Source organism: Magnolia sinica, chromosome 14, assembly GCF_029962835.1.
Source record: "Magnolia sinica isolate HGM2019 chromosome 14, MsV1, whole genome shotgun sequence".
NCBI lineage: Eukaryota > Viridiplantae > Streptophyta > Magnoliopsida > Magnoliales > Magnoliaceae > Magnolia > Magnolia sinica.
This window is the reverse complement of record NC_080586.1, coordinates 4,997,820-5,069,908: the sequence shown is the minus strand read 5'-3', so window position 1 is coordinate 5,069,908 and position 72,089 is coordinate 4,997,820. Positions and strand designations below refer to the sequence as shown.

At 40.4% G+C, this 72,089-nt stretch overlaps 2 protein-coding genes across 3 annotated transcripts; one reads left to right on the top strand and one right to left on the bottom strand.

The window, feature by feature from the left end:
* Positions 1–19,895: 19,895 nt before the first annotated feature.
* On the bottom strand, positions 19,896–39,076 carry LOC131224846 (alkaline/neutral invertase A, mitochondrial-like). Of its 2 annotated transcripts, XM_058220268.1 has the most exons (6): positions 38,103–39,074; positions 29,679–29,844; positions 28,689–28,900; positions 22,175–22,668; positions 20,921–20,969; positions 19,896–20,825 (listed from the first exon to the last, which is right to left on the bottom strand). In XM_058220268.1, the coding sequence occupies exons 1-6, from the start codon at positions 38,865–38,867 to the stop codon at positions 20,499–20,501; spliced, it is 2,013 nt and encodes a 670-aa protein (XP_058076251.1). In that variant the 5' UTR covers positions 38,868–39,074; the 3' UTR covers positions 19,896–20,498. The 2 variants fall into 2 exon arrangements, with proteins under 2 accessions (XP_058076251.1, XP_058076252.1); XM_058220269.1 differs by lacking the exon at positions 20,921–20,969 and having other exon boundaries at positions 20,682–20,825; positions 38,103–39,076.
* A 21,347-nt stretch (positions 39,077–60,423) lies between these two features.
* LOC131225643 (pentatricopeptide repeat-containing protein At2g01510, mitochondrial-like) lies at positions 60,424–62,850 on the top strand. The gene has a single exon (XM_058221208.1). It carries the CDS (start codon positions 60,575–60,577, stop codon positions 62,477–62,479), a length of 1,905 nt encoding a protein of 634 aa, XP_058077191.1. The 5' UTR covers positions 60,424–60,574; the 3' UTR covers positions 62,480–62,850.
* Positions 62,851–72,089: the final 9,239 nt, after the last annotated feature.

Below are 72,089 nucleotides of genomic sequence, written 5' to 3'. Positions count from 1 at the left end.
GAAATAGTGGGAATTCAGTGAGCACCGTTAAAGCATTCTTATGGCAGAAAAGTTTTGTATCAGGCTATAGTTTTGGTATTTTCACTTCATCCCATTAGGGAATGACCTTGTAAACAGCTTGGATAGCAAATAAACATCAAGGTGGAGGCCAGGAAGGTTTCAACGGTGGGAATTTCTTTCTCCAAATTTCCTCTAATGTGACCCAGTTGAGTTTTGCATCCATGTCACTTTTTTCTAGAACCTCCTAAAATGAGCTGGCAAAATTGATGGACGGATTGGATTTGTCACATACATTGCAGTGGGCCCCACCCAGCATCCTTGCGCAGGAACATGAAATCCGCATCCACATGGACTGAGGTGGGCCCAATGATAAAACCTTTGGGGTTGTTAAGATATGGTTAGGTATAATAAAACCTAGATGCTCCAGAGGTACATGTGGCTCGGATTTTTCATGGTGCTGGTGGGTCCAGCTGGGTTGACTTTGGGAGGTCTGGCCATGAGAGCTGATTACTTGAGACCCGGGCTTCACCCAAGATGTGCGGCCCTTACCGTAGGGTTATTGTGGGGCCCACCTTGATGTCTGTAGTATGTATTCAATCCGTTCATTAGCTTTTTAAAAAAAATAAAAATAAAATCATTTTAGGGCATTATAGCAAAAATGAAAGTAATCCAATTATCAGTTGGGCCATACCATAAGAAACAGTGGTGATTGACCATCCTACCATTAAAAACTACTTTGGGCCCACCTTAATTTTTCCGTGGTGTTTATTTACCATCCAATCTGTTGATAAGGTCACGTAAGCTTGGATGAAGGAAGAAACAAATATTAGCTTGATCCAAAACTTTTGTGGCTCATCAATGGTCAATCAACACCGTTTCCTATGGTATGGTCCACCTGATCAATGAATCTATTTCATTTTTTGGATAATGGAATAAAATGATTTGTGAAAATGGATGGACGTGGATACATAATACATACATTAAGGTAGGCCCCACAGTAATCCCATGATGAGGGCTGCACTGTCTTGGTTGAGGCCAATATCTCACTTAATCCGCTCTCTTAAGTCATGGTTTTAACTTTAAGACTCGGACAAGTCCCTTCGGCTTGTCCGAGTCAACTCAGTCAGACCCAATCCAGTTCTCCAACACAGGTTAACCTGTCACCCTTGACTAATAGGTGTGCGACTTGGGCAAGTTGGGTCATGTTAATGTTCAACTTGAACCCAACCTGACCTCATGAGAACCCAACCCATACCCAACTTTGGTCTATAATTATTTCTAGCTTGACCTGAATTCGATCAACCCAAACCCAATCCAATTTCAAATCAGGTTGACGTTTCTAACTGAACCTAACCTAAGGACCTTGACAACCTGGCCTGAACTTTGGTTGAGTCAAGTGGTTCGGATTGACCTGAACCCAAGTTGTGGCTTGAGACAAGATGAGTTAGCCCATGTTATCGAGTCCTTTAATCATGTATCAGCTTCAACCTATTAGTAATTCGGTAACTTTTGGACTTAGACCTGTTCTGTGGCTCCAAAATTCAAACCCCGACTCATCTAATTTCTTGTCGGTCCATGACCCATTTGTACTCCGGATCATGCTTACATATCACATACAACACTCGATCAGATCGAATATGTATTGCACAGTCTTCTCTCGTTTCATTTTTGTACGGGCCTTTGGTACATTGATCCAAACCCTTGGTATGATGGGCCCACTGTTACTAATCCATGTACTGAAAATCTCCAACATGGGAATCCCAATCCTTCAGTCGATATCTGGCAAAAAGATTAATAAGAAAAGTAAACCAACTGTCAATTCTCAAGTAACTAAAATTTAATGGCTAGGATCTTCCAATCTTGAAGAATTTTAAGCACATGGGTCTCAAAGGTGAGGCCCATCGTACCAACGTTTTGGATCAGTGCGGAGGTGGCCTCTCATACAATCTGAAAACGGGTCAAATCCTAAATATTCTAAAGGTAGAACATGCTTATGAGAAATTCTCCAGATCATATTCTACTATGTCTAGCATAGATTTCATAGGCTACCATGCAAATATTAACTATCTAATATTTAGCCTTTAATATGGACGGTCTAGATCATATATACAAAAATAGCTTATGATTCAAAAGAGTCACTTTTGTTGGACAATCCTATCCATCTATCCATGGCTCAGAAAAAGAAGGGCTAGAAAAACAAGGACAAATCAAGGTTGGAGTTGATAACCTGACTAGTGCGATTTTTGAATAGTGCTATGCAAGAGCCCAATAGACAATATCTCTATTGGACTGTCCAAGTGACATATGCAACTAGTTGCACTTCAACTTACAGAGCACTAAAGCATATCTCTAACTAAAAGAGAGATAATCCATTGCTCTAAAGAGCACTAGAAGTTATGGTGCTCCTATTTACATAGTGACATATGAAATTAGGAGTGTTATGACTTAAAGAGCATTGGAGCGTATCTCTAACTAAGAGAGAGATGCTCTATTGCTCTCAGAAGTTGTAGTGTTCCTATTGCGATAAGGACACCAGACAAATCAATTGATTGATTTAAAATGCTTTTGTGCAGCACTTTTATAAACTAAGTATTATTCATGTGTTAGAACACATAGATGTGCATGCATGAAAGCTATCAAGCATAGCATGCGTAACTCATGTGGAAGGCAGAAGGGGGTGAGATATGGGAGGTTATGGGGAAAATCGGACTGACATGATGTATACGACACATGGCAAGGAATCATCAGAGCAGATTTTTTGAACTACTGAATTGGTTACTAATAGAGAAGTTGAGCTAAGCTAGGAAACTCAATGACCAAACTAAATCGGTAAACTAAGCTTAGTGATAAGGTTCATCGGCAAACTTTGACCACCACTACCACCCCAACCACATACATGGACCTTGATCTCGTATACTAACCTCAACCTCGAGATGAAATATCCGTAGAGAATCTTGTGTCGTATACGTGCATGACTACCTAGCGAGATCCTATCCAAAGATCACGCTAATCAAGGCATAATTAAAGATATACTCAAGAGTAGATTCTAACTCCAATACAGGCCCCTCTAGTATATCCCGTATATCTACTCGGATATGCAAACTATCTAACAAACTTATAAATACATCACCCCCTAAGAGGAAAGATACGCACAAAAATCCTGACTTTAACTACACCGACACCCCCAATGTCATTCTTCTTTTCATTAAAGTGCAGGTACATATCAGCTCACAAGAGATGTTAAGGGATCAACTATATTTAAGCGATAACAAGTGATATCAACACAGAGAATCAAAGAGAAATTTCAGGCTACTCATAGGGCAAAAAAGGTGGGCTACTCAGTAGAAAAGGAAAGGTACAAACTATATATAAAGGAAAAAAAAAAAAAGGATTACCTCCTCCTTTCATAATCATATAGAGAGCAAAATTAAGTGTGTGAAATCTATGTCATTTAAGAGTTTTGTATGGATAAAATTTCAACCAACCACATATCAATAATAACATAATGAAAATAATTCATAAATCCCTTCTCATGTCTTCTTAATATCCAAACTTCATTACTATAGGGAGGTTAATTCTATGGTCGAAATTATCCATGGTTACTCATACTAAGATTTTACAAATCAAATTTTGAACCAGAAAAATCTCAATAGAATCGTTGTGAAATGGAAAACTGTAAATCTAAGTGTTTAGTTTGGAGTGCAGTTTTCCATAAAAATGTTAAAAAATCAACAACTAAACAATGAGAGATATGTCTCATTAGAATTATATATTTCAAAATATCCATGTCGCTGAGTAAAACTTAAAAAAAAAAAAAATCAATTTGCATGCTTATATTTTTTTCTCAAATAAGGATGTGTGCACGTAGAGATGGAATTCTTTTCCGAAGTTTCTACTGTTAGAGGGAATTCCAAATGCCCCCAAAACCCAGAGCCATTGTAGACCAGTCATATCCTTGAAGTCAGATTGATTAGATAATCCAGACCTATGATCAATGGAGATTTGTTCATTGGCTTTGGACAGTTACTACTTTCCATCTTAGCCATCCATTAAATATCCACACATCATATGATTATGCCATACTTCCAGTGTAATGCTTGAGTTAGAATCCATCTATCATGGGGCCATGTTTCAGGCTGTAGTGAAACCCTATAATAAGTTGCAGTTAGAAATTTTAGGCCATGCATTTGAATGCTAGCTACTCATTTTTTAGTTTTGCTAAAGGTAACTTTGATGACTGTTGTGACCATCCTAGCCATCAAATCGGCTAGAAATGAGATTAAAGGCCTGGAAAAAATAATGAACTTTTCATTTAATCAGTCATAAAAATCACATTCCCATGGTGAGTTAATAACTTATGCATAGGTAATTTGCTCACACTATGGAATTATAATGACAAATCTACAATTTCTTGGAATGGGAATGTTGGTAGATTTTTAGTTTTTGGACGTTTTCCTTAGGTAATTATCAGAAAAATCTCACTGAAAATAAAACATTTAAAATATTTATTTTAAATTAATAAATAATTTAAAATTTCTTATTTTTTTTAATATAAACTAAACACAAAGAAGTGCGAGAAAATGAAAATCTAGCAAGATTTTGAAATTTTCATGATAATATTGTTCATACACACAAATGCTCTCATGGAACCAGGTCTTACAGTAATTATGTGAGAACTTTTGACATGCGATGTGGACATAAAATCCAAATGGTTTGCTAGATAAGTCACCTAATGAGACCCGAGGTGAATTTTTTGGCGTAATTAAAAAAATCTGGTGAGCCATATCAAAGTGAAAACCTTTAGGCCCTTGATTTGCCTTTCACTTTGTTATGCCCACTAAAATTTTGGATTATGTTTAAAAATTTGCCTTAGAAATTTCATGATGTAACTCATCTAGTGAACTGTCCAGATTTTGTGCTCATATCATGTGTAAAAAGTTCTCATGAAGTTTCTACAAGAACAGCTCGACTGAGCATCTCTCTCTCTCTCTCTCTCTCTCTCTCTCTCTCTATATATATATATATATATATTTTTTTTTTTTTTTGCTCAGCTGCACACCAGTTTGTTGCACGGAGCTCGTATGATATTTTTTTTAGAATTCATCATATGTGATGTGACTCCGAAATATGAACGGTCCACATGAAGTAGCAACTTATGAAAACCCTCTAGTCCAATTTTTACTTTGACTCAAAACTTTGGTGGACCATGAAAAATGAAAACAGTTTCCTCTCTTGATTTGCATTTCTCTTTGCTATGGCCCACCACAATTTTAGATCAGAGTGAAAATTTGTCCCCTAGGTTTCGTAGGATTCCACATCACATGGACTTTTCGGATTAGAAGCCCACGACACATGTGCAAAGGTGCACACATGCGTAGGTGTGCAAGCCTCTCTCTCTCTCTCTCTCTCTCTCTCTCTCTCTCTCTCTATATATATATATATACACACACACACACACACACACACACACACATCCGAGATATCTGTGGCAATGGTTGTAGTTGTCAATGGATGTGTAATTTTGTACTTTCCATGCTACCAAGTGTCCACTAATAATCATGGGGTCAATGACTTAATTAGTTAGTCTTGCTCTAATAATATCAGCCTTTAGAGCCATGGGAGCCATTATAAAAATTCGGTGGGCTGTGGGCCCCACTCAGGTTTCTCATACCTTGAAAAATGAGATTATAATGATAATAAGAAGGTTGAAACTTGAAAAACAGACACTTTTCACCATGAATTTGCATGCTATATTCTGGTTTCTGACAAGTGGGGCCCATGGTTCAACGATCCTGACCATTCATCTGTTTCCCCCCACCTTATATCGATCCTGCTCGAAAAATCTTCTCATCAGGACACTGCTAACCTTTTCCTGCAAACAGATGGTTAAGATGAGAAATACAGCAATAGTCCATATTCGACGGAGAGATTTTCGAGGCATGATACATCAGTTGTAGGAAATAACAGATCAATGGTCTGGATTACCAAACCATGGGCCCCACTTGTCAGAGAAAAAAACCAGGTACAGTATACAAAACCTGGGCCGAGGATCGTATTACTCCAATATCTATGCCTACCTGAATGGTGTCCACTCAGGTCGTTGCGAGTCTGAAAGCTCAACATATGGCGACATTCATGTGGTCCACACAAATCATTGCATATCTAAAAGCTTAGGATAAACGATTGGTATTCATGTCCAATGATGTCCTAAGATACCACCCAAATCCTTCTGGTACACAGTCGGGTGGGTCCCATCATCTGTTTTTTCATGTATTAACTATTTTATTAAAATGATATATGTTTGTTAGCAACAAAAGTTTAGTCCCAAACAACATGTGTATATGTTAGGCTGAGCTGACTTTCATCAACATTTAACTTATTTGGAGAGAAAAAATCCCTTCCCAACCACACACCCAATAATATCAATCAATTAAGAGAGAGAATCCAAACTACAACATTGGTTACTTTTCAGTATGTCCATATATTCACACCAATTCACTAGTACTCATAATGTAAAAAATTAAGAAACAACTTTTGATATAATAATATATTTATCTTTCTCACGATAGAATATATATTACCCTAAATGAGTCGGGATTTACATATTTAAATAAAACACACTATGTGAAATTACAAAACTACCCTCCAAAAGTGCTAGCGGGATGAGTAGCACATCTCCGGTGATCAAGGTTAACAACTTAATTTTGTTGTGTAGCTTGTCCTGGATTATAGTTATTATCATATTATTTGTTAAGCACTTAAAACAAATAAGAATTACTTGTAGCGATTGTGCACACACTAAAAACTTAACACATGTTGTGCATGTGGGGGTGCTTAAAAATGAATAGCAACATGTGTGCATGTGGAGCATTTTAAAATGTAAAGGGATATATAGAGGATTAGGTGATACCCCGGTCTCATCCAAGATAGTTCGGCCCATGCCATGGGGTTACCATGTGATGTAGAGCGGGTCGCGGATAGTTTCATGGCCAAGATGGATCAGAAAAGGCCCGGTTGATGACAGAAGTGATCCGGACTGTCGGACCTTAGATCAGGCGTATCTCGCATTTCGGAATGAGTTATCTGACGTAAAATATATGATTTTGGGGTAGAACGAGCTACTTTAGCCAACCAACCCGACTATGTCGGGTTACGCATCCCGGAATTGCGAAAACCCCCTGGATCGACGGTCGTTTCCCTATTTTAATTTCGTTTTTACTATAAATAGTATGTTTTAGTTTGATTATAACTCTTCATCCGTGGGGCTTTAGGAGTTGCGCCCAACGTGAAAAGAGCTTAGAATAATTAGGAGAACAGTTTGGTGAGGCTAAATAGGACACTTACTATTTTTGGCCGAAAACCTTGCGCACTAGTAGACATCGCGACCGTCTATAAATAGTAAGTTTACTATTTATAGTAAGTCGCAGATTCTAGGAGTTTGAGTTGTAGTTTGATTCTGATTTCTTTTCCATTGCTTGGTACCCCTATTTGAAGGGTTGTGAACTCGTTTTTATTGATCAATGAATCACTTTCGAATTTATTAGAATTTATTTCTATTTTCTGCTTTCTTTCCTCGTGGATTCGAGAAGTCTCTGTGAGGAGTCCAGAGAAGCTTCATGGATTCGGAGTAGTTATCCTCATCACGTTCATCCCTTCGTCAATTGGTATCCCTGCGTCAATTGGAAGCTTTCCACCGGGAGAGTCAGTTGATCATGCAGGGGCTGCAGGCAACTTTCGACCGTCTTGCGGATGCGCTACTTTCGCCCCGAGCCCTAAGCGGTACTCCACCACCTTTGGTTGCTCCCCCACCCATGGTGGCTCCACCACCCATGGTTGTTGTACGACACAACCCCGATTTTCGTATAGCACTACCAGTGGCAAACTGTAGGGTTACACCAGATGATTCAAGTTCTATCGACGAGGACCTTAATGAGAGTTTTGCCCGACGACCAATCCATGGAGGTGATCATCTAGATCGTGTTGAAAGAGACTATCTAGGTAAGGCTGAACTTCCTAGTTTTAACGATTTATTACATATAGAAGATTTTTTCGATTGGCTAGCCGAAGTAGAGAGATATTTTGATTACATGGATGTGCCAGATGATAAAAGGGTAAAATTGGTAGCGTTTAAATTAAAATTCGGTGCTTTTGCATGGTGGGAACAATTACAACTCTCACGAGCCCGCCAGAACAAGGTGCTCATCTCATCATGGCCACGGATGAGACGTCTTCTTCGATCACGATTTCTCCCCAGTGATTATGAGCAGATATTATTCCAGCAATATCAAAATTGCAAACAAGGAAATCAAACCGTCACAGATTACACTGAAGAATTCTAACGGTTGGCTACACGAAACGATCTGTCAGAATCTGAGTCACAGAAGGTGGCACGATTTATAGGTAGGTTGCGACAGACAATTCAGAATCGAGTTCAGATGTACCCAGTCGGGACCGTAGATGAAGCAATTCGATTGGCGGGTAGGGTAGAAACACAACTTGTAAGAGCTCCTGCTCGTCCATATCCTTCAACTCGACCCCCCATGACGGGTCCCACGCAGAATCCAGTGCTATCACGAGAAAAAGATCCAGTACCTCAACTTCTTACAACCGCAAACCATGATATGGGGAGTGCTCATCGAGACCTCAACGTACAGCACCCATAACAGCGGGTTCGAGTAGGATTCCAAATCCTTATGCTCGGCCAAGGTCAAACAATTGTTACCGCTATGGCCAACCAGGTCACTTATCAAACACTTGTCCTCAACGTCCCACAGCATACTTGACTATAAACGAAGGGGGTACTGAAGATGAGGCCGCAGAAGAAGACCATCGCTTTGATGAATATGAACAAACTACTGAAGAAATAACAGGTGACGATGAAGTGAAGGGTGAGGATCGTGGCGAATTTCTAGTTGTGAGACGATTACTTTAGGCCCCACAAAAGGAATTACATCCACAGCGATACAATATATTTCGTACTCGGTGCACTGTTAAGGGAAAGGTCTGTGATATGATCATAGACAGTGGTATTAGCGAGAATATCGTCTCGAGAGTGATGGTGAACAAGTTACGGCTACCAACGATGAAACATCCTTCCCCGTACTCAATTGGCTGGATAAAAAAGGTGAATGAGACCAAGGTAACTAAACAATGCACTATCTCGTTTTTAATTGGTAAAAATTATAAGGATTAAATACTTTGTGACGTAGTCGATATGGAAGCTTGTCATATGTTACTCGGTCGACCTTGACAGTCGGACCATGATGCGACCCATCGGGGACGAGATAATGTTTGCGTATTCATCAAGGATAGTCGAAAAATAATCCGTGCCCCTATGGCACCAGAGAACCACCATAAAGCCTCTAAAGTGGAGGGGAGTTTCCTCTTAACCATTCGGGATTTCATGGAGGAATCCAAGGAAATCGGCGAGGTATATGCCATAGTGGTGAAAGGCGAGAAAGAGGAACCCTCAAACATCCCTCCAAGTTTAAGACTGTTGCTAAACGAATTTAAAGAAGTCTAGCCTGAGAATTTACCTGATGGATTACCTCCCATGAGGGATATCCAACATTATATAGACCTCATTCCTGGGGCCAGCTTGCCCAACCACCCTCATTATCGGATGAGTCCGAAGGAGTGTGAGATACTTCAGGGGCAAGTGGAGGAATTGATCCGTAAGGGTCTCTTGAGAGAGAGCATGAGCCCATGTGTCGTACCAACATTATTAACGCAAAAAAAAAGATGGAAGTTAGCGCATGTGTGTCGACAGCCGGGCAATTAACAAAATTACCATCAAATATCAGTTTCCAATACCACGGTTGGACGACATGCTCGATATGTTAGAAGGGGCCAAGGTGTTCTCTAAACTAGATCTAAGGAGCGGGTACCATCAGATTCGTATTCGACCCGGTGATGAGTGAAAAACGGCATTCAAGACCAAGGAAGGATTGTATGAGTGGCTGGTCATGCCCTTCGGCCTATCGAACGCACCAAGTACTTTTATGCGTTTGATTAATCAAGTTCTAAAACCGTTCACTGGCCGATTTGTGGTAGTATATTTTGATGACATATTGATATATATCCAGGATGAGGCGGAGCATAGGAAACATCTCGGGCAGGTGCTGCAGGTCCTACAAATTAACAAGTTGTACTTTTAACTAACAGCCTGTTGTTTCTAGGATTTGTTATAACGTCCACAGGCATTCGTGTGGACGATGAAAAGATGCGAGCTATTAGGGAATGGCCGATCCCGACAAACATTCATGAGGTGAGGAGTTTTCACGGGTTGACAACTTTCTATCATCGATTTGTGTGAGATTTTAGCACCATAGTCGCACCTATAACAGATGCATGAAAAAAGGACCGTTCCAATGGATCGATAAAGCTGACAAGAGCTTTCATGAGATCAAGCGTTATTTATCTACAACACCGATCTTGGTGCTTCCTAATTTTGATAAATTGTTTGAGGTTGAGTATGACACTTCATATGTCAGAATTGGAGTATTATCACAGGAAAGCAGGCCGGTAACCTTCTACAGCGAGAAGCTCAGCGAAGTCCGAAAGAAGTGGTCGACTTATGAGCTTGAGTTGTACGCAGTTGTTCAGGCGCTGCGACATTGACGGTATTATCTGATTCAAAGAGAGTTTGTTTTGTACACTGACCATCAAGCATTAAAGTTTATTAATAGTCAGACTAACGTGAATCGTGTGCATGCTAGATGGGTTGTGTTTTTACAGGAATTCACGTTCGTTTTAAAGCACAAGTCAGGGCAGCAGAACAAGGTAGCTGATGCACTTAGCCGTCGTACATCACTACTTGTTACGATGAGCAACGAGGTAGTCGGCTTCGACTGTCTCAAGGAGCTATATGCCAAGGATGAGGACTTCAAAGATTCTTGGATGAAGTGCCAAGAAGGTCACCCCAGTAACCTCCATATACAGGACAATTTTCTCTTCAAAGAGAATCGATTGTGCATCCCCCAAAGTTCTCTGAGGGAGCAGATTATTCATGAGCTAAATGGAGGTGACCTCGGTTGATACCTAGGGTGAGACAAGACGCGAGCTCTTATGGAAGAGCGGTATTACTAGCCACAATTAGTACGCGACGTGGGAAAAGTCGTATAATGTTATCGTGTTTGTCAGACCTCCAAGGGACAATCTCAGAATACGAGCCTCTACACCCCGTTACCTGTGCCTAACGGTCCTTGGGAGGATTTATCAATGGACTTCGTGCTTGGTCTCCCACCAACACAACGCGGCATGGATTCGGTGTTCGTGGTGGTAGATCGTTTCTCCAAGATGGCGTACTTTATCCTATATAAGAAGACCATCGATGCAACACACGTGGCGAATCTATTTTTCAGGGAGGTCGTACGGCTACACGGGGTCCCCAAGACCATTACTTCTGATCGTGACACGAAGTTCATTAGCCACTTTTGGCAGACTTTATGGAATCGATTCGATACACGACTTCAATTTAACAGTGCTTACCACCCACAGACTGATGGGCAGACCGAAGTTGTGAATTGCACATTGGGAAACCTCCTTCGCTGTATTTCAGGAGAAAAACTGAAGCAGTGAGATTTGACCTTGTCTCAAGCAGAGTTTGCATTCAACAACATGGTGAATCGCCCGACAGGGAGATCACCGTTCCAAATTATCTACGGACGAGTGCCTCGCCACACACTTGACTTGGTCCCTCTACCCAAGCACCCAGGCACGAGCATTGCAGCAAAACATATGGTAGACAAGATCATAGGCATCCATGCAGAAGTGCAGACTAAGCTACATCCCTCAAACGAGAAGTACAAGGAACAAGCGGACAAGCATCGGCGACAAAAAGTGTTCGAGGCGGGCGACCGCATTATGGTCCATCTGCACAAAGAGAGATTTCCAACCGGGATGTACAACAAGTTAAAAAATAAGAAGATTGGACCCGTCCCAATCATTCGAAAGATCAATGACAACGCTTATGTTGTTGATCTTCCAGATGACATGGCGATCTCACGGACTTTCAACGTCGTGGACCTGACCAAGTATCATGAACCAAAGCAGGATGAGAACTCGAGGATGAGTTCTTTTGAAGTGGAGGGGACTGATGTAGAGCGGGTCGCGGACAGTTTCATGGCCAAGATGGATCAGAAAAGGCCCGGTTGACGACAGAAGTGATCCGGACTGTCGGACCTTAGATTGGGCGTATCTCGCAATCCGGAATGAGTTATCTGACGTAAATTTTATGATTTTGGGGTAGAACGAGCTACTTTAGCCAACCAACCCGGCTATGCCGGGTTGCGCAGCCCGAAATTTTGAAAAACCCCTGAATCGACGGTCGTTTCTCTGTTTTAATTTTGTTTTTACTATAAATAGTAAGTTTTAGTTTGATTATAACTCTTCATCCGTCGGGCTTTAGGAGTTGCGCCCAACGTGAAAAGAGCTTAGAATAATTAGGAGAACGGTTTGGTGAAGCCAAATAGGACACTTACTATTTTTGGCCGAAAACCTTGCGCACTAGTAGACATCGCGACCGTCTATAAATAGTAAGTTTAATATTTATGGTAAGTCACAGATTCTAGGAGTTTGAGTTGTAGTTTGATTCTGATTTCTTTCCCATTGCTTGGTACCCCTATTTAAAGGGTTGTGAACTCATTTTTATTGATCAATGAATCAATTTTGAATTTATTAGAATTTATTTCTATTTTCTGCTTTCTTTCCTCGTGGATTCGAGAAGTCACTGTGAGGAGTCCAGAGAAGCTCCGTGGATTCAGAGTAGTTATCCTCATCACGTTCATCCCTGCATCACCATGGGGCCCACCTTGATGTATTTATTATATATCCACGTTTTCCATCCAATTTTTTCAGATTGTTTTACAATATTATCCTAAAAATGAAGTAGATCTAATTATTAGGTGGACCATATCATAAGAAACAGTGGTGATTGACTGCCCTACCATTAAAAGCTTCTTAGGGCGCACCTTAATGTTTATGTAGCTTTATTTACCATCCAATCTATTGATAAGATCACATAAGCTTGGTTGAAGGGAAAAAAACAAATATCAGTTTGATCCAAAACTTTTGTGGCCCATTAACCCTCAATCAACATTGTTTCCTATGGTATGGTCCACCTAATAATTAGATCTGCTTCATTTTTTTGGATAATGTTATAAAATGATTTCGAAGAACAGACGGACAACGTGGATACATAATACATACATCAATGTGGGCCCCATGGTAAGGGCTACGCCGTCTTGAGTGAGGTCAGGGTCTCACCTACTCCAGTATGGGGAATACATGGGGTACCTAGTAATAGCTTGTGCAACACATGTTGTTTGTACATCCTAAGACATGACAATTGAAATACATAAATGACATAAAAGGTCATTTATTTTGTTTGAAGATAAGCAACGACACATTCACATGTATAGCATATGTGTATCACAAGAGAATGGCTTGTTAGAAACCATAATAAGGAGAAGCTAGTCTCTCAGTGTTTTTTTTTTTTAAGAAGTAAAGGAAAAAAAAAAAAGAAGAAGAAGATAATATTTTGTCCTGATTTGTTTTAATGTGTAGAAAAGAACAATGGACAAACTACCGATAAGAAGCTTGTACCTTACTAATTAGAGAGGAAATGAACTTTTGTTAAAATCTCGTATTCAATAATTGTGTAAAGACCCACCAAATGAATGTGCTGTAAAGATCAGTATTTGATTAGCTAAGTGGAGATAAGTACTACCGAATAAATAATTGACAAATAACTTACACGTAACTAGTTAGTGAGGAACTGAACTTTTGTTGTCATCTCATAGTAAATAATTATACATAAACCTACCAGATGAACCTGCAATATATATTTAAATTTAGTTAGTTATACTTGCATGTAGCTACCGCATTTTTCGGGATGACCACATGGGTCATTGAGAATCTGATAACTTAGGTTGTGACTGACATAATGCCTCCTCGTTAGCTTCCTTTGTCATTGAAGGCACTAGGTCTTGTCTTTCAAGCGTTGGGTTGAAAAGAATGCAAGTGGACATCAGCATTGGAATTTTGCTACCCTTCCATCATTTCATCCCATCACACAAATTGAGGTTTGATAGAATACAACCCCAAGTATCGGGGTAGCATAGTTGGGATCTCTAGCCTTTAAAATTGTGTGGTTATATTTGAATGATCCTAGCCGTTCATATAATGGGCCTTATCTTGGACAGTGGACATCCATAAAATAAAAGCTATAGGGTAGGAATATTCTAACTTTATGATGATTTGACTCTTTTCCTTTGGACATAAATAGTCTCCTTAATTTTTGAACGATCCAAGGATTGAGATTCTCGCTGTATCATATTGCTGTCTGCTAGAAATCATCCTGATGCATTGTATTTTAACCGTTGGATCTGGGTCTTTTTTTTTTCTAATGGCCCAAAACGCTTGTATCATAGGCCTCACCATGAATTGGGGATCCTTGAAAAAAAACTCTCAGATTGAAATGTTCCCAACCTTCGATTTCTTTAAAGGTTAACGAGACCATTCATATTCAAAGGAAAAGAGTACTCAACGATCTTAGGCTAAAATATTCTAATCTAGGGCTTGTAGTTTTTTACAACCCCCATCCAAGGTAAGGCCCATCTTATAAACGGTTCGGATCATTGGTAGATGACCCCACATACAAAGGGTAAAGGCCCCTATCCCTGGTGGCGTATTCTTGCAAACCTCTTCATGTAGCCCTCCTTGGCTATTGTGAGGGGAGCGGATTAGGTGCGACCCATACCGTGGGGCCCACCTTGATGTATGTATTCTATATCCACACCATCCACATGTTTTGCCATATCATTTTCGGGCCTGAAACAGATCCAATTCTCCGGTGGACATACCATAGGAAACAGTGGTAATAGGATGTGGAATGCAATTCTCCCTGCAGGTGAAATACAACACATGACCGTATGACATCCAGGCCATTCATCAGGTGGGCCTTTCCGCCTACATGCCATGGTCAAAAGATCAGGCCTAATCTTCTGGTCAGGACGTCCAACGTTGGCCTTTAGTAATTAAGTTCTTTCTAACCGTCCATCTTTAGTACACCTATGGATGACAGTACATATCAGTTGGAGCCACCTGATGAATGGCTAGGATCTCGTATGCATGAGACACAAAAGCAAGGATGGGGTGAGTAGGTGAGTAGCCATGACATCCTTCTGCCTTCATGTGAGGTGTCCTGCACATTGCATTGTCGTTTCAAGTCCCATCTTGTTTGCAAGAATGATATGAGGTGTTTTCAGTAACATTTCCATTTTATTATTTTCACTTCCAGTTGCATTTTGTTTAACTCCTTTTACTCCTACTCCCTTACTACGTCTTTTTCTGAATATCAAGATCTGAAATTATTTTTACTTTTATCCAGAGAGACAGAGAGACTTTGATTTGACAGGTCGTTCGGGTCAACTTGAACTCGAATTACTGGAGTTGGGCTGAGTTCGGTCAGGTTGTTAGGGTCCTTTATATATATATATATATATATATATATATATATATATATATATATATATATATTACACACGCACACACCCACACACACACTGTAGTGGGATTTCACTTCTTATATATATTTTACACACACACTCACGCCGTAGTGGGATTCACACCCACACACGGCGTAGTGGGATTTCACCTCCAATAGATACTGGAACCCTTGACCGGGTGTTGAAACTCCTGAAAATCTACCACCGGAGCAAGAGTAAGGATCCAAGTTAGGGTCCTTAGATTGATTTAGGGTTGGAAAACTTCAACTTGATTCAAATCGGGGTTGTTTTGGGTTGAGAAATTTTGGGTGTAGTTGGGTCAGGCTGGTAATAATTAATCACATGTATTTAGGTCGGATTGAGTTGGGTTAAGGTTCGAGTATAAAAGGAATTTGGTTTGGATTTTAGCTGGGCATATGGATTTAGGTCAGATTGAATTGAGTTAAGGTTTGAGTATAAATTTGGGTTTTAAATGAGCACCTCAGGTTGAAATCTAGGTTGGGTTGGGTTGCAGGTAGGGTCGCTTGGGTAGACCCTTGACCTAATCCAACACACCTAAGTTCACTATTAGAGGTGTTTGGACCGTCAAGGTTTCAGCATGTGAATATAAAAATTTAGAAAATAATAATAATAATAATTAAACATTCATTATTTTTTAGATAGATAAAACAATATACTTTGGAAAGTAATTATTAGTCTTATTTATTGTTAAAATTTTCTAACACAAAATACAAACTATCATTATCTAATAAATATGAGATTTTTACTTATTATTTTAAAAATATTTTTTTTTGTTCACCAAATTTTGAGAATATAATTACATTATAATTATCCATATTCCTAATATGAAGTGATCTTTCATTTTAAAATAATAGTGTATCATTCGGATGAATAAACAACTCGAGGTTATCATCATCCAAACTGGCCTAATAGTCTTTGGATGAATTGTCCACTTAAGATAAGGCTATACAAAAGACTATATATTATATTGTTGAAGGTGAAAGATGGAATATAAATAATAATTAGTAATATTTATTATTATTATAAATGATAATAATGATAATAATTTACAATACTAATTGCAACTATATTCCACTATATGGAGCACAACACCACATAAATCAGATTTCAAGGAAAAGAATCTTGCAAATGACATAGATTTCACCCACTTAGAATCTGTTTTATCACCAAGGGTCTCTTGCTCACACATTCCATAGCTCACCTCTTCAGTATATGCTTTTGCGGTGCTTACAAGAAAAGCCCATCAAGAGGTGGAACCCAAACGCAAAACAACAATATCCATGGATAATCTAGCCCATGTTTCCAAAATTAATAAATGAATATAAAGAATTCATATAAAAAAATTATAAATAGTTAAATAGTCATTATTTTTTAAATAGATAAAAACAATATACTCCATAAAGTAATTATTAGTTTTATTCATAGTTAAAATTATCTAATACAAAATACAAACTATTATCATCTAATAAATATGAGATTTTTACTTGTTAATCAAAAAACTTTTTTTTTTTTTCACCAAATGCTGAAAATATAATTGCATTATAATTATCCGTATTCATACTACGAAGTGATCTTTCATTTTTAAATAATAGTGTATCATTCGGATGAATAAACAACTCAAGGTTATCATCATCCAAAGTGGCCAAATAGTCTTTGGATGAAGCGTCCACTTAAGATAAGGCTATACAAAAAATTATATATTATATACTTGAAGGTGAAAGATGGAATATAAATAATAATTAATAGCATTTATTATTATAAATAATAATAATTTACAATGCTAATTGCAACTATATTCCACTATATGTAACACAACACTACATAAATCAGAGTTCAAGTAAAAGCATCTTGGCAATATAGAATCTGGTTATTATCATCAACGCTCGCACAATCCATAGCACACCTCTTCAGTATATGCTTTTGTGGTACCTAGGAAGAAAAGTCAATTAAAAGGTGCCACCCAAATGCAAAACAACAACATCCATGGATAATCTAGCCCACGTTTCCAAAATTAATAAATGAAAAATCTAAGATTTGAATCTTAGACATGGATATTCTTAGATATTAAGCTGTCCACATATCATAATAACCCTTTAAAGAGGGATATGTTTTTGTTTTTTTTCTATGGAGAAAGATTACAAGAGAAATAGCTCTCTACTACACATACCCACTGCAACCTTATTCCATCAAATGCTGCCTCATGGTTTACATGGTACTGATTTCGATGGAGAGTCTGTTCATGTTTCAGGATCAACATAGATGGCTAGGATCTTGCACACGTGTTTCATGGTCGCACGTACCACAGCTCATTTTTTCAATCCATGAACATGAGCTTCCCTTCTGCTTTGAGAACACTGGGAGTTATAGTGCTCCTAGTTGCATTGAGATAGTTGGACAATCTATCAATCTGGACCGTCCATTAGATCTAGAACACATTTATGGGATTTCATATGAAAATCACACCAATCAATGGTAAGTTGTCCTTCTTCTTTTATAAGATGATGGGATTTCTTACTCTTTAGAGTGATAAGTAATCCATTTTTGGAGATATACTTCCTGTAAATGATCTTCGCCATCTGTTTTTAGGCTTTATATCAGATGGTTAAGAGCCGTCCAGGATTTTTGGACCGTCGCCCATAAACTGTCCGAGTCAATACATCTACATGTGACCCACTAGATGAATGGTCTAGACCTGCTGTCTGAGGGAGCCATGCCCCTTTTTTTTTAGTAGTAAATGGAACTTAGTCATCAAGAACTCTCTCTCTCTCCCCCTCTGCATACGTGGCACAGTTGCAAGATCCAGACCGTTTACCAATTGACACCTGCCCTGGATGGGTTACAACACAGTTATTTATATACCAGCGGTAGGATTTTAAGAGGCGCGTGTGGTCGTGAAAGAACAGTTAGGACCAGCCCTGTGATGAGGCCCACCACGTGAATGGTTTCAATAGCTAAAAGGAGGAAGCCCAACTCCAGCTCGTACATGTACATTTTTGTTGACAAAAAATTGCATGTTTCAAGGCTTTTCAGGTCACTCACAGACCCCATTTCTTTCCTTTAGTCAAAATAGAGAATGATCAAACCTAATAATATGATCCTCGACCCAAGGACACACACATACTCTATACTCTGGCTTTTCCTTTTTCAGAAGCGGGGCCCACAAGCTTCAATGGTCCAGGTCAGGCCTTGAATTGATTTTTTCTTTTTCATTCCTTAAAAAAAAAAAAAAAACCGCTAGGAAAGGTCTGGAATTGGTCCAGCCTCTTTATAAGTCAGGCCTTCACAAATTAGACCGAGGCCCGTCAGCTTGGGATGAAAACCACAGAAGGGCTATTCCTCATTAGCCCGGCTCCAGCCTGGCCCGAACAGCAGGCCTAGATTTAAACCCTAGCTCAGTCCTCGGGGGCACTAGCCGTTTAGGGCCAGGTTACTAGGACTGGGTTGGGCAGCTCGGCCAATTGCCACCCCTAGCTCAATGTACATCCAATGGTCTGAGTCAACGGATGTGCATGGCCCACCTGATGAGTGGACCTATTTTCCCTTTCGCTGCTGGAATGCTCCATCCAAGTTGATCAATTGTCCCATGGTTTTACGGCATTGACGGGTCTGAGACGATTAGTCTGCCCATCCATTTCAATACCATGAATCACCTTCTGAGCCAGCCTGACTCGGCCAAGTTGGGCCAATGCAATGACTGAATGAGTTGATGCAAGCCGCCAGGTCTAGAAACCATGATTACCCCAGTGGTAGAGCTGGGCATCGAGTCAAAACAGACCAAGTTAGAGTTGACCTGACTCAAACTCGACCCGTCTCAGTACCAAGTCCAGCATGCTTGACCCAATCCTAGTCCAGGTCTACCCTCGACTAACCCAGACAGAGTCTGGTGATGGTGGGTGGCTGTTGGGCTCCAAAGAGAGGTCAGGTCGGGTGTGGATGGTCTCTCTCTATCTCTCCAAACCCAAGTCAAGTCGAGTCAGTACCGAGTCAGATTTCAGGTCAAGTCAAGTTACTGGGTGACCCTGTCTCGACTTGGTTTGAGTTCGGATTGGGCGAAGTCTACTCGGTTCAGATCGACTCACCCACTCAGTTCAGGTCTGAACGAGTCAAGTCTGCCTAGTCCACTTGTCCTGTGCCCAACTCTACCCAGTGGGCCACAATGTATAAAACCAACAGACAGCTAAAACCAACAGACGGCTAAAGCAAAAAAGTAACATTTGTTTTCTACATTGGCCCACCTGAGGAGAGAAACAGCCTGATTTTGAGGCCAGAAGAACTGAAGAGCACGCCCCCCTGATGGAAAGCTCGTATGCAACCTAAGTGGGCCACCAAATGCCCGCTGGCTAAGCAAAGGAACTTCCAAGTACAACAACAACAAGAAACCTTCTTGATCCATTTCACTGTAGTCATTGTTACAAATAATTTTAAAATGACAAATTTAAAAAAAATACCATGAAAGAAAAAAGGCATGCTATGTTGTGTACTGTAGCTAAGCCTGTGAGACCCTCACCCACATGCTGCCATTTCCCGTCTGTGGTGACTGTTAGCTAAAATAAAAATACATAAATATACAGTGGGGCCAGGAAAATGGACGTTCTTAAGGGTTTCATTTCATTCCTTCAAGAGGTATGATATTGGCAAGTGCAACTGTAAAAACCAAACACGAGTGCTCCATACATGCCAACATGGCACACCTGGATAGTATCCGTTCTGTCCTTCACGAAGTCCCAATCAGAGAACATACTGTGGTCTGAAAAACTAGGCCAGGCAACCCATCGGGTGGGACTCGTGTGATGATGAATGGCACAGATTCTGCACAAGGGGTTCAATTAGCATTCCTCACCAATATGAATCCCCTTTCATTTTCAAGTAGAAAATGATCTTCTCCTTGTTCTAATTTCACTTCCTTTTATTCATTTCTGTACAGTGTTGATGATATACCCTGCTTTGGTCAGCAGGCGGTCGGCGCTTCTATACGAGAACCTGTGATCTGGCGGCGAGACGAGAACATCTCTTCCGCGCGGTTTTCATTGTTGCACAGATGCATTCCGCAAGAAGCTCAGTATCCTCTTCAAATGACAGCACCGCTGCCTTCTCTGGATTCTCCAGGAGCAATTTGGACGTTAGATATCCAGCGATCGTCCATGTCTGATAAAGACGCGCTTGCTTCCCGACAAATCTGCCCATTCGGGAGTCATAGTACTCGGGCCACTTGTCTTGCACAAGCCTCTTCTCAGCCGTGTCGATTGCCTTTCTGGCTAAACCGGGCCTGCCCATCTTCATGCACGCTAAGGTGAACTGAAATGCATCAAGCAAAAGCAAATGATCAGATAAACTCGTGCTTGATAAAACAGGCCACTTACAAATACAATCAAAGATGAATCCAACCGTACCTGCCATAGCAGCGTGGGCCATGATCCTCCATTGTGATATGACCAAGGGCTGCAAGAGGCATACTTCTTGGTTATTTTTTAATGCACAATCAGAGTGCGAACATTTAAGTTTAGGGAAGAAACATAACTGCAATTTGGTGCCCTACAAAGGGTGCAACTCAGGCAGGTCAGGTTGTGGGTTGAGGTTCAACTCAAGCCCAACCCAACCCCAAGAAGAGTTGGCCCAAAGCTTGACCCAATCCTAAACCAACCCAAGGTATTCAATACTCAATTTGAGTTGGGATCGGGTTCGACCAGGTTAACACCACCTAGTAGTTAATTAACGCATATAATCAAACATTTAACTATCAAAAAACACGATTAAAGTAACAGTTGAAAGTTGTAACTCCAGAAATAACACTAGTAAAATAAAGTTTACAATCACGTTCATAAACAAGTAAAATTAAAGAAATGATTAAAAAACTCGGCATGTTGGACCGAAGTTATTCAAGTCATCAACCCTATTCCATGAATGGATGGTTCTGATCATGAATATATATCACAGAGTCCATAGCATGGACAGTCCCAATATGAACCCTATTTTCCATGCAGGCCATGATTTTATGTTTATATCATGTATGTGAGTCATAATTCATGCAAATGTAACGCATATAAAGTTGGGTTCGGATTGGATCAGGTTGCCCGAGATCTCAACCCGGGATTTTCAGCCCAAGCCCAACCTAACCTGACCTAGTTTGGGTTTAGCCCAACCCAAGTTGCAACCCTGGCCCCTACCTTCACTATAAATTCCATGGAATTATGTCCACCACATTAGACCAGTAATTGCAATCCAATTCGATACCCCATCCAAAACAAACCCAAATGATGCTACAGCATTTTTCTTTGCAGAATGTATTTGATAGGTGGCCTACAAATGGCTCATCATCATCATTTCTCAATGAATCCTTTTTCACCAACAGCAAGATTTGAAACATGAATTCTCAAGAAACCGTCAAGAAGAAAATACAGTGACAATCCACATTCAATGGAAAAACAGCAAAATATCTAGTGGTCAGAAATAATGATCTCCCAATCTACAAGATTTCCATGCATTCCCCCATCCATGGAGGGTTGCATAAGATCAATGGTTTCATTGCCGAACCATGGTCCTCAGTCCTCACATGTATGGAATTCTGCATACACAGTACTTTATAATTCCTAAAAAGAAACATCATCACAAAGTTCATGCAGTCTGGTAAAGGAAAAAAGACTTACGTGTTCTTTGGGTCACTGCCAGTAATTATCCGCCACTCCTCAAATTCCAACGCAGGATAACATATTTTGAGAGGCATCATTCCAACAAGATCATCCCATTTGGCTTCAATTAAATTTAGAATATCCTCGGATTGTCTTGGAGTAGCCAAAGACGAAACTACCGACCATATATTGCCGAGTGAGAAGAACCTAAAATCCATGTGAGCTGGCTGAAGATTGCCAATGAGGTAACCACCTCTATCAGGAATCCAATCCCCCAGCCAGGCAGGTATTTGCTCAGGATAAATATTGAACTTGTTAATAGCATCATTAGAGTATTCTTCTGTTTTGTAGCGGTATATCTCATTAATCTTCCTCATATCCACCCAATAGTACTCCCTGATGTGGAATGACAATGCGTTGAGTCTGTTAATGATGGCCCGCACCAGATTCTTGGACCCATCATTGACAGTGATAATTTCAAGGGAGCATCGTAAAGCTGAGTAGAATAGCGCCTGTGAAATGGAACTTGTCAGCCAGATGGGAAACAAAACGATGATAGAGAAATGATAAACACTGAAAGAAGATGCAAACTGAAAGTAACGAAGGAAATGACAAACAGGACCAAGAAACTATATGAATGTTCGAATATTGTACACGTGCAACTTGTTGGGAGATTTAAGTGCTTGATGACTAACATATGAGAGTACAGAACCATAAATCATTCTCCCAAGTTCTTCAGAATGAGCAAAAGAAATAATCCTTGAACCAAAAGAAACCTTCCACGGAGGAACCAACTGTGATCAAAGAAGCATTTATGCGGACCTTGATCATCATTACGGTGTATAAATGCCCGCAAATGTGGTGATCAGAGTAATTATCTATCACCACATTTGATGAAATATAATCTTAGCCATCCATTCAGACACAACGAACGAAGAAGAAGTAATCTTGAGCAATGTAGATTGAATCCAGGAGGTTCAAACTTAAACGGTGTAGTGTCTTTTTTTTTTTGGAATTTCCATATGGTCGCCTGCCTTTTGGGCTATGGACCAAAAACCTCCTTTAAAACTATTTCCAAAACACTGCCCAAAGTTATTACCTTTAGACATGAAAACTCCTGCCACTAGTTACCTATATGAAAGCCTTTTTGTATTTTCGTGTTGACAAAATTGCCCACACTTTACCACAGTTATCAAACTCAAGATCACTGCAGTTGAAATTGAAAGCCCACCAACCGCAGTCACCACCCGAATATGGATTGCCTGTGATCCCCGACCCCTGACCACAGGTGGGGCCCACCATGATGCTTGTGAGAAATCCACCCTGTCCATCTGTTTGCCACCTCATTTCAGGACCTGAGACCAAACATGAGACGGATCCAAAACTCAAGTGGGCCACATGACAGGAAACAGCGAGAAGGGAAATGCCTATACTGTTGAAACCTTTCTAGGGTGCACTGTGATATTTATATGCCATCCAAACTGTTCATAAGGTCATTCTCGCTTGGATAAACTGAAAGCACAGAATATTAGCCTGATCCAAAACTTCTGTGGCCTCACGAATGTTTCAACAGTGGGCCTTCAATCACCACAGTTTCCTGTCGTGTGGCCCTCTTGAACTTTGGATTCGCCTCATTTTCCTCGCACATCTTAAAATGAGGTGGCAAAAAGGATGGACGAGGTGGATTTCTCACAAAACTTTTGTGGCCCCATGAATGTTTCAATAGTGGGTGTTCAATCCCCACTTTTTCCGTGAAACGTCTTACCAAGGGGTTGAACTAGGCGTTCTTCCAGTGCCATTTCAAAATGGCGGTGACTCACCCACTGACATATATGGTTACGGCTATTCAGACAATCCAAACTGTGGGCCTGAGTTGTGGAGCATAGCCTAACAATCACAATGATCAGATGATCTCAACCATCTGACTTTACCTGTTGAGTTTAGGCTGCTAAGCGATTTGGCCATCGATTTGATAGCCTATGAAGCTTGGAAAGTGGATCTTATCAATAACGACAATATCACCTACTTTTGGGGCACAGTACATCATTGTCTTGGATCAACATTTGTTTCCTTGTCTTTCCCCCCTCACTGAGTAGAAGACAATTTTAATTTTTTTTCAGGGGACTGTTTGGTAATGTGGAAATCAATTTCATTCCCACAGATATGTTGTTTTCATTATTTCAGTTGTAAGAAGTAGATGTGGAAATTGACTGTCACGTTTGAACTTTTCCTCAGAAAATATGAGTAAATTGATTTCATCTTAAACAGCTAATCAATGGCCATTTCCACGGTAATTTGAAATGCCTCTCGCTGTTGACCATTGACCTTTTAATTCCACAGAAATTTACCTGAAAAACAAACAACGGGCCAGGGTTGTCAATTGACTGAGCTTTCGGGCCTGGCCTACCTCACCGTGCTCAAGCTTAAAATTCAGTTCTGCTTCTCAATTTGGTCATGCTTAGATGGCGCATAACAGGCCATCAACCTGGCTCAGCCCATTACGGTTTGCAAGGGTAAGTGAATTAGAAAATATAATAATTTACATTCGATACCTTCTTCAAAAAAAAAAAAAAGAGAAGGTTTTCAATGAGTTTCTTAACGGACAGAATGATGGACGGGGCCCACCGTAGTAATTATGTGAAACCCACACCAACCACTAGTTGCAACACCCCATGTTAGACCCAAGGCGTAAAAATCAGCCCCTTCCATGATTCATGTGGACCACACAATTGGCAAGTGTAAAGGGCAACCTTCACCCTCCAAATTGTTTCCTTTAGTGTAGCCCATATGAATCACGTACGGGCCTTTTAGATCCATCCCTAAATTTTAATGTGGCATCTAATGGTTGGAGCAGATTTCATATGATCATCATGGTGGGCCTTGTAAAAATCAAGGGCGGACATCTCTCTCCCAATTGTTTCATTTGATGTGGTCCATATGAATCACAGGTCAGCCTGATTTTTTGTACTTGGGACTATTGTGGGATTACACATCTAACGGTCGGAGTGGATTTTAAATACACATCACAATGGGGGCCATAAAAAATCAAGGGTGGCGTCCAACTCCCAATTGTTTCAAAAAACAGAGACTTCCACCCATATATTAATAAACCGAATTATATGGGATGCCCATCATTGATTTTTGACGGGCCCACGCGATGCGTATGTGAGATCCACTCTGGCCGTTACGTATAATCCACATTAGGCACACGCGCGTGTGTATCAGACTTACTTGTAATTCATGTGGACTACACTAAAGGAAACAATTGGAAGAAAGATGTCTACCATTGATTTTTAAAGGGCCCACCATAATGATTGTATGAAATCCACTCCAACCATTAGATGCCACAAAAATTTAGGCACGGGGCCCAAAAATCAGGCACATGTGATTCAGGTGGGCCATACCAAGGGCAACAGTTTGGAGTGTGAGTATTTTCCTATACACTATTTCTAATCGTATGGTCCATATGAATCATGGATGGGGTTGATATCTGGGCCTTGGGCCTAAAATGGGGCAACGCACGTGGTGGTCGAGGTGGATTTCACATAAACATTATGGTGGGGCCCACCTAAGCCTCTCTCTCTCTCTCTCTCTCTCTCTCTCTCTCTCTCTCTCTCTCTCTCTCTAATCTTCCAAGCTCCAAAATCTTCCTCTCTCATCTTTCAAGCTCTGATCTCTTCCTAACTACCTCCAATCATTGCTTTGGCCAAACTACTGGATTTTCGCCAGTATCTGCCTCAAATCTAACGCCATTCTCACCTTATAAATACCAAACAACTAGACCAACGCATGCGGCCTCTCTAGACCAACCATGATGCAAGCCGCGAACCTAGGCTAGGCTCACGGCCAACCTAGGCCTATTGTAGGGCCTAATAAGACATAGGCCCACAGCCAACCGTAGAGCCCAACATGTGCTAATTTTTTGGTTAATTATTTATAGATTTGAAGGCATATATTAAAGATTGTAATTTATTATTTTGGGGAGATATGGGAGACTGATTTGAAGACGTGGTTGATATGATTAAAGATATGGGTTGGTTTTAAAGATATGATTACTTTCCATGTTTGCTTTTTTATTATTGGGCTTTTACCATATTAAGAAGATTAGATTGGTTTGAAATAAATTATAATTGATATATAATCAATCTCTTACTTGGGTGGATTTCAATTAAAGATTCATTTCAGATTTATAAAAGTGGTGGTGGTGTAAGAGTTGGTCATTCAAATATTTTTCTAAGCATGAGTTCTCGTAAAGTTTTTAAAAGAGAATGTTGATATCAATAAAGTTTTTTTTTTTTTTTGCAATTTGGGTATCGAGATCTCATTGACTTGATAATTGGATTGCACCATTTTGGTATCAGAGCAGGTCATCTTTCAAGATTTTCGATTCTACATCATCTTCGAAGCCATTCGAAGGGAGTGACCAAGGTGTTCCATAATGCAAACAGTGGCCATAACGGCCACCGCCGTTACCGTTATGATACGGGTCATAACGGTTATTACGACCTTTATTTATTTTTTAAAATATTTTTGGACCATTATAGGGCCGTTATGGACCTTTACGTTATCATTATGGCTAGTTTTTTTCTATAACAGCTGTTTCGGCCCCGTAACACGTAACATTACAACTGTCACTGTTATGTAACTGATTTTGAATACCTTGGGGGTGACACAAGAAGAGTTTGCGTAGTTAACTAGATTAATCCGCACACTCACAGAGCGAGTAGATCAACTCACGCATACGGTAGGCAATCTCACTAATCAAGTGGGAGAGAGTTCCGACATAGAGGGAATCTGGAGACCAAAGTTGGAGCACGTGGACATGTAAAGGGAGCTCCCCGCCAAGGTCCTAACCAACAACGGGATGCCATGGTTTATGAAAACACCAATGGTCAAATCTTTCAGTTGTTGGAAGATGACAGAGAATCGGAAATTAAAGTAGAAATTCCGAAAATGACAAAGATCCACGAAGTCAAAGGAAAAGTTGACATCTCAAGTGATCGATGCATTAACATTGGACCTACACTTGAATTTAGCAATGGATTAATTGATGGATCCAATGATATTGATAGTCACACTGATACGCATTCAAGTTGGTCTCAATACTCAGATTGAAACATATTTGCAAAAGATTATTATGGCACGAAAAATGGGACAGATGTTTCAAGATCCACAAAGAACTTTAAAGTTACAACAAACAAGTTGGTACCCACAAAAGCGCAGGCGAAAAAGACATCATTTACAGTTGACTCCAACAAAGGTTGTGCCAAGCCAATGCTTATGGTTACACTATCAACTTCCACCAAAGAAGAACACGATTCATCGTAACAATATTACAAATCTAAAGGTTGAAACTGATTTCCAACTCAAAGACAAGTGCTTTCAAAGCCGGGGAAAATTGATGCAGGCCCGCAACCCAACTAGGCCCACCATAGGACCCAACAAGACGTAGGCCCATAGCCCACCGTAGAGCCCAACATGTGCTGATTTTTTGGCTAATTATTTACGGATTTGGGGGCCTAAATCAAGAACTGTAATTTAATATTTTGGAAGATATGGGGGCCTGATTTGAAGATGTGATTGATATGATTAAAGATAAGGGTTGGTTTTAGAGATAATAATTACTTTCCATGTTTGCTTTTTAATATTAAGCTTTTACCATATTAAGAAAAATTAAATTGGTTTGAAATAAATTATGATTGGTTTAAAATCAATCTCTTAGTTGGGGGGATTTCAATTAAAGATTCATTTATGACCTAAGAGTTAGTCATTTGAATATTTTACCAAGTGTGAGTTTTCTTAAAGTTTAAGAGAAAGTCATTTAAATATTTTACCAAGTGTAAGTTTTCTTAAAGTTTTTGGTAAGAGAACCTTGATATCAATAGAGTTCTCTCCCTCTTCTATTGTTCTCGTGAGTGTGTGTGTGTGTGTGTGTGTAACTTTTGCGATTTGGGTATCGAGATCCCATTGACTCGATAACTAAGTTGGACCAAACCCACACGGCCTTGTGGCCATTACAACAATGAGCACTAAACAAGTTTACCCCCCCTCTCTCCCTCTGAGAAACACTCAGGCTCGGGTCCAACATAGATATTACGGGCTAGGCTTGTCAAGCTGGACTATTTTGGCCCGTCACAGGTCTGAACCGGACTCAGGCCTATGTTGCACAATGTGGGCCAAGCTTGAACAAAGCTTGGCCCGGCCCTAACCCAGCCTATTGACAGCCCTATTACTAGCCCTTTCATCGTTTCCACTGTTTTCCCAATTTCCAAGTTTAGGATTCACGCTACCCAAACAGGCCCTAATAATGAGGATTGAAATCCTACACGAGTAAATGATGAGAAATGAATGTATAAAGCATTCAATATGGTTCTAGATAAGGTCTACAATCCTTTTAAGATTGGTTAATAATATATCCACTTCTTAGATGGTAAACAAAAAACTAGTTAAAAGTTGCAGGACCAACGACCAGGAAGTGGACATGTAGAAAGGTCTAGTTAGAAATAATTTATTCCATCAAAAGTCAACTTACTTGGATCTCGAGAGGGTGTCCGTGGATGCCCATCCGTCGGTCTATCATGCAGGAACCATCAGTCACTAACAGGGAAGGAAACATGTCAAACCCATCAGACAAGCATAAGTTCAACACAAGTTTTATGCCTGTTTGGACATCCACCCTTTCTTGTAACGCATAATCACCAGTTATCTTTCCATAAGCTCTCAACAAGATAATCCACCATAACCCTGGAACAGTAAATGTATGAGTCGGCACTTTCAAGTTCAACATAGAAATAGAATCAAGGATTGTCTAGAAAAGGAATCAGATGACCCTCAACTAGAGGTATGCATCATATCCTCAGGTTGAGTATCTACAGTTGAGGATCATGGTTTGGTGATCCATTCCGTTGATCTGATGGACACTGATACTGATGGACAATGCCACAAAAACAACCCGGATCCGAAATCCTAACCTTTTAATTGGTGTCCAGCAAATAGATAATTAAGACAATAATGCAACACTGGGACACATTAAATGGAAAACAAAAAAGAGCCAAAGAATTGATTGCTAGGATTGATTTCTCAGAGAGATTCTTGGAGCAGGTCCATCAAAGGTAGGGCCCATCAGTTCAACAGTCTGGATACCCGAACCATTAGTTCCAGTTGTACAAGGCCCAAGGATGTGATACATATCCTCCCATTAAAGATCATATAATTCGTGTCGTAAATACAAAAACATCCTGCTAAGGAGACCTGTTTGGAATGGGCATCCCAACTTTTTTGGACTTTTTATCCGAAAATGCTATCAAAAGAAGTGATTGCTTGGTTTATCCAAAATGTCCCATGTGGAAGGGTGAAACATGTAAAAAAGGGTTGCCTTTTCCAATTTGCTTAGTCTCATCTCCTGCTTGAAAGGAAATCAATTCAGCTAACACAATCCAATATGATCAGAGCCACCCACATGCAAATGCACATTGCTGAATAATCACAGATTGCACTGAATACAAAATTACATTATCATTACCGGAATCAACGGGTGCAACACGACCAATGGCTGATTCGCCAAAATCAGGATCCAAAACTTCCTCGAATGCCTCATTGCTGCCATCAAGAGGCACAGTTCTAACTTTGAAACTAGCCGGCATCAATCCTTGCCCCGGGCTGTAGCAATCGACGGTTTTTTCCCAACTCTGCACAAACATTTCAGAATTGTGAAAAATAAATAAACTCACTGAATGGCATTCTTCTAAAAATTAAATGGTGGAATAAAAAGGTTTAAAATTATAAAAAGGAAAAAAATAGTTGCCACTTGCCACCTTCATACAAGGGTGAAAGACATCACATAGCTCACAAAATTCAATCCTTGATAAGAAATCCTTTAATTTGAAACTCGAGGGTTTATTTTAGCATTGAAAATTAAGTTATTAGGAGAAGCATTAGATGTCTTTGAGTCTTTTTTTTTTAAGGGGAGAAACACACACACACACACACTACCACCCCATGCACGCTTGGGTTTTGGAACCCTTGACCTCAAAGATGAGACACACAATGTCTACCACTGAGCCAAGAGAAGACTCTCTCTCTCTCTCTCTCTCTCTCTCTCTCTCTCTATATATATATATATATATATATATATATACACGGGGACATCATGGCCCCCCTACGCACGTATGCAAGGAGGAGGAGGGCCCCACCATCGATCTGGATCGATGACGACGTCTAGGGAGGGCTTCCTAGTTAGAGGTCTGCGTTTTGGTTCGTTGGAGTGGACCCGATAATCATATGAATCCCAGCATGAGTTCTCATGATCGTGACCCATTATTCTAATTAATATAGTACTTTGAGTTTTGCTTATTATTGTTATTGGAAATATCATGGACGGTTTAGATTGCTTTGATTAGTTGTTATTTTTTATTACTTCGTCTCCAAGTAATAGGTTACACACATAGCCCCAGTTTTGGGGTATAGGGTTTTATTATAAACAGGCACCCCTTGTAGTCTTTTTTCTCATCGAAGATTACTAAAATTTCTACGGTTTTTTTCCTACTCTAAATTTCTGAGTTGTGAAAATCCAATTGGGTGTGAAACCCTCCTTTCCTCGAAGGGCTAACTACCGTGGTGCGAAGCCACACCTATCCCAAATCGCCCCATCTCATACCTTCCATATTCACCTCTTCCTACAGCCATCTACGCTTCAAATTCATCCTCTATTGCAGTTGTTCTTCTCTCTAGAGCGGTTTTTCGGAATCTGGCCCTGCAGGGAGGCTAAAACTTCGACGGAGCACCACGCACAGACCGATCGTCAGATCGTCGCGAAACTTGGAGGTTTTGTGCTCCACCCCTGGCCGATCAGGGCTAAGCTGGCATTTTTTCTGATTCATAGGCCCCACACACGTGCGGGCGGGATCACACGCATGTGCGTTTGGGCCATCACTGTTGTCCATGCGTGCTGTGCTTCTCTGGTTCGACTCTCCTCCCTTTCACTCTTCTTTCACCCAAAATCCCTAAACCTAACCCTAAATTATTCAAATCCCCAATTTTATGCCAGTTCTTCAACCTTAGGTTCTCTGAATTAAAATCTGTGAATCCCTTGGATTGGAAAATTATTTCTGTGCATGTGTAGATGAATTTACCCTTCTCTGATTATTGTTTGGTCTATAATTTTGATTGATCCAACCCTAACTTGTGTATGTCTGGGCCTGCATAGATTCCCCTTGATTGAGTGCTTGAACTTTTGTGTAGGATATGGAATTTTATGTAATTGTTTCTGAACTAGTGTGATCTAAAGCCTGAAAATCTTGCACATCATATTTAAATTTCATGTTCTGCATCAAATTTGGTATCAAGGCACAAGGTTTTTATAGGGGAATGTATTGCATGTTTAGATTTTAGTTTATTCGTGTCCACTATGCATCAAGTATCATCATATAGAGCTGTTTAGAGGTCCATAATTCCTTATATAAGCAGCTGAATTTTCTGCTACAAGAAAATCTGCATATCTCTTTACTGGATTTTCTGTTGACAGATCCTTTGGGCAGATAGGTTGCTGGAAATTGAGTAGTATTGTATCGTTTCCCCCATATAGAGTCCTATAGGAGCATGCAGAGTTAAAGAGAAGATTGATGAGCTCCTATAAAAGGGTTTCATTCGAGAGAGCATGAGCCCGTGTGCCGTGCCCGCCCTTCTTACACCTAAGAAGGATGGCACATGGAGGATGTGTATTAATAGTAGGGCCATCAACAAAATCACAGTCAAGTATCAGTTTCTCATACCGTGTCTTGATGACATGTTGGATGTGATGGCCAATGCTACTATCTTCTCGAAAATTGACCTCAAAAGTGGTTATTACCAAATTCGTGTACACCCTGGTGATGAGTGGAAGACAGCCTTCAAGACGAATGATGGGCTATACGAGTGGCTAGTTGTGCCTTTTGGGCTGACTAACGCCCCAAGCACTTTCATGCGTATGATGACCCAAGTGTTGAGGCCCTTCATGGGGAAGTTCCTGGTCGTATACTTTGATGATATCTTGATTTATAGCAAGACCAAGGAACAACACTTCAACCATTTGAGGCAGGTTTGTGGGATCCTTAGAGCCAAGAAATTGTATGTCAACCGAAAGAAGTGTGCATTTTTGTCTAATAGTGCTATCTTCTTAGGTTTTGTTGTGTCAGCTGAGGGCGTATCGGCGGATCCCGAGAAGGTCAAGGCCATCGTCAATTGGCCTGAACCCCGCAATATTCATGAGGCGCGCAGCTTTCACAGCTTAACCACCTTCTATAGATGGTTCATTCGAGGCTTCAGTTCCATTATGGCTCCTATCACGGATTGCGTAAAAAATGGAGAGTTTCAATGGACAAAGGCAGCCTCGAAGGCCTTCAAGGAGAAAAAGGTCAAGATGACTGAAGCTCCAGTCACGTGACTTTCGAATTTTTTAAAAACTTTCAAAGTCGCATGTGACGCGTCAGGAGTCGGCATAGGAGTACTTAGTCAGGAAGGGCAAGGGCACCCTGTTGCCTTTTTTAGTGAGAAACCGAATGAGGTGAAACAAAAATATTCCACCTATGACAAAGAATTCTATGCAGTAGTGCAATCACTGCGTCATTGGCGTCATTACCTATTGCCGCAAGAATTCGTCTTATTCTCAGATCACGAGGCTTGAGATATCTGAACTCTCAGAAGAAATTAAACTCTAGGCACGTCAAGTGGGTACAATTCCTTCAAGAGTACACTTTTGTGCTCAAGCGCAAGGCCGATGTAGAGAATAAGTCTGCCGACGCGTTGAGTCATCGAGTCGCGTTACTCAATTCCATGAGTGTCGAAGTCATGAGCCTCGAGCGCATCAAAGAAGATTATTATGAGTGTCCAGATTTTAGAGTTGTGTACGCATCGTTGTTAGAGAGTCCGTCAGGAGCTAGCAGTGAGTACTTGATTTTAGACGGATATTTGTTTAGGAGCGACCGCTTGTGCATACCTCGCACCTCCCTTCGCGATTTTCTTGTTTAGGAGTTACATTCAAGAGGGGTTGCGGGTTATTTCGATCAAGATAAGACCATTGCCCTAGTGGAGGATAGGTTTCATTGCCCAAGCATAACGCGAGACGTGGCCAAAATTATAAGGTAATGTCGTACTTGTCAACTGGGAAAGCAAAAAAAGCAAAATACAGGATTATATACACCTTTATCAGTTCCATTCATCCTTTGGCAGGACATCAATATGGACTTCATGCTCGGACTCCCCAAGACTATTCGGAAACATGATTCCATATTTGTTTTCGTGGACTGTTTTTCTAAAATGGCCCACTCCATTCCTTGTTCTAAGACCTCCGACGCATCCCATGTTGTCAAGCTGTTCTTTAGTGAGGCCATCAAACTGCATGGGTTACCAAAAACCATAATGTCTGACAGTGATGTGCGATTCATGAGTTACTTTTGGAAGACACTACGACACATGATGAATACTAGGCTCCAATTTTCTTCTGCCTACCACCCTCAGACCGATGGTCAGACTAAGGTGGTCAATAGGAGCCTAGGGAGTTTGCTCAGGATGTTTAGTAGGGGAGCACACCAGGACGTGAGACACCGTACTACCTATAGCCGAGTTTGCGTTCAATAGTTCTATCAATAGGTCCATAGGTCTAAGTCCTTTTGAAGTCGTTACTGGTTATAAGCCTATGAAGCCTATTGATCTTGTCCCTAATGTCACTGTCTCATAAGCCATCGAGTCTGCAGAGTCATTTGTGCATCACAGTCATTCACTGCATCAAGAAATCAAGAAAAAGATTACTACTAGTAATGAACATTACGAATTTTATACAAACCAGCATAAACGTTTCAATGAATTCAATGTAGTGGACTCTGTGATGATCCGCATTAAGACCGATCAGTATCCTCAAGGGGGCATTAGTAAATTACACGCACGTAGCGCTGGACCCTTGAAAATTATAAAACGAAACGGTCTCAATGCGTATATGGTAGATCTTCCACCTTCCATGGGAATTAGTTCAACATTCAATGTGGAGGATCTAGTTACTTTTCAGGAGACCACTGATACTTTGTTCGGCCCTTTGCCCAACCATCCCGATTCCCCAGACCTGTCCCTTGATCCATGGCCTCTTCTTGACCCTTCTTCTCAACCTCTACCTCTCATACCTACTCTTCCCACACCCAGAGAGGAAATAGAGGATATTCTAGACCATCAGATAGTATCAACGTTGGACGGCGGGTTTCAGAAGTACCTGGTTAAGTGGAAGTCACGCCCAGCTTCAGACAGTACGTGGCTCACTGAGGAGGAGCTTCAGAAACTTGATCCTGACATCTTGGAGCGGTTCAGGAGTTTTGTTTCGCCACTGGTGAAATCTTCGCAACCGGGGAAAGATGATGTGGACATCACGGGCACACGCACGCCTCCCTACGCACGTACGCAAGGACCGCCTCACCATCGATCTGGATCGATGACGACGTCCAGAGAGGGTCTCCTAGTTAGAGGACTGCGTTTTGGTTCGTTGGAGTGGACCCGATAGTCATGTGAATCTCATCATAGGTTCTCATAATCGTGGACCATTATTCTAATCAATCTATTACTTTGGGTTTTGCTTATTATTGTTATTAGAAATATCATGGATGGTTTACATTGCTTTGATTAGTTGTTATTTTCTATTACTTCGTTTCCAAGTAATAGGTTGCGCACATGGCGCGAGTTTTTGGGTATAGGGTTTTATTATAAATAGGCACCCCTTGTAGTCTTTTTTCTCATTGAAGATTACTAAAATTTCTGCAGTTTTTTTCTACTCCTCTAAATTTCTGAGTTGTGGAAATCCAATTAGGTGTGAAACCCTCCCTTCCTCGAAGGGCTGACTACGGTGGTGCGAAACCACACCTATCCCAAATCGCCCCATCTCATACCTTCTATATTCAACTCTTCCTAAAGTCGTCTAGGCTTCAAATCCACCCTCTATTACAGCCGTTTTTCTCTCTATAGCATATTTTCGGAATCTAGCACAAATTCTCATAGCCTCAGGTACAATGTGAAACCCTCTTTCCAATTCATCACCATCATCATCTTTATCTAAACCTTGTGAAAAGCGTCTCTAATGTAAACCAGGCAGGGGCTTTGTAGGGCCCACCCTAACGTATGGTTATATCCATGTTGTTCATTTATGTTTCCAGATCATTATAGTCTATAAACCCAAAAATGAGTCAGATCTTAAGCTCAAGTGAACCACACCACAGGAAGCAGAGCTGATAACGATACTCATCATTGAAAACTTTGTACGGGCTGGGCCGTAATGTTTATCGGCCATCCTACCTGTTCATAAAACACTATAGACTTGGATGAAAGGAAAACATAAGAATAAGTTTAGCTTTTTTCTTTTTCTTTTTTAACACATGCCGTAGTGGGATTTCACCACATATGGGTACTCGAACCCTGTAGGGGGGCTGAAACTTCGGCGGAGCACCACACACAGACCGATCATCGGATCGTCGCGAAACTTGGGAGTTTTGTGCTCCACCCTTGGCTGACCAGGGCCAAGCTGGCCTTTTTCTAATTCGTGGGCCCCACACATGTGACGGCGGGATCACACGCTCGTGCGTCTGGGCCATCACTGCTGTCCATGCGTGCGGTGCTTCTCTGGTTCGTTTCTTTCCTCCTTTTCACTCTTCTTTTACCCAAAATCCCTAAACCTAACCCTAAATTATTCAAATTCCCAATTTTATGCCCTTTCTTTAACCTTAGAGTTCCCCGAATTGAAATCCGTGAATCCCTTAGATTGGGAAATTATTTCTGTGCATGTGTGGATGAATTTACTCTTCTCTAATTATTGTTTGGTCTATAATTTTGATTGATCCAGCCCTAGCTTGTGTAGGCCTGGGCCTGCATAGATCTCCCTTGATTGAGTGCTTAAACTTTTGTGTAGGATATGGAATTTCGTGTAATTGTTTCTAAACTAGTGTAATCTAAAGCCTGAAAATCTTGCACATCATATTTAAATTTCATGTCCCACATCATATATATATATATATATATATATATATTAAAGTCCTCTATTTTAGCAATTTTTATGAGCCACTTGAAAGGTTCTTGCATATTTATGTAGATACACTTCTCTATCTCACAATAAGTCTTTCACTAGCATTCTATATACATGCAGGCTTGTCCTCTGTCGAGTTTGCCACGGTCCTCAATTTCAAGTGTTGAACACCAACACGGGAAACATGTCCACGATAGAGTCTAAGGAACTGTTTGGATTGGTGGAAATCAAAGGGTAGCTGTGGATTGGAAAACATCACATCTGAGGAAAATTGTGGAAAATGAAAAGGTTTCCTTTTCTTTAGGTCTGACAGACGAAAATGAAATGGCCATTTTCTGACGAAAAGGAAATTGATTTCCTCACCCTCTTGTGTATTTCAAATGTGAGGAACTGTTACATAAGAGGGAATCAATTCCCTTTCCTCAGTTAACTTTTTTCTTATTCCCACTGATCCAAACAGCCCATAACAGATAACAGAGAATGTTCATGTCATCTGCCATACAATGTTCATGTTATAATTGTTATCTGCCACTATCTTCATGTTTATTTCCACTGATCCAAACAGCTCCAAACAGATAACAGAGAATGTTCATGTCATCTGCCATATAATGTTCATGTTATAATTGTCCAGTTCATATTACAATTGTGTCTATACTCAGTACACAAAAACTACAATATCATAGTACGTGTAATCCTGACACTGTAAGGCCCTGTTCAGTTGCCACTTAAAAATGATTTTCATTTCATTTTAGTTCATGGTAATTAAGTATTAGAGATCATAGTTTTTATAAATTATGGGTTATCAAGACTAATGTCAATCCTCACACACATCTACTACATAATTGCAGAATACTAAAATGAGACAAACTCATTTTAAGTGGCAACCAAACAGGTCAGAATAATGTCCAAAAAACTCAGCTGAATCAACCAGTATGGCTGCCAACCTGCCTATTGGGTCCATAGTCCTTCAAATTAAAAAAGTGAAGCTGAGTCTTAACTTTTGATCATTGCACTATTCATGAATATATACAGATGAATACTATATGCATAAATGGCAATCAAATGCACGACTCGCAGACCAATCCATATAAAGGAAATCATGCAATGCTATTTTTGTTTTTTTTTTGAAAGATATCATGCAATGCGCATACTAACACACATTCAAAATAACACTTAAAGACAATACTGCAATCAATAACTTAAGAGGGATTGTACAAAACTCTGGCAACACGAGACATCCACCACACATGTGACATGCATGAACACAATCCAGCCTGTCCAAATTGTAGGACCCACTATTAATGAGGCATAGCCCAAAAGATCACACTAATGAGAAGATCCTAAACATCCAAGTAATGATCATCTTCCATTAAATTCAGATCACTGACCACTTCTCTTCACAAACTCACATGTTATGGTCACCAATCGAGCAGGTAAGATCATCTGACAAATGTGGCTTTCGCACTACAGGCTACAGCACATCTACATCAAGGCCCACAATTGAGACCTCATTACATGCACGCCATGCATATGCTGGATGTGCGCATGAATATGATACATTATCCTCTGCCAAGTCATCGTACATTCCCAACTATTGCCATCAACAGGCCAGGCTTAGGTTGGTTTTGGCCTGGATTTTGAACTTCATGGGCCAGACCAAGGTTGGTTTTGGCCCGGCTTGTCCTGCAGCTGGCCCTATTCAAAAAATTGATTTTTGCTCGGGCGAGCCCCAGCCCGATTGGCATCCCAACTCTGAACAAACTCAGAAATGTCAATAGCACGATCGAAACGGAAATCTGCAACTAACCCAGAATGGGCAAATCGAATTTTTCTTTGGATTGATAGGTAAAATAAAAAATTATTACCAAAATTGAAATAGTGGCAATTCATAGTACAAAAAAGAAGGTAGAAAATCACCTGCAATTGCAATGTATGTAGAAGAAAATTCCTCACAATCTCGCCCTCTCCTTTGAGCAAAAAGGCAAGTGCCGACGGCACAAAATCCCGAATGAAAACCTGATCATAGTTCAACTGTTGCATCTCAGACGGGTCATTCGCTGCAACGGTTCCCACCGGATTCCCGCAGTAATTCACAACTGCTCTGCGGAGCAAATTCCACGCCTCCCACTCACCCCCCGACACCTCCTGCTTGTGGCATGGACCCACATTCACCTCACCTATACCCTCCAATTTCTTGTTAGAGAGACCCACGTCCGCCTCATCTATACCCTCCGATCTATCGACATCTAAATCTAAGCCACTCTCATCGCTTCGGATCCTCTCAACAACGAGGGGCTTCACGCCCATTCCTTGAACATGCATCCGCTCAAAGCTCTTCTCACCGCCAACATTAGCCTCGACGGATGTCGAAAGATGCCTGACGTCAGACACGACACGCGAAACTACAAAAACACCCGTTTCTCTACCAAAACTAGAACCGCCCAAAAAAACCCTAGATTGGCCCCAATTCGAATCGGACGAGCGAAAAGGGGTTGGGTTTGGATTAATCAAGCGGCCGAAACCGAAGACACGAGGCGGATATCGGCCGGATCGCCGCTTGGGAAGCGATTTCAACCCATGATTTCCAGAATTAGCGACAGTGGAAGAGGGGCATTTTGGGAATGGGAATCCGGAAAGCGCCGAATTTCTGCGACTGGCTAGAATTCTCCAACAGGATTTCATGGTTGAAAATCACATGAAACTGTCAGCGTTCTTATCAGAAAGGATCAAAGGAAGAGGTAAAATGGGAAATTTATAATTTTCTATATAAACAGGGTTTTCTTGGAGAACAAGGGCAAAATAGGAATTTTGTAAATAACAAGAGAAGGAAGGAAAGATGAAAAAGACCCGAGAATGAGCCCGGATCCTCTGTTTGCCAACCCCACGACTTTCTTTGCTGTATTCCTGAAAGAAATGCATACTTGAATAGATATCGGGTTTTATAGAGGACGTGCGGTCCTATGGTACCGGTACCGTACCGGGACACTGTGGGGTCCAATTAAACTTTTCATACGATCCACTCCGTCCATTGGAGTTCATTATATTTCAATATGAGGGGATAAAATTTATTCCGAATAAAAATTCATTTTGGCCACACACAAGTAACGGTTCGGAGGGACGTCCAACCAATAAAAACCTGCCCCATTGTTTTTGGGGTTCATCTTGTTGTTTTATGCCATCTAATACATTCATCAGACTCGTATCATTCGGATTACATAAAAAAGAAAATAAAATAACCAATTGGACCCACCACATGAGTTTAGAGTCTTAGGCATGATTTTACGTTGTTTCTTTTTTTTTGGACCATGTAAGTATTTTAATGAATTATTTTTTATTTATTACGGTTATAATTATATTTGGAACATTATGGACGGTGTGGATCGAATTTAAATTCGATGTGGAACGCATAGCATCCTGATACTACCACAGGTTGTGGTGGTACCGGCAAGTAACGTATAAGCGCACCTCTTTACGGATAAGGAAAAGCAGAGAACTCGCGCGAAGTGAGATTGAAGAAATGATTCGCGGAACACGTGTTGAATTTCCATACGTGTACAAGATCCGAGATGTTCATCTGATCGTAGAGACATTTAAAAATCGGTGGTAGATGAGCTGCACCATACTTGTCTTAAAAATACGGACGGTTGAAATGGATGACGAATGGTCCAGATTCAATATATGATTTTTCCTTTTATATTAGAAATATTCCCACCATAACAATGAACGAACATTATTCATTACACGTAGTCTAATTTGGTACGTGTTCCGTGAATCGCCTCTTCAATTCGGAAGCGGATTGCATACTGAGTTACTCATTACCCTTAGCGTACTGAGTAAACTCTGTATGGTCCACAATTATTTATTTATTTTATCCACTCCGTTCATCCATTTTAAAAGATAATTTTAGGTCTTAATGATAAAAGGTAAGTATATCCAAAGGTCAAGTGGACTACAACACAGGAAACAGTGTGATTGAACTTATACCATTGAAAAGTTCCTGGAGGCCACAGAAGTTTTGGATAAATCTGATGTTTTTTCTTTCTCTTCATCCCTGTTTTTGTGACATTATGAAGAGGTTGGATGATAAATAAACATCACTGTGGGCCCTGAGAAGGTTTCAACGGTGTAAATCATTTTTCCACATTGTTTCCTGTGGTATGGTCCACTTGAGCTTTGGATATACTTCGATTTTGGGATCAACCCATAAAATTAGTAGGAAAAATGGATGAACGGTGTGGATAAACCACATACGTTAATAACGGGCGCAACTGAGTTTACTCAGCCCGATAAATGCGTACTGAGTAACTCAGTACGCAATCCCTTCAATTCACCGTTGAGTGAATCGCCGTTTATGAATAAAAGGTGCTGGACCGGAAACGGATTGGCTACATCATGGTCGGTGCTCTGTGAGCCCCACCATGATGTATTTGTTTCATCCATTTTTAAAGATAATTTTAAGGTTTTTTCCAAAAAGTAAGATGGATATAAATACCAGGTGGACCACACCACAGGAAAACAATAATGATTGGATATCCACCATTTAAATACTCCTAAGGCCCATTGTACTGTTTATTTGACATCCAATATGTTGATTAGGTCATACAGACCCAGATTAAGGGAAAAAACAAAGATTAGCTTGATCCAAAACTTTTATGGCCCCCAAAAAGTTTTTAATGGTCGACACTCATTCAACACTGTTTCCTGTAATGTGGTCCACTTGAGATTGGGATATAACTCATTTTCAGTGTAATACTATAAAATGCTCTGTAAAAATATATGAACGGCATGGATGAAACACATACATTATGATGGGGCCCACAGAGCACCGACCACAGCCATTGGCTGGTGGCGGGGGAGTAGCCAGTCCGTTTCCGGCTGGACTGCCGGAATCCACTGAGATGAGCTGGGTGGGCCACCGTGATTTTCTCTGACATCCGACCTGTCATGCAATCCCAAACTCAGGGGGGGGCGACCCCAGAGGCGGGTTGGAAGTCAGTAGCCGTAGAAACCTTCGTGGTACACCGTACGTTGTTTCTATTTCATCGCAACCGTTGATCAGATGAGACACACGAGGATGAAATACATACCAACAATACATGTGGTATAGAAATAAGGTGGGCCACAGCGTATGAATGTTGAAGGTTTTAAACGTGATTTAAAGGTGTACCAATACGTGTTTCAGTGGTGTGTCGACCGTGAGTTTCTGATGGAGATGATTTTTGTGATGTACAATGAAAATGGTGTGTCTCAACTGATGGATGGAGTGGTGGTAAAATACGCGTAGCGGTGGGCCACAAGGAGGTTTTGTGTTGCACGTGCTTTCCATGGCAGGTGTTGTAGGGACTTCCAGTCGGAACTTGGGCAACAAGGTTTCCTATCAGGTATGGTACGCGAGGAGACGAATGTATTGGGGTACTACACACTATCATCTACCTAGAGACGTGCGGTCCTGTCAGGTGCTCTGTGGGGGTAAACATGCTGTATATGTTTTATCCACGTCGTCCATATATTTTGAAAGGTTATTTTAGATTATGAAACCAGAAATAAGGCACATGCAATGCTTAACTAGACCACACCACAGGAAGTAGTGGGAATTGAAAGCGTACCGTTGAAAACTTAAGTCTTGGATCAAGCTGCTATTTATTTTTTGCCATCATCTACGTCTATGCGACCTTTTGAACAGGTTGGATGGAAAATAAACATCATGGTGGGCCGTAGAGAATTTTAAACGGTAGAAGTTTAATCCCTACTCCTTCTTATGGTGTGGCCCACTTTGAGCCTTAAATCTTCCTTCGTTTCTCTATCATGCCCTAAAATGATCATTTAAATTAGATGAATGTCATGGATAAAACACGTACATCATGGTGGGCCCCACAGAGCCCCTAACAAGACCGTCTGTCTCTAGCTACGTACGGTGGGGGTAGTACCCAATCCACACCCGCTGGACGTAACGGAAACGGATTGGCTATTTCCCTGGCCGGTGATCGGTGCTCTGTGGTACCCATCATGATATATGTGTTTCATCCATTCCGTCCATATATTTTTCCAGATCATTTTATAACACTAGACCAAAAATTAACTATATCCCAATCTCAAGTGGACCACGTTACAGGAAACAGTGTTGAATGAACGTCGACCATTAAAAACCTTTTGGCGGCCATAAAAGTTTTGGATCAAGCTGATATTTGTTTTTTCCCTTCGTCTGGGCCTATGTGACCTAATCAACAGATTGGATGTCAAATAAAAGGTACAGTGGACCTTAGGAGGATTTTAATGATGGATATCTAATCACTATTGTTTTCATGTAGTGTGGTCCACCTGAGATTTATATACCTCTCATTTTTGGGATGAATACCTAAAATGACCTGCAAAAATGAATGAACGGAATGGATGAAACACATACATCATGGTGGAGCCCATAGAGAACCGACCACCAGCCACCGGGCTGTTAGCGAGGGAGTAGCCAATCCGTTTCCGGACGTAACTGACGTGCCTTCATTATCGAGCAGGAGCTATCAGAGTGGGCCATCAACTTTCATAGGTCGTGCGCGTAATCGACACTACTCAAGGCCCGGTGCAAGCAGATCCGTCATGTTTATTTCACGTTCAACCCGCTTATAATATCAATTAGAACTGAATGAAGGAAAAATACAGAGATTACGTAGATCCTAACGGCCGGTATGGCCGGGCAAATCTCATGGTATTAGGAGGGATGGGATCAATTTTAAGTTAATTATGACGTCGTCAGTGGATTACTGGGAATCCCATGGGATGGCCTAATCCCGGGACTCGATTCAGGAGTGTGTTTGGGACGCACCTCTGTGCCGTGGGACGTGGGCCATATCCCGGGATCTCCTATAGTCTGGCCTGTTTGGCCGGGCGTGGAATTGCAACAATCCCTCAGGCACAAGTACATTTACCCGTTTGGATGGACGGATGACATCCCAGGATTACACGAGCCATTGGTCTGATTTCCCCACTGCTTCCAGCCACTGTCGTTGGTGCGCTGTGGGCCCCATCATGAACAGTGGATCTCCCTTCAGCTGTTTCTTCGGAAGATTTCAACAGTGGATCAAGCTGATCTTTGTTTTTTCGCTCCACCTGGGTTACCTACATGTACTCAACAGTACTGTGGGCCGTAGGAGGATTTCAACGATGGATATCCAATCACTATTGCTTTCGTGTGGTATGGTCCAAATCAGATATAAAGTCCAAACCATCAAAACGTCTTGAAAAATCACCAATGGTCTGGTTCAACTGAAGATCCACACACCACATCAATATTGCCTAATCTGGACCGTCCAATATAAGTGCACAGTCCCGATCAGTGTGATTGTTAGGCCAAAACGTGGTGTCCAAATATTTAGGGGACCACACCACATGATTCCTTGCACATAAACAAAAACTGATAGGATCATGCAGTGTATCAGGTACACATATATAGTGGGCCACACCAATTAAGACGTGGATTGAGACAAAATTATCAACAATGTCAGGTAGTCGATAATATTATGGTGTGGAAGGCAATTATCGGTCTCTAATATAAGTCACTCAAGCAAAACCTTTAATAATTATAAGTAGCGCAAAGACAAGAACGACAATGGCAACTAGAACTGTACATAATTTCTCCCCAAAAGATGGGGCTAGATCATCATTCACCGTGGCCCTATAAACCATGGCTCGGGTCATCTGTTGGATAGACGAAGTTGACGAATGATGGATGTCAAACTCGTATGAATATGCGGCGACATAAAACCACATGATTCTGTGGCAGGCCTCGACATTACACTAGTCCCACCGAAGTAACTCTCCCAGTAGGAAACCGCTTCCCTCCAATTCCTGAATGCCCGGTGTCTCCCGCCGCTGAATCCCTCGACCTTTAGCCTAGCATCATCCCACGTTAGATAAATGCCCAGTCGACGGCCCATGAGAACAATGTAGTACTTCTCTTTTGCCATCTACATTGACATGTCCATTATTGGTATGAGATTCGTGTAGCAGAATAAGATTGTGTTTACTAATCACGCAAAATTGTCCCACGAAAAATAAAAATACAATCAGAGGATCTGAATTCCAATTAACTGATAGTACGTACCCTTTGTCCATATGATGTGTGTGACTCTATCTGTCTTAATGTGCACAGCAATAAGGATCTTATCGAACCACATATATAAAATATATTACAACACAAAAGTAAAGTATTCCCTAAGCGTTCAAATTGGTATACACTGTATACAAGTTGTATCAATCCAAAAAAGTTTTTTTTTTAATTTTAAGTTGTTACCAGCGAATAAGATTCATATTACATTCCCACAAAATAACAGATCAAAAGAACGACGGATAATAGCATGTCAAACCGACCCAACTCTTGCATCACCAAAGTTCTCGCGGAGTGTTCTCTTCAACCACTCAACGCGCCTCTCGGGTCGGAGACTGACAAAGAACGATGCCAGCTTTTCGTCCTTACTTAACAGCTGACCAACCTCGATAAACTCTGAGTTGATCAACCCTTGCACCTCATCAAGGACATCAAGTATGAAATGAATGTCACTCAAGCATGATGAAAGATGCAATATTGTAAAGGAGGAAAGCAAAATACACATGCATAGTATATACAAGAGATGAGCGTGGGATCTCCAATATGTGTTGTTGCATATACAAGGATAGAGTTTCTGATTTCTAAATACACATGCATAGTTGCTAAGATTCATATCCTTTCTCACATTATAAACAACTAGATTTAATACAAGTACCTTTTACAAAATCACATTTTAGCTCATTGAAATCCCCAGCATGGTTGTATGAAATGAATGTCACTCAGCATGATGAAAGATACAATATTGTAAAGGAGGGAAGTGAAATACACATGCATAGTATATACAAGAGATGAATATGGGATCTCCTATATGTATTGTTGCATGTACAAAGATAGAGTTCCTGATTTCTAAATACACAAGCATAGTTGCTAAGATTCATATCATTTCTCACAATATAAACAGGTAGATTCAATCCAAGTACCTTTTACAAAATCACATTTTAACTCCTTGAGATCCCCAGCATGGTTGTATGAAATGAATGTCACTCAAGCATGATGAAAGATGTAATATTGTAAAAGGAGGGGAGCAAAATACACATGCACAGTATATACATATTAAACTATATTACTATGTTCTTTAGTTCCTACAAGGATGCATGATTATTTAAAGACGGCCGCATACAACAGTAGTGGTATGGTGCCTGTTTTAGGGTGGGAACGCAACATGGGGAGCATAGCTGCCCATGACTATTTAACAGGAACACTGATTTTATATAAAAAAAAAAAAAAAAAAAAAAAGACACAAGCATCATACCTGTGTGGCCCACAAAATCTGGACGATCAATTCATCAGGTATTTATACATTTTTTAAAACAATACACAGCTTCAAAAAATCAATAGTTCATATATAATAGAGGAAAGGAATGGACAAACAGTTCATTTACTTTTATATTTCTACAGAATTACAGATAATCCATCTACATAGAGCACCACATCAATATGCAGATGGATGAATGATAGCAAGTAGACCAATATGTTTTAATCGAAAAGAACGCCTCGAACAATAGCAGTAGCACCACATTTACATGCACATTATAAAATATAGAGAGAGAGAGAGAGAGAGAGAGAGAGAGAGAGAGATTGTTTAAAAAAACCTGAACCCGTAACTAAGGTGGGAATCCATAAACGCTTAATGGCCTAACAGATTACTGCATTGACATTAGAAACAGGAAAATCATATCGAAAATAAATCAAGAGGCCCGAGAATCATAACAAGCATGGCCCCATTTCAGAAATAAAATCGCCCAGCTTGTGGCATCAAACCATAGCCGGACGCCCAAAAATACCTCAAGGAAAACACTCCAGCAGACATTATATTGAACAGAAAAGGATGATGACAACATGCAGATGGCAAAACTCCTAAATTATAGCATTCAATCTATATTCGAATGAACTTGCAGGGAGCAAAACCCCCTAGAGGAAAGCATCAACAGTGAAATCCATCAAATAAAACATGTAGGTAGCAAAAACTCTAAATGGGAAGCTTCAATCCATATTCGAATGAACATGCAGGGAGCAAAAGACATCAATAGTGAAATCCGTCAAATAAAACATGCATGTAGCAAAACCCCTAAATGGGAAGCTTCAATCCATATTCAAATGGACATCCAAGGAGCAGAACCCCCTAGAGGAAGGCATCAACAGTGAAATCCGTCAAATAAAATATGCAGTTAACAAAACCCCTAAATGGGAAGCTTTGATCCATATTCGAATGAACATGTAGGGAGCCAAACCCCCTAGAGGAGGGCATAAACAATGAAATCCCTCAACATCCTCGTCCAAAAGACATTAATTTCCGTAATAGGAGATCACAACATGCAGGAGGCAGAAGCCTCAATTTCTAGCAGAAATTGGTAGTTGGACCATACATGCAGGAAGAAATCCTCAATCAGGAAAGCATGAATATGAAATTAACATATGAAATACAAATGCAATTATCAAAAAAGAATAGATGGAGGCTTCTCTTTAGAAAGAGATGAAGGCGTGCCTTCCATCGAACTGGCTCAGATCAAACTCACAAGGAGGAAGACGAACATAGAGGCCCGAGTATTTGTACACTTACCTCATTCGCGCCAGAAAAAATATCTCCCACCATCTCCAGCGACTTCATGACCGCGCGAACTGCTCCATCCTATCGTTTCGTACGCTAGATGGGAGAGTTTTCCATGGGATGGGCTCGAGGTCGCAACGCGGGATGACAGAGCATCCCGAGAGCGATTTACAATTCCCAGTCTCTTGTATCAATGCATTGAAAAAAATATCCCGTGGATATATCTCTCCCCAAACAAATGCACGGGATCAACAGATGGGATATAACGATCCCATCCCTCGTAATACCATGGGATTCGCCCGGCCAAATAGGCCCTAAACATTCATGGCTTAAAAAAAGCTTTTAACAGTCATTCACCACTTCTCCAGTAGTATGGTTCACCAAAGATTTGAATTTATTTAAGTTTTGGAGTAACATCCTTGAATGAGATGAGAAAATGGATAGGGAGTATGGATATGAAACACCTTAATCAAGGTGGGCTCCACACGGCCATATGGCCTACCTTGATGATACCTTGTATATCCATTCCATCCATCCATTTTTCCAACCCAAATCCCAAGTGTACAACATCACAAGAAACAATGATGATTGAACACTCACCATTAAAAAACTTCCTAAGGTCCATTACAATTAGATCCACAATGTTTATTTATCATCTAACTTATTGATAATGTCAATAAAAAATGGATAAAGGGAAAATACTAGCTTCATCCAAAACTTTTGTGAGAGGCAAAAAGTTTTTAATGATCATCCATTACCTTTTCTAGTGGCTTGAGTCTATCAGAAATTTGGATTTGTTTAACTTTTGAGATAACGTCCTAGATGAGTTGAAAATATGAAAGTCGGATATGAAACAATTCGTTAAGGTCGGCGCCGCACGGTAAAGGTCAGACATCATTGACCTCATCACCAATTTTTTTAAGCCCCACCATGATGTATGTCTTATATCCACACCTTTCATTTACTTTTTTGAAAGATTATTTTAAGCATACCCTAAAAAATGAGGTAGATCCAAAGCTCAAGTGCATGGTACCACATAAAGCAGTAGAACAATGACACCTACAGTTGAAACCTACCTACAACCCATCATAATGTTTATTTCCTATTTAACCCACTCATAAGGTCACGTGAACTTAGATGAATGAAAAACACTTAGGGGTCGTTTGGCACCGCGGATTCGAGGGGTTTTGAGGGGGTTTCAAACCTCCCGGTTGTTTGACAACAGAAAGTAACAGGAGGTTTCAAATCCTCTCTTTGATGGGGTTTCAAATCCAATGAGAGCTTGGATTACACCTAAAATCATTTCAATAATTGCATGTGTAACATGTGTGTCACTATACTATCATTTTATTGGGCACATGGCCCACTAATGATGATCAACACCATCCAAACATTATCCATGTAAATCAACGATTAAAAATTGTTGGTTAGTCACTCAGACATAACCTTGTGCTTGTGGACCATATGAGACTTGGAATTTCATTGTTTTTGAGCAATGCGTATATTTCAGCGGGCTTATCACAACCACTGTATCAAAAATTACATATCTTCCTAATTAGAGATATTAAAGTTGATTTAATAATTAAATTCAAACCCCTGTAAATATACCATGCATAGCTACTTTTGGATTAAAGTTGATTCCCAATCTAGGGTGCCAAACACAACGGGAGGATTTCAAATCCAGGGGGTTTCAAATCCTTGGGATTCCGAATCCAGGGGGTTCCAAATCCACGCTCCTAAACAGGCCCTTAAGTGGCTTTTAAAAAGTTTCCAATGGTAAGCCTTAAATTCTTAGGGTCGGTTTCCCAACTTTAATCCAAAAGTAGCTATACAAGGTATATTTATCAGGGTTTGAATTTAATTAACAAATCAACTTAATAGCTTAACATATGTAGTGTTTGACACAATATGGTTGTAATAAGCCTGCTGAAATATATGTTTTGCCCGAAAATGTTGAAATTCTAAGTCTCGGATGGGCCACAAGCACAAGATCATGTCTGAATGACTAACCAACGATTTTAACAATTGATTTACATGGACAATGTTCAGACGGTGCTAATCATTATATTAAAGTAATTAAGCGGTGATGTCATTGATAATCTAATTATTTTTTGATATCATTAGTAGGCCATGTGCCCAATAGAATAATATTATGGTGACATACATGTTACACATGCACCTATTGAAATGATTTTAGGTGTAATTCGAGCTCTGATCGTGGATTTCGAACCCCCTCAAAGGATTTGAAACCTAGTGGATTTAAAACCCCTAATTACTTTATGCTGCCAAAAAACCAAGGGATTTGATACCCACTGGATTTGAAACTCCCAATTACTTTATGATGCCAACCAACTAGGGGATTTGAAACCCCCTGAGATCCCCCCAAATATATGGTGCCAAATGACCCCTCATTACTTTTTGTAGTATGGTTGACTTGAGCTATGAATCTAGCTCATTTCTTCTACCCATGTCCTAAAATAATTTTGAAAAATTAATAGACTTTGTGGATATAATACATACATTATGGTGGGACCCACATAACTTAGTGATGCCGACAGTGGTGTGTGGCAAACTACACAATCCGTTTCAGCAACTGATGTGAGTCACGTGACCTCATCCACCGTGGTATGGTAGATGGTGGATCAGGACCATTCACCCAGTGGCTGCTGCCATAGATGGCTCATCATTCTCCCTTGCTTTTATCCTTGAATTCTAACTACTAACCAAATTCATTTGTCACCGTCCAATTGTAGGTCCCCAATTACTTTCGTAGGATCACTTAACTTATATTACCCTTCAACTGCACGCCATTCACGATAGAGGGCTTCTTTAAATACCTTACTTTTTTCTTTTTTCTTTTTTCTTTTTACTTACAGCAACATATAAGTGACTTATTTCAAACAAGTAAGTTTGGTTTATGATTTGCTAAAGCAACTTTTTTTATTTAAATTTATTTAATTACTTTATTTTTAAAAATTATTATTATTATTTTTCATTAGTGATTGAAAAAGGGTATAGGAAAGATAAAAGAGAGAAAAAGCTGATAAATAAATTATTGTTTACCATAATAACTTTTCTTTTTTCTTTTTCTTTTTTCTTTTTTTTTTTAAAAAAATTTTTTACACACGCACCCCCACACACTCACGCTATGGTGGGATTTCACCACCTATGGATACTTGAACCCTTAAGGGGATGTTAAAACTCCCAAGAGTCCACCACCAAAGTAAGAGTAAGGATCCGAAGTACCTATCTTCTTAATAAGTAGACACTAAGATAACCTATTTGTGGCATAAGTATTGTCGCCAGAATGTTTTAAATCTGTAAATTTATTGTCTGCTCAACTGGTTGAGGGGGCTGCTCGACTAGTCGAGCACCACTCGACTCAAAGTCCAACAAGCGGTATTTTTTTGGTATGTAAGGGAGTTCTTGATTATGTGCACTCTGACGTATGGGTGCCATCGCCAGAAGTTTTCATTGGAGCATTGTCATGGTTTGTTTCATTCATTGACGACTACTCCAAGAAAGTTTGGGTTTACTTCATGAAACGTAAATCCGAAGTTTTCACCATATTCAAACAATGGTGGAAAAATAGTTAAGGCGAAAAATAATGGTTTTAAGGACTGATAATGGTGGAGAATTTACTTCAACTGAGTTTAATGATTATTGCAAGGATGAAGGGATCATCAAGCATAATATAGTATGCCACACGCCCGAGAAAAATGATATGGCTGAGCGAATATATCGGACTCTGCTGGAGAGGGCCAAATGCATGTTAAGTAATGCTGCGCTGGGCAATGACCTATGGACTGAGGCCATTAATACAGTTTTTTATTTAGTGAACTAGTCTCTTTTAACGACAATTGAATATAAAGTTTCAGAGGAAGTATGAAGTGGTCAGAAATTCAACTACTCAGATTTACGCATATTTGGTTGTGAGGCTTACTCTCATGTACCGTCAATTGAGAGAGATAAGCTAGACCATAGAGCCAAAAAGTATATTTGTTGGCTATGTTATTGGTGTGAAAGGTTACAAGTTATTCGATAAGGTTACACGCAAGGTCATCACTAGCCATGACGTCAAATTTGATGAAAGCTCTCTATTCCACAAGAATGATCAAGAGGAGAAAGAAGAACCAGAAAGGTTGATCGTAGACATCTAGATTGACTCAGATGATACTTAGGCAAAGACAGATGCACAGACAGAGGTATAGGATCAGGTGGAGCAGCCACCTGTAGGAGAAATCCACCGTGTGATCGCAGGTTACCGGAAAGATACATGGACGACTCTAATATTACATATGCCCTCATTACAGATGAGGGGGACCTGTCTACTATTCAGGAGGCTCTTGATGAGCCTGATGTAGAAAAGTGGAAGGCGACTATGGATAATGAGTCAGATGGATGGTATGGATCTCTTTTAGGGTGGCTCATTGCACAAAAATCACACATGAGAGTTGGTGAAGCTTTCAGTGGGCCGAAAAGTGATCGAATGCAAGTGGTTATTCAAAAAGAAACATGATAGATACAAAGAAAGATTGGTAGCGAAGGCTTATGCTCAGAGAGAAGGAATCAATTTCACAGAGATATCCACATCAGTGGTTAAGCAGGTGTTTATCAGATTCGTGTTGGCGCTGGTTGCCCAATATGATCTCGAACTGGAACAGATGGATGTGAAAACTGCATTCCTGTATGGGGAATTGGAAGAGCAGATTTACATGAAGTAACCAGAGGGCTACGAAGTTAAAGGAGTAGAGAAAAAAGTTTGCAGGTTAATGAGGTTGTTATACGGCCTGAAACAGTCGCCTAGGCAGTGGTATAAAAAATTTGATTCTTTCATGTTGAGTCAGAAATTTACTCGGAGTGAATACGATCACTGTGTCTATTACAAGACACTGAGTTATGAAAAATTCATCATCCTAGTATTGTATGTTGATGATATGTTGATCATCTATAATGATATATTTGAAATCAACGTACTGAATACTCAGTTATCAGGGACATTCGAGATGAAAGATCTAAGGGCTGCAAAGAGGGTTCTCGGTATAGATATTCATAGAGATAGGAAGAAGGGCAAGCTTTGGTTATCACAGACAGAATACCTTGAAAAGGTGTTGATCAAGTATGGGATGAACCAAGCAAAGCCGGTGAGCATTTCACACACGGCTCACTTCAAGCTTTCCTCAGAACAATGTTCTAAATCAAATGAGGAAAAACAGGTGATGTCTCATGTGCCTTATTCAAATGCGGTTGGTAGTTTAATGTATAACATGGTCTGTTTGAGACCATATATTTCACAGGCAGTCGGTGTTGTGAGCAGATACATGTCAAACTCCGACAAACATCACTGGGAAGCAGTGAAATAGCTACTTCGATACATTCGATGTACGAAAGACTATGTCTTAATTTTTGAAAAGACGGGGACAAAGTTGGTAGGGTATGTAGATTTCAATTATGCAGGTAGTGTGGATTCAAGAAAGTCTACTTCAGGATACTCATTTGTATTAGCGGGTGGAGCAATCAGTTGGATATTGAAGCTTCAGTCCGTGGTGACTCTTTCCACAATTGAAACAGAATATATGACAGTGACGAAAGTATTTAAATACGGTGTTTGGCTCAAAGGCATGATAAATCAGTTGAGACTTCAGCAGGAGGCCGTGCCGGTTAACTGTGATAGTAAGAACGCTATAAATTTGACTAAAAATTCTGTTTATCACTCACGTACTAAACACATTGATGTCCATCACCACTTTATCCGACAGGTGCTTGAGGAAGGAAGCGTAACACTGAAGAAGATTCACACCAGCACGAATCCACCAGACATGCTCATCAAGGTTGTTCCTAAAGAAAAGTTCAAGTTCTACAACTTCTCTGGGCTTGGCGATGGCGTAAAAGAAGGATAGTGTGCACAAGAAGCGTTAATTGAAGCTATGATTGGATGCAAAGATAAGAGAAAAGGTCAAGAAGCTATACGATTGAAGATTGAAGACATGGTGAAGATTGTTGTCAGAATGTCTTAAATCTGTAAATTTATTATCTGCTAGGCTGGTCGAGGGCCTGGCTCGACCGGTCGAGGGGGCTGCTTGACCAGTCGAGCACCGCTTGACTCAAAGTCCAGCAAGCGGTATATTTTGGTGGACTCGACTGGTCGAGGGGGTCCTTCAACTAGTCAAAGCCCTGACTCAACTTGTCGAGGGTTACGCAGACTGCGAGCGGACTGCGTAAATTTGAGGCGGTTTCCGGATTGTTCTAAGGTCGGTGCAAAATGGGTGTTTCCTAAACTATAAATAGGGGTCCCTAGGGCTATTCTAATGTATTCTAAAGCTTTCTAAAAGTTTTTCAAGTGTTCGTAAAAGGGTTTTAGGGTTATCAAAGGGTGTAGCAAGGGTAAGATTCGAGATTGTTCGAATCGGGTAAGTCCTCTCTCTTGTAATTTTTATTTCATAGTGGATTTCTGTCGCTTTGTGCTGTGGTTTTTTCCCTTAAGGGTTTTTCATGTTAAATCTTTGTGTTCTCTTGTGATTGCTTGTTGCTCTTGGATTGTTATCTTAGATCTAAATATGTGTGATTTCGCAGCACAAATCCCCAACAAGTAACTTATGTCAAGGTGGTGAAATCCCACTACAGTGTGCGTGTGTGCGCCTTCACGGTGGACCCATTTATACAGTACACATAGTGGGATGTGGCTTCGGTGGATCTCTGACTGTGGGGCCTCCCTAACATATGTTTATTATGCCCATGCCATCCATCTATTTCACTATTTCATTTTATGGCATATGCCTAAAAATGAAGCAAATCCAAATATAAGGTGGACCACACCAAATGAAACATTGGTACTTGAATGCCCACAATTAAAAACTTCCCAAGGCCTATAATAATGTTTATGTACAATCCAACCTGTTGATTATGTCATACGCACCTGAATAAATAAAAAACACAAATATCAACTTGATCCAAAACTTTTATAGCCCTTGGGAAGTTTTTAATGGTCCATTAACATTATTTTCTGTGGTGTGGTTCACTTGAGATTTAGATCTGCTTCATTTTTTTGCTCATGGAATAAAATGAATTGGCCAAATTGATGGATGGCATGGATATAATATACATATATCATGATGACTCCACAGAATCTGCCCAAGCCGCACCACAGGCTATGAAATCAAATTGTGTACTAAGTAACTCACTATACTTTTATTATACTGAGTAAACTCTGTTGGGTCCATAATAAATGCATGTGATTTATCTAGGCCGTCCATCCGTTTTTCCAGCTTATTTTAATGGTTAAACCAAAATTAAAGCACATCCATAGCCCAAGCGATTGCCCTCAATGATGTTTATTTGTCATCCAATCTATTCGTAAGATCACGTGGACATGCACAAGAGAAAACACAAATATCATCTTGATCTAAAACTTATGTGGCTTCCAAGAAATTTTCAACGATAGCTAGACATTCAATTCACATTGTTTCTTCTGGTGTGGTCTGCTTAAGCTTTGCATATGCTTCATATTAGGCCCAAGCCCTAAAATTATATGGTAAAATAGATGGACATAGTGGATAAAATACATAAATCACGGTGGCCCCATAACGTATCAAGTTACATGGTACACAATCCGCTTCCACACATGCACTCTGCCTTACATTGCCCATGATTAAAAAATCGCACTTATAGTATAATCTCAGCCATCCATTCCCCCCCCGTTCTCGGTGATTTTGACTAATCCATTTAAGGGCCGCTAATCAAACATTCAGGTGCATCCATTTTTAGCCGATTTTTGGTCTTCATGGTAAGGTATTGTTGTAATGTCTTAGATTTTCGCTATTTTGGATTTTCAAAAAATTCTTGATCTAACTAGCCTATATCATTATTTATTGACTCTTGGCGCTCGAGGTGAGCTTATATGTGGGTGGTACCAGTAACAAGCCACACAAATCCGATTAATCAACCGTAGGAAGCCAACGAATCCACCCGATCACTTAAAGCTCAAGACTAGCATCGTGATTTGTTCATCTAAGGCTCAAATCTAGCTAACCTATCACTGATTAATCAAGACAATCACAACTAAATAAAGACCTACCAGAAGCCAAGACAACTTGGGGTCAGATATTAATTAACAAACCAAATCAATCAAGTTTCTCTTTTAGCCTAAGAACCAACAGTTTATGGTTATTAAGATCAAATAACCGTTTGGTCCATTTCTACTAATTACAAATAGGTCACATTATAAACTTAATTAATCTAAATCATAATTATTGCACACAAGAAATCTTACTACACAATTCATTACAGAAATGACATGATTATCTAAACAAGTTCCAGACCGTTCGTTAATGGGCCATTAAATCTGAGATTATAAAAAGACATTCGTTTGAATGGGCTTGACGTCCATCGCGGGATATCGAGCTGAGATCGTACCTTGAATCGCTCAACTTGGACTTGCAAGGTCAGTGCATGAGATGTGTGAATATTCCTGAAATTAATTAAGAACTTAAGTTAGTTGCATGCGTCTGATTTTTACTTAAGTTATAGCTTTTGGGCCGTTAGATTACTACTAAATTTAGGATAATGACCTAGAGTAATGTTCTACATAAATTTGTATAGTCGTGGGCCCAATCGATGGTTGATGACCGTCGAATTGACTTCTGATCATACCCGTCAATTGACACATCCAAATAGCAGGCTGATTGTATTTATGCGTAGATCATCACTATAACCAACTATCCTATGGTATATATCAACCCCTACACCCCATAGTGGGATCCAAATGTTAGAAACACCCTCCCATAAGACTAGTATAATGAAATCCTAGCCCTTACGGCCATTAATTTGTATCACTTTTGGCATTACATAAGACCCTCATTTAGGCACCCTCTCTCCTCATATGAAATTTTCCCCAAAAAGAAATAAATAAATAGAGAAAGAGAGAATGAGGGAGATCTTGTAGTGTTCTTGACGAATTCCCCTCGATTAAGCTCTAGCCTTGATCGCTCTCCTCCGCTGAATCTATTCCACTTGCGATTGAGAGGTTAGAAATGAACCATACTTCCCAACTTAATTTTTTTAAGGCTGTATTGCATGAACATCACCTCATTGCTTTAAAATTGGTGCATGAATTGTTTTCTCCCAAATCCCTAACCTCAGGAGCTTAAAATTGGAGATTCCTTCTTAAATGTGAGAACCATTATCTATAGGTTATCTTTTATTGAGCCTTAAGGGTCTCAGTCAATGACTAGTTGCTTGTAGATGAATTTGTATATGCTAATATATTCATATTTTGATTTTGTTATAATATATGTTATTAGTTGGATATGGATGCTCAAATGTTTAATGAAATGTGTAAGTGGTGGAATTTGTTGCTTTGTTGATGCTCGCATGGTTGATTTAATGCTTAAATGATTGTTTACTTTATGCATGTTCACATATTTGATTTAACACTTTAGTTAATATAGTACCCTATGCATGCTCACATGTTCGATGAAATGCCTAAGTGGTTGTATAGTACAACCTATATTATAATTACGTGATTTGGTGTTTAGTCCATAATGATACTTAGGATTGCTACGATGTTGGGTTAGTTGGCTAACTGCCCGAACTAAAGGGGTGGGTAGAATTATAGTAGCCACCCCAGGCTTGTTTAATTGACCCGGATTGAATACAGATGACTGACAATAGTTGAATTACATGAGATGTTTGCACCCAATGCTGGTTGTGCCGAAGTTCTCACATGTCAATCAAATTAGTTTACTGGCCAACTGATCATGTATGATACGACTAAATTGAATCTAAGATACTCCGTTCCCAATGGATGAGTCCATTTATAACTGTTAGTATAATACGATCCCACTAAGACTCATGAGTCAGGTATAGTAGTATGGGACATCGTGTCCGGGTTGTAAGCTTATGCTGGGGCGACGAGCCTCCTCGTAGTGACCAGTGAGTACTAATGGATGTGATAGATCATTGTTCGAACGACCCCCATCAAATTACCTTGTCAATGGTTCCGTGGTAGAGTACCGTTCAAATGACCCGGGCGTGAATGAAATTAGGTGATGAGCCATTTTCTTTGTGGTGATTTGGTTTTATGTGACAAATCCGTACCTCGGAACTGAGTGATCAAACTCGGTGTTTGTGTGACAAATCATATTAGGTTGAACATTATACATTTGGGTATCATGCCGTACCTTTGAAATTGTTGATTTATAAGATAAATAAGTGATACCTAAATCTTGATTAAGGGATACTGGTAAAGAGTTGCTACGTGCCACAACAAGCCACGTAATTCGGATAATGACTCGTGATATAACATCGGTATCTTAGCTTCGCTAATCTATTATATGAATTAAAATTAATAATCACTTGGCTAATCCTACATACCTTATGATAGGTTACGATTTGATGTTAATGTCGCTTGTGAGGGAGTGTTGGATTGTAAGACGCATGCATCATTCTATAATCTCATTCGTACATTTAATAAGAGTATTTATGAAATAATTGATTTATTATTTATCATTAATTGTGTTGATAAAGTCGATAACATTTATAACCTAGAACTAATAGAATCACTAAGTTAGATACTCCCACTGAGGACGGTGTTTTAAAACACCAATTAGGCGTTGTTGTTATTGCAGGTGCTATCGAGGCATTTGGCGCGTAGGCTTGGGTCGGTTTCCGCTGTGATGCCTTAAGAGTGTCGGACGAAGCTAAAAGACTTTGCTTTTATTTTAATTTTGTGCGTGTATATGTTAGAGTCCCCGATCGGACGTACTTTATATATATAATTTATTGCATGTTCATTATGACTTGTATAATCCCCATTTTAAACGATCACCACTATTGAAATTGTATTTTTGACTCCTAGCCTTATATTTATGGAATTTTGTTATCTCTACCTCACTTTGATTCTGATAAGTTGAATTCTACTGCTCTGATTATTCACGTGTGGAATGAATGTGAATATGAATGATGACACATGTGCATTTTATTAAGCTAATACCTGAGAACTCGGGATTAGAGTGTATGTACTCGGGTGTTAATTTTCGGGGCATTACAATTGTCGAGGGAGCTAGTAGCCTCAGTTCTTTACTCAGCCTCAATAGATGACACATGGCATAAAATCAGTTGAGTCGCGTCTCACTGAGTCCGAGTTCAAGTCAACTCAGATGAGTCATGTCAGACTATTCTAGGTCTTAAACTATGGTTCCAATCACCCTGTGAGCTATCCAACCTTGCCTTAGGTGGGCTAGGCCTAAGACCCCATCTCACATTCTCAATCGTAGCTGGATTGGGCATGGATTTAAGGTCTATGAAGGGACTGCAGTCCTATGATGGCCCACATATATCTTACACGGTATATGATTATGAATCTACATTTTTATCTTGGCTCAAGAAAAGGAGGAATTATAAGATCCTCAATTAAGATATTCACCTCAACTTTCCATCTTGTACGAGTAGGGCTAATGGTTCATTTATCCTATGTTTATCATCACGGCGGCCCGCCCAATTGTCCAAAATCTTCTCAGTAGGAGAATCCTAGCCATTGGATTTGTAGAATACAATTCGGGGAGTCTGATTCTAGTCAAACATTGGTGTACCCCTATCTAAATCGTGCTAGCAAAAATTGGATCCAGGTTCCACCGTATCTTGGGTGTTGTATCGGATGGGAATCTACTCAACTTTAGGTTTTTTTTTTTTTTTTTTTTGTTTTTCTTTCGAGAAATATGGGAACACAACACCTGAAACTTTATTGATAAAGAAGAGAAATTGGACAACCATTCTGGCAGCTTGACCATCTAAGAACATTAGATTTGGGCATCTTATCTATCACTCTTGGGTGTGAAATTGTGCGTGAATTAGGATTTGAAATTGGGTCGGTTTTTTTCTATGAAAAAAAAAAAACCTTATTATCTTAATCATAAGCTTTAACTCAAATAATTGGGCAGATGCTCAGGCTTGGGATTGGTAATAAGAAGGCAAAACTCTTAATGGACAAAATTTATATATAAAAAAAACATATGCTTTTTCCAACTTTAATAGAACATTATTATAATTATGTCCAGGCATGCTCACATGTGCACATGCACAGCTTTGCACACATGTCAAGGACAAAATTTCACTCTAATCCAAAACTCTGGTGGGCCATAGGAAAGAGAGATGCAAATCAAGAGAAGAAACCATTTTCTTTTGCCATTGCCTACCAACATTTTGGATTAAGGTAAAAGTTGGGCCATGTAGATTTCACAAGGTGTTGCGTAACATAGACTACTCAAATTTTGGGCTCACATCATGCGTAATAAGTTCTAAAAAATTCTCACAAGAACTTGTGAGAACTGGTGCATAGGTAAACACTGAGCTAATTATGTTAAACTTGTGCCCACAAAGTTGAATCATGTGCTTTTTTGCGTATTTTATTATTTTTTAAAAAGAGAATAATATGGTGCTCTAAGCATATCAACAATTGATAGTCAAGTAACATAATTTCTTTAAGCAATTATAACTTGAGAGCGGATTAGGTGTTACCTACTTAACACCTTGATGATGTGTTGAATATTCACGCCGTTCATCTATTTCTCTGGCCCATTTTAGGAAGCAGTCCCAAAGTTTAAATAGTTCCAAATCTTAAGTAGACCACACTATAGGATACAATAGTGTTTGAGTGTCTTACCATGGGAAATGTGGTACTTTGGAATCTAGAATACTCATGAGAAAGTAAATAATTAAATTGCACCAGATTGTAGAATGCAGGCATGAAAGTAAAATGGACCAGCATAAATTAATGATTAACTGGACAGTAAATTAGTAAGTTAGCATGGAAGTAATAAAGACTAGAATAGTTAAAGTTAAAAAAATCCTTGAAAAAATCGTGAAGTTCCATGTTTTGAGTCAGGCTTTGGCTTATAATCTCTGTTCGAGTCGTCCTAATGTGAACTTTCTCCGACATGCAAATATGGATCTTTTAACTTTCTTGACTTTTTCCTCAAACCATTCTTGACTTTTTCCTCCAACGGTTTTAAATGGGGTTAACTCATGTGTAAAAGTTAGGGTTGTACATCGAGCCTAGTCGAGTCGAGGTGGGCCAAGCTCGGCTTGACTCGTCCATGCTATATTCAGTTTGAGCTTGAGCTCGAGGGCTCGAGCTCAACATTGAAACTTGGCTTGTTTGCCAGAGCTTTTGAGTCGAGTTTGAGTCCAGCTAGTGGTTCGAGTTGAGTCGAGTCGAGTTTACTTCGGTAAGGTAAGGGAAATAAAAAGAGGAAATGAGGACGGGTTGGGTCTGGTAGGATTTTTTAGTAAAGACTTTTAAGTTTTAACTTTTTTTTTTTTTTAATTACTTATATATATATATATATTATATTTAATATTAATATAATATATATAATATATATTATTAAACTATATTACTTGAGCCCAGTCGAGCTCGAGCTTCGAGTCGAGTCGAGTTGAAATACACCATGGTCGAACTTGACTTGAGCTCAACTCGAGCTTTAGTAAACAAGCTTGACTCGCCTTGAGTCGGCCTTTCAAGCCGGAGTCAATCCGAGCTCAGTCGAGCGAGAGCTTTACGAGCTAGCTTGACTTGTGTACAGCCCTAGTAAAAGTGTGTTTAACTTGCAGTCACTGTCAGCTAGAATAAGGCTTCAGGCTGGTGTTGGGTTGTCAGCCAACTGCGCATCATCCATCATATTGGACCAGAGTATCAAAGGTTCCTTGCAAATAAAAAATAAAAAGAAGGGTGGAAAACGGTGGAAAATGATTTCCACCCAGCTCCTTCAACCTGCCCTTCCTCTCCTTCAATTACCCAAAACTCCTTATCCGTCACACCCATGGCTTCCTTATCCTTCGCACCCCAACCATCATCCTTACAAAAGGCCTCTCACAATCAAACACGCACTCGAAACTCGAGAGAAGGAGCTTCCCTCCACCTCTGCGGAATTCTCCCTTCTTCTCCAATCATGCATCGAATCTAGATCACTGCAACAAGGTCAGAATCTCCACTCCCAAATCCGCCGGCTCGGCTTCGAAAGAAATAGAGATCTGCTCCCCAAACTCCTTAAGCTGTATTCTGTTTGTGGTCGAGTCGAAGATGCCCGTAACCTGTTTGATAGAATTCCTAAGAGAAGCTTAAATGTTTTCGCTTGGACTTCCTTGATTTCCGGATACATTGAAAATGGATTGCCAAAAAATGCTATTAGACTTTTCTATGAAATGCTTGGATTTGGAGTAAGACCGGACGGTTTCACTTTTTCTGCCCTGCTGAAAGCTTGCGGCTGTTTGGGTTTTCTAGAATTAGCGATTCAGTTGCATTCTATGATACTTAAATTTGGATGTAGTCTCTCTGTCGAGAATTCTCTTATCCATGTGTATGGTTCTCTTGGGGAATTTGAGTTCGCGCGGCGGGTGTTTGATGAAATGCCTCATAGAGATGTAGTCTCATGGACTTCGATGATTCGCGCGTGTTCATCTTCAGAGAAATATACAGAGTCAATGCAACTGTTCCATAGGATGCAATTGGATGGGGGTCTAAAGCCCAATGAAGTAACAGTTGTTTCTGTATTGCCTGCTTGCGGGTTCTTTTCTTCCATGAGAAGAGGGCAATCAATCCACGCTTACGTTATTCGAAGTTGGTTTAATTTGAATTTGATTGTCGCTGCTGCTCTTGTTTCTATGTATTCCCAATGTGGAGATCCCGAAAGCGCTTTTCTAGTGTTTGATAGCTTAGAGAAGCGGAATGTTGTTCTTTGGACTTCAATGATAGAAGGTTATGCGATGAATGGGAAATTCAATTCGGCATTGAAGCTCTTCAGGGAAATGCAAGACAGTGGGTCGAAACCAAATTATGTCACGTTGGTTGTGATCTTGTCTGCTTGTAGTCATGGCGGTCTTGTCGATGATGGTTTGAAGATTTTCAAGTTGATGAGGGATGAGTTTGGTATTGAGCCTCAACTTGAGCATTATGCTTGTGTGGTTGATATGTTGGGGAGGGCAGGAAAGCTAAATGAAGCAGAAGAGTTCATTGAAAGTATGAGTCTGAAACCAAGTGCTAGTATGTTTGGATCCTTGCTAGGTGCCTGTCAGGTGTACCGTGATGTCAAGCTCGGTGAGAGAATGGCGGATAAGCTCTTCGAGCTCGAACCGAATAACGCAGCTAATTATGTAATCCTTTCTAATGTATATGCTGCAGTGGGGAGATGGGATGATGTAGGAAGAGTGAGAGAGTTGATGGTAGTTAAGGGATTATCGAAAAATCCTGGTTGTAGTTGGATTGAGATTAAGGACACCATTTACACATTTGGGGCCCACGATAGATCACATTCCGACTCGCAGGCAATTTATAAAGTGTTGGAGAAGTTGAGCGAACTAATTTTCAAGGCAGGATATGTGCCGTCGACGGAATTTGTGTTGCTTGACGTTGATGAGGATGATAAGAAGAGATTGCTTTGTAGCCATAGTGAGAGATTGGCCATTGCTTTTGGCTTGATGAGGGCCCCACACGGGGTGCCGATTAGAATAGCGAAGAACCTCCGTGTTTGTGGGGATTGCCATGATGCCATCAAGCTCATATCTAAGGTGACCTCACGTGATTTGATCATTAGAGACACGAACCGATTTCATCATTTCCATCAAGGATCTTGTTCTTGTGGGGATTATTGGTGAAAACAGTGGGGAGAATCCATTTGCGTGCATTCTTCTCTTCCTACATTGATTGTTTGTAGGAATTATGTGATCCTCAACTCGAGGATATAGACGGTCCCATCAAGTTTTAGTTTGTACAAGTGGGGCCCATGGTTCAGTGGTCCATTTTTGATATACTGATTTCCATGCTGGATGAACCATCTACTGAAAATCTCACAGATTGGATGGTTCTAGTCACCGTTCTTGGTTCTCCAGTGCAATGTGGACCATTGCTGCCATTAGCCGGTGAAAACTGTAATACCTGTAATACTGCTTGCACCAAGGTTACAAAGCTGCTATCGCAGTGCCGAAACAATTGAAAAAGGTAAATAAATCATCATTTCATTCTTTCATTCTTATTTCTCAGAGTATGATTGTCAAATATCCTTTTTAAATTTATTTATTTTTTGTAAAATTCTTTATTTTATTTAAAACAGCTCTGAAATGTGGAGATTTGCTAAGCGAGCGCATTGTGTCCATCAGGTCTGTCCAACCTTCTACTTGTTTTCCGAAAAATAGATCTGGTCCACTCAGCATGTGGGCCCCAATATTGGAAATAGATGGGTGAGTTGGATAACTTCAGCCAAGTTTTCAGACCTGTATATTTGTTTCGCAAACTGTGGCCCACTTGATCAGGGGTTCAATCTGATTCTTGGGCTAGGGCATCAATATAGTGGTTCCTTTCTGATGGATGGATTGGATCTCGGACCTATCATGCCATGCTGGCACATGTATGGTGTATGCATGAGCTTTATTACCCACACCTTTGCTGCTATCAAGCTCTGAAATTCTTCATTCTGATATGGGTCTGAATCCAAAAAGTCGATCTGGACCCAAGATCTAATACCCATTCGAAATCCTAGTTCATGCTCAAAATTGCACCATCCAAGTCGATCTGGATGCAGGCCCAATACCTTAGATATGGGGCCCAGGACCCAGAGGGCCATGAATCGGATTCTGCTACTTGGGTTTGGCTACAAGTTCACCTATATCTGACCCGAACCTTATTCGTTGACAGCCGTAGAATATATTCGGCAAATCGAACGGTTAGGATTCTCGCGGTGGCGAAACTGAACCATGGTCCCTACTTATACAAGATGAGAACCTGGGGATTGGCTCGAGCCCAGCTCATATCGGGCCTGGCCCATGGCTACAGTAAAGCGGCTAATCTAGGGACTTAGCTACAAGGCTGGTTGGGTCTGCCTCTTGGGTGGACCCTTTTCTAAGGTTTGCTAGGCCTGGTCTCAGCACATTTAGAGCCGGGGATAGGGAGTCAAGAAATTGAGATGTATGGTCGAAACAGAAATGGTATAGATGAAGGATCAAAGGTTGATATTGCGTCGTAGTATGATCCAATGCTTTTGCAGTGGACATGTAGACACTCCAATCATGTGGACCTTCTGATGGGGGGATTCTCCGTGGTCCAATATCCCTGTGATCGGACAAAGCTAATGAACCAATAGGTGGGTCACCCAATTTTATTTTATTTTTTTTGTTTCCATATCTTGATCTGATTATTCAGTGATTTTTGGGCCATGGGTCCATACAGATGGTACCTATAGGTCAGATATCTGGACAATCAATCTAGTGTGTACCACCTGGATTGAGAATGACTCAAATATTTTCATAGAATACTCTTAACTCCTGTGATGTACGTATGTACATGTACAATGAAGCTTAGGGCCTGTTTGGTAATGCTTAAAATTTTTACTTAATGTGGAATCCGGAAAGCATTCGGCGTTTAGTGTTGTTTGTTAACACCGAACATGTAAAACGTTCCATAATTTTTGCTGAATTTTTTCAGCGATGGAGGCCTAGCTTAATGGTGAATCGAGAATGAGCTCCATGATTCTTTTTAAAAAATCCAAAATTGCCCTAAATTTCTCGCTTGTGCAGTACACAACCCAACTTTTAATGTGTGGCACTTCTCTGGGCCCACTATGACTTGTGTTAGATCCACACCGCCCAACAACCTTTCTATCCTAGAGCATGATCCCAAAAAATGAGGCACATCCAAAGCTCAAGTGGACCACACTATGGAAAGCGGTGGGAATGGAACAACTACTGTTAAAACCTTCTTAGGGTCCATTGTGAAGTTTATTTGCCATCCAACCTCTTCGTAAGGTCACACAACCAGGATGAAGGGAAAACACAAAAATTAGCTTGATTAGAGTCTTCTGTGGCCCCAAGAAATTTTTATGGTAGGCACCCAACTCCCACTCTTTCTTGTAGTATGGCCCACTTAAGCCTTAGATCCATCTTGAATTTTTTCTTATTCCCTTAAAATGATATGGAAAAAATAAATGGACGGTGTAGATAAAACATATACATCAAGGTACGCCTAATAGAGCCCTTTGACAGGGACATCCATCTCTAGCTATATCGAGTAGGGTAGTACGCAATCCCACCCAGATCTGGGGGAGCGGATCGGCTGATCCAAAGCTCGGGTTGGCTATGCCACGGGGAATAGGGTAAAATCATGCCTAAAACCTTTAGATTTATGTGGTGTGGCCTACCTGAGTTATGAAATTGTCTGGTTTTTACAGCATCCATTCATCCTCATGGTTAGTGTATAATGAATGGATTGGATGTCATATACATTACACTGGCTCCACATAATCTGGAAGCTTCTATCGTGAGCGTTTCTTTCATTTCTTCCTTTGTCCCAGCTCTGTGGCCCATTACTTCGATGCAATAGCGACCATTGATCACGCACCCAAACGTTTTCTATCCAGAGCTTTCAATGTGCTGGGCCTAGGCTGAAGAAGTTAGACTTTTGAAATGGGCCTCTCCAAAAGGTGGGCCGTCCAGGCCCATCCAGTGCCCTGCTGCTATCTAGAGTAACAGCTCAGCAGTTGAGCCCATGATCCACACCATTAAAAATATGTGTCAGCAGGTGGGTTAGGTCCAGCCCAAGTTCTGTCCAAGCTCTGTATTGTTCAACACTGGTCCGTGCCCGGCCCAGGCCAGTGATGAGCCAAAAGAATCCAGCCCGAGTCCGGCCCAAAATATTAATGCTGGACTCTAGCCCAAGGGTTGGAGAGAGAGATGGCGGCATGGGTTAGATCAGCAACATGAGAAAATGAGGATTTTTACATAGTGTATGTTACAAGACTGTCTTTCCAAACCCTAATCGGCCAGGATGGGTAAGCTCAGGCCAGGCTGACGGGCTGTTGTAGACGACATTGAGAAACGGGCTTAAATTGTAAGAGCTAGACTCAAGTTGGGCTATACTTGAAAGCTTGACGGATGATCCGATCATTGACAGCCCTACACATGTATCTCGAATTACAATTTTCCGTGTCCCACTCATGGTATCATCAGGGTTCGCAATGTTCGTGTTCGGGTCTGGTCAATGGCAGCATAGACCCAGTTGATAACCAAAGATGAGTTTACCACAGCCAGACCCATGAATAAGGTTCTGTTGAACCCTGCTTATATATAGAGACGAATGCTCTCATGCGCACCGGTTATCGTGAGAACTTTTTCACTGATGATATATATACATATTAAAGTTTTTTTTTTTTTTGGTTAGCTTGTTAGTACACACCCATGTCAGTACACACTCCATGTTAGCCACCCCCGGGATCGATACCAAGATCTCAAGTTGAAACGAGGTATATACGTATATATGGAAAAGGTTCCATGCATGGAGCTCATGGTAACTTCCCTTGAGGTTGAGCTGTGTGGGCCCACCACGATGTGTATCAAACATCTACCCCATCACTCGGATGCACCATTCCATGGTGGGCCTAGGGCTTAAGAATCAAGTCAATCTGTGACTTGTGTAGGCTACGCCACATACAAAAGTTGAGAGGGGTTATCCTCCATTAAAACATTCATAATCATTTGTTGGGGCCATTGAGAACCGGTTCACAAATCCAGACTATCCATTATGTGTATTCCACTTGGATGAGGGGTTAGACCAAATTTTAGATGCATCCAAATTTCAGGTGGGTCCCACTAAGTTCTTTTATATGTTTTAGCCATGTCTTCACATGATTTTAGATGGTATGGCCCACCTGAGTTCTATATACGGCTGATTTTTGAAATATCCCATAATTTAAAGGGGACCCATCAAATGCACAGTGTTGATGTTCGACATACATCGTAGCAAGGCCCACACAACACGACCTCATGGAAAGTTCCCTTGATGATATCACATTGTTCGATGAACCCTGTCGGAATAAAGGAGAGCGTTCTAGTGTGTTATAGATTCTTATCCAAGGCAAAGAACCTTTTCCCCCCCCCCCACACACACACACACACACACATATATATATATATATATATGTATGTATGTATAGAGAGAGAGAGAGAGAGAGAGAGAGAGAGAGAGAGGAATGTTCACCTGCGGACCAGTTCTCAAGAGTTCTTTTCAAAACTCATTTCCTATGATATAAACCCAAAATCTGAACGGTCCACGTTATGCAGCACCCCATGAAACTCCTATGGCCCACTTTTACCCTTATTCAAAACTTTGGCAGGCAATAGAAAAAGAGAGAGACAAATCAATGGACAAAACTGTTTCCTTTTTCCATTGCCCACCAAAGTTTTAGATCAGAGTGAAAGTCGGCCCTAGGTATTTTATGGGGCGCTGCATCACATGGACAGTTCAAATTTTAGGCGCTCATATCACGAGAAATGAGTTCTGAAGTTCCCAGGAGTTGCCATGAGAACTCGTGCCCTAGTGAGCATTACATGTATCTGGATGTGTGAGTGTGTTCAATGGAACCCAATCCATTTGCTTAGATTTTGCTAGGGTGGCAGCAGGGTTGATGGGCTTGTGCTTGATGAATTTTTAATGCGTTGGTCCATGGTTTTAAGATTCAGATGGCTCTTGCGCCATGGGCAATCCTCTAATTGATACCTTGAGATACATCCCACCCAAGTGACGTCCAAGTCAGTGAGCCATTTAACCATAGATGGCCACACGTGGGATTTGGGCTAGAATTCATGACCAGTTTCATAAGCAGTTTGTATAAGAACTCTATAAGGTGGGCTTTATTGATCAACGGTACGACAACAAAGAAGTGAAAAGTCCCGTCATTATATCATTATATCTCTGGTATACGGGTGTTCTATTTCTTCATCTATTGCGTCTCAGACAGGTACACCTTATTTCTCTCTTGCTCATCATGTTCTATGCACAGCTACACGGCTAGGTCTGTGGGCCAATTCCGCATATTAGATAAGTTACACGGGTTGAACTCGAGCCGACCCAATACAAACCCAAACTTCACACATTGTTGCCTTTAATTGAGACATGCTTTCTAACCTAAACCAGAGCATATCTTCAGGACGGTAAACGGGTTAGATTTGGGTCATGGGTCTCTATCTTTGAAAACCTAGACTTAGATCCAATCGAGTTCAAGCACTTATCAAGTAACTGGGTTTTAGACCTTGTTCCTAAGTCAGGTCCACATCACATAAGTGCATTTACATGATTGTGGACACCTGATCGGATGGATTAGATCATACACGTGTCACTTTCACATGTTTGCATAGTGTTAGTGGGGCTTCCTTGCATGCCTATGGCTTAGCAAACCTCATTATTTTGCTAGAATGACTAATATAATAATTAATATGCACATACTACTACTATTAAAATCACACCCACTTGATTTTAAGTAGGTCCAAGATAGTGGAGCCAACTAGTCTTGACCAGGTCCATAATAGCATATTCAAACCCAACCTAATTTCTAAATTAACAGGTCAAACAAATTCACCCTGAACCCATTAAAATCAAATCAAGCCCATGGGTGCACCCGGTTTCATACCCATTGACAACCCCAATATCTTTAAAGTGCGTTGGTGGGAGTAAAATTCAGCAGTTTCTTAGGAGATTTTCAAAATTTGAGGTTTTTTTTTCTTCCATGATATTATTGAAAAAAATCTAATAAATACATAGGTATAAAATGACTTACTTTATAACTTCCAAATAATTCCTACATTAAAATTGTCGTAACTTTCACATAAAATTTTGAAACATTAAATCTATCAAAATTTGGAAAAGTTGGTATTATCATTGATGGTATGTTTGGTCAATCTTGTATCAAATCACAAGATTTTAAAAATCTTTGTTCGGTTAGTCGGCCGCAAGTCGGCCCAACCCCATTGCCAGCCCCACGACGGTTGGTAAAGCGGCTGGGATGGGAATTTCGGTGGGCCGCGGGCGGGCATTTTGACCAATCATCTTATGCCAAGTCAGCTTAACATTCCTAGAAGGATCAGCAGTACAATGTTCCTCATCCTATCTTATCAAGTTAAAAAATCAAAGGGTCTTATCAAGGTGGTGGAAAAAAATCCAAGTGGGCTTTGTGGAGAGAAACCAACCTTAAGGCTACATCGTTTCGTTTATGGAATTATTTATGAATTATAAATTGCTATAATTAAGGTATGAATGGACGGACGAGATTAAGCTTTAAATTCTTCAATTAAGGGATAAGAACATCTTTTAATTAGTCAAATAGATTGCAAATAATTGAAAAGATAAAAGAGTAATAATGATCTACTGAACCTATCCATGCATGTAGCACATCGCCTATCTGGACCGTCCATTAGATTCAGTGCATTCTTTATAGGCTGATTGCAGATGATCCGGATGGTCCAATTAGTACATGCGAATGGATGTAGAAGATAGGTCCAGTCACAGATGTTTATATCCGTCTGATTGCAGTGATTTTTGACTGGATCTAATGACGTTTCAGATTGGTGATGTGAATGCCAACAAGTTCAAATGAAACTGTGTATGAGAAGGTTTTCATGCACTTATCCGATTAGATGATTACTCAAAAAGAAGAGAGTGATGGGTGATTAGTTGACCATTGCACTCAACCGGTAAGCTTGTTTGGAGTGAATTCTTGGAGATTTTTTTATTTCACGATCTATGAGTGCCACCTTGGCCCTATCAAACATTTCCTTGCCATTTATGGGATGAAGTAGGACAATCATGATCTTACTGCTGACAGCCATGATCTTACTGTTGCCATCGTTCTTGGCGCTAAATGCGGGCATGTTAGAATTGAAATTGTGGCTTCAATTCATACCAAACAACAATGATCTCAAGTGCCAAGACAGGTATATACGTAGTGGAGGACCAAGATCTAATAAAATCGGTGCCTAGTCGGCCACTCACTCTATGTGAGAAATCGGATTAGACGATATTTGAAAAAAAAGGCACAAGATTGGTGATTATGATATTTTTTTAATCTACGGAAATCTTGAGGCAAAGGTGAGGCCCAACAGACCAATGGTGCAGATCATTAGAGTGGGCCACTTTAGTCTCAGTGAACGTAGGCCCATGAAGGTCATGCAGTTTCAACAAGAGACCCTCATCATAAATCGAACTTGAGAGTTACCGTCGGACATAAGCCGTCATAAATGTTGTGGTGGTGCTTGTTCCCACTCTTTCCCCATGTTGTATGTGTTAGATCCACACCATCCAACTTTTTAAGCCAAAATAAGGTTGGGGCGTGGGACCGAACTGATATATGTGTTGCACGCATGCGGTCCACTGGTTTGAACAGCGGGACCCACCTGATGTAAGGATTGCATCCATGCCGTCCATTCGGTCGGGCAGTGGGACCCCACTGATGTATGTGTTGAACCCATGCTGTCCACCCGTTCAAACATTGCACCTAGCTGATGTGTGTGTTGAATCCACTGTCTATCCGTTTTGAAGTAATGGGCCCATAACCCACATGTACTAGTATCATGACATCCTTGGGCCGAGCCTAGGAAAAGGCATGGCCCGAAGATGAGGCCCAACCAGTTGAAAATGTGGGCTTGGCCCATTTCTACACCTAATGTTTCCTCCTTTAGATCTCTCTCTCTCTCTCTCGAAACTGGCCCACTTTTAGTATCAGGAGATAGAGGATCATGAGTTTTGGTATTTCACACACCAATCCCCACCATTTATCCACATGTGGTTACACCGCCGAGCTCTCTTTAACCTTAATACGTGTGTGGCCCACCTGATGAGTTGACTAACCTGAATTTTGGATAAGTAGACCACATTTCAATCAGACTGGTCATTTTTCAAGCCTTAATGAATCAAATATCACTGAGATGATGGCCCACCCATTCCATCATGAATAAGGTGGCAAATGGAATGAGCTAGCCGGACCAGGCCTGGTATTGGGCTTGGAGCTGCCTAAAGGCCCATCAAATAAGCCCACCTTAACCCAACTCGTTTAATATAGGTGGAGTGATTTTATAATGGTGAGTCCAGCATGGCTAAATGACTGGGATCCACTGGTCAAGTCCGGATCGAGTCAGGATAGTCTGAGTCGTGTGTGAATCGGCCCAACTCAGCTGAGTCGGTGGTGACTCAATGGGTGACTCTGGCGTCGAACTGGATCGCAAGGTTGAGATCATCCGATCTATCCTTGATTTGGCCATATTTTATATAACCATCCGTTTCAACAGTCTAGATCAGTGGACTGGACTGTCCCATCTCTTTAAAAGATCTACATCAGTGGACTGGACTGTCCCATCCCTATGAACAGTTTACATCAGTGGACTGGACCGTCCAAGTGTCCCAAAGCAGATTCCCGGGGAAGCTAGGTGGGGCCCACTGTCATGTTTGTGAGAAATCCACCCCGTCCATCTGTTTTGCCAGATCATGTTAAGACATGGTCCAAAAAATCAAGGTAGATCCAAAGCTCAAATGGGCCACACCACAAGAAACAGTCAAGGATTGAACGTTCATGGTTGAAACATTCACGGGACACATAAGTTTTGTATCAAGCTAATATTTTTGTATTTTCGGTTCATCCTAACAAGAATGACCTTATAAATGGAATAGATAGCATATAAACATCAGGGTAGTCCAGGCAGATTTCAATGGTAGGCATTTACCTATCCCCTTTTAACTGCCTACTTGAGTTTTGGATTTACCTTAATTTTTTGCCTATATCATAACATGGCTTGGAAAAATGAATTTCTCACAAGCATGGTGAGCCCTACCTAGCCTATTTTATTTGCGGAAAGTTTCTGCAAAAGGCTCTGGCAGTCCATCCGTCTACCTCAGAGCAGGTAAATCCTTTAGAATGAGGTATCAAGTTGTACGGAATTGCATTTGATAAAATATAAATTCCATCAGTATTCGGAAATGATGAAAATGATTAGATTAATCTATATATTATATTATCCGCTGTTGATGCGGCAAGATTTTTGAAATGTAAATTCCACATGAGTTGAAAATCTATTTCATCAGTGGCCCCACATTGATGCATGTGTTTTATCCACGTTGGTAATCCATATGCACTCATTACATGACAGTTGAGTTGCATATACATGTTGGTGACCAGTATCAGTTGTGAACTCTTGTCCATTACTTACAATTTAATGGTCCATCAAATGTAGATTTAGTTGTTTATTGCATGGTCAAAATAACATGGTATTTCTTGAAACTTAATCACTTAAGAAAGAATGGTGTTAGCTCCAATGCAATTTCATACCACTTAATCTTCCCTTCCAAATAGGCCATTGAGAATTGGGTACCACCATCACTAGGAATCAGATAGAACTGAATGTCTTCATAGGAGATATGTGGGGGCCACTTTAATGGACTTGTTTTTATTCATGT

Excerpts from the sequence above, each read along its gene's own strand:
- LOC131224846 (XM_058220268.1), bottom strand. The coding sequence starts at position 38,867 with ATGAAATCCTGTTGGAGAATTCTAGCCAGTCGCAGAAATTCGGCGCTT. Across the intron at positions 29,845-38,102 it reads TACATACATTGCAATTGCAG|AGTTGGGAAAAAACCGTCGA; the intron begins GTGATTTTCTAC and ends ATGTTTGTGCAG. Across the intron at positions 20,970-22,174 it reads GGCAGTGACCCAAAGAACAC|CCCTTGGTCATATCACAATG; the intron begins GTAAGTCTTTTT and ends TGCCTCTTGCAG.
- LOC131225643 (XM_058221208.1), top strand. The coding sequence starts at position 60,575 with ATGATTTCCACCCAGCTCCTTCAACCTGCCCTTCCTCTCCTTCAATTA.